Consider the following 72,089-nt stretch of genomic DNA (forward strand, 5'->3'; position numbering starts at 1 on the left):
TATATATATATATATAGAATTGAAGACCTCGGCGCTCGGGTGCAATTTATGTGGTAATAGTGCACAGTAAAAAAGTATTATATATTAAAACGTAGTAAATATAATAAAAAAATGTTTTGTTTTTTTTTTATAAAAAAGGATACGTGAGGTAAAAAATCCCTATTTCATATAAAAGCACTTCTCATTAGATTATTAGAGCGGCAGCTTGTAATACATATAAATATGCTTGGCATGCATATAGAATTTGTTACAGGAATTGGAAGAACAAGCGCCCAAGAGTGAAATTATTAGGGTTAGGGAAAATGAAGGTATAACAAAATATATGATAAGAATCGATTAAAAAACTTATCTGGCAGGTAGAGACTTGACTCAAGTAGTGGTCTTTTTGAGGATTAAGAACATGCGGATAAAACAGAAAAAACTAACATAGTGTGTACCGTTTATGTTGCATATTATGTTACTGTTTAGTTTCACAGGCCTTATTAGGGAACTTAGCTTATTCCCACAAAGCAACAATTTGTAGCCTGAGTAGTATACGGTTTAAAAATACAAACAGGTTTTTAATAACATAATCACATAAAAACACACATGAAAATAGCTGTATAACATGCGTACAGGATAAAAATTAAATCAGGCTTATCTGTCCATGAAATGATTAAAATGCATGCGTACAGGATTTAAAATAGTTTTAGGCTTATCTGTCCATCAAGAGGGGGTGTCTGCAGACACCCCCTCTTGATGGACAGATAAGCCTAAAACTATTTTAAATCCTGTACGCATGCATTTTAATCATTTCATGGACAGATAAGCCTGATTTAATTTTTATCCTGTACGCATGTTATACAGCTATTTTCATGTGTGTTTTTATGTGATTATGTTATTAAAAACCTGTTTGTATTTTTAAACCGTATACTACTCAGGCTACAAATTGTTGCTTTGTGGGAATAAGCTAAGTTCCCTAATAAGGCCTGTGAAACTAAACAGTAACATAATATGCAACATAAACGGTACACACTATGTTAGTTTTTTCTGTTTTATCCGCATGTTCTTAATCCTCAAAAAGACCACTACTTGAGTCAAGTCTCTACCTGCCAGATAAGTTTTTTAATCGATTCTTATCATATATTTTGTTATACCTTCATTTTCCCTAACCCTAATAATTTCACTCTTGGGCGCTTGTTCTTCCAATTCCTGTAATATATATATATATATATATAATCAGTACAGAGCGGTGTAACTGTGAAACGTGTCCTGACAAGCAGTATAGAAGCTATAGAATAGTATATATATTACTGTATATAACTATATATATATATCAGTACAGAGCGGTGTAACTGTGAAACATGTGTCCTGACAAGCAGTATAGAAGCTATAGAATAGTATATATATTATTACTGTGTATATATATATATATATATATATATATATATCCGTACAGAGCGGTGTAACTGTGACACATGTGTCCTGACAAGCAGTATAGAAGCTATAGAATAGTACATATATATCACATTTACTTTATATATATATATCAGTACAGAGCGGTGTAACTGTGACACGTGTCCTGACAAGCAGTATAGAAGCTATAGAATAGTATATATTATACTGGTGGTCCCCAGTCCGCACAATGCAGCACACTGAGCACAGAGATTTTCAGCACACTGAGCACAGATATGTAGCATTTTCAGGCAGAGAACGTAGATATTTTCAGCACACTGAGCACAGATTATTTGCAGCACACTGAGCACAGATATTTTCAGCACACTGAGCACAGATTACGGAGCTTTTCAGGGAGAGAACACAGCCACGTCCTCTCCGTTCAATCTCCAATGCACGAGTGAAAATGGCGGCGACGCGCGGCTCCTTATATAGAATACGTATCTCGCGAGAATCCGACAGCAGGATGATGACGTTCGGGCGCATTCTTGTTAACCGAGCAAGGCGGGAAGATCCGAGGCTGCCTCGGAACCGTGTAAAATGGGTGAAGCTCGGGGGGGGTTCGGATCTCAACTAGTGATGAGCGGGTTCGGTTTCCGAGAAACCGAACCCCCCCGAGCTTTACCTTTTTTACACGGGTCCGAGCCATACTCGGATTCTCCCGTATGGCTCGGTTAACCCGAGCGCGCCCGAACGTCATCATCCCGCTGTCGGATTCTCGCGAAATTCGAATTCTATAAGCAGCCGCGCGTCGCCGCCATTTTCACATGTGCATTGGAGATGATAGGGAGTGGACGTGGCTGGCGTCCTCTCCGTTTAGTAGAAGACAGTTGATTTGATTGCTTGTGCTTGTTTATGACTATAATTGTGGGGAGGATTGGGGAGCAGCTGTTAGGAGGAGTACAGTGCAGAGTTAAGTTTTTATCCGTTCTCTGCCTGAAAAAAACGCTCCATACCATATATCTGTGCTCAGTGTGCTGCATGATATATCTGTGCTGAGTGCTCACACTGCTTAATTGTGGGGACTGGGGAGCAGCTATAGCAGGAGTACAGTGCAGAGTTTTGCTGACAGTGACCACCAGTATACGTTTGTCTGCCTGAAAAACACTCCATATCTGTGCTGACAGTGTGCTGCTTTATTGTGGGGACTGGGGACCACCAGTATAATTAATATTATATAGGAGGAGTACAGTGCAGAGTGCACTGCTGTACCTACCTCTGTGTCATCATCCATTAAGTATACTATCCATCTACATTCCTATACCTGTGGTGCATTTTAGTTTAGCAGTTTGATGACAGTGTCCACCAGGTCCAGTATACTGTATATAGCAGTACGTAGGCCACTGCTGTACCTACCTCTGTGTCATCACTCGTCATCCATTAAGTATACTATCCATCCATCTACATTGTATACCTGTGGTGCCTATTTTTTAGACTAGTTTAGCAGTTTGCTGACAGTGTCCACCAGGTCCAGTATACTGTATATAGCAGTACGGTAGGCCACTGCTGTGTACCTACCTCTGTGTCGTCACTCGTCATCCATTAAGTATACTATCCATCCATCTACATTGTATACCTGTGGTGCCTTTTTCTTAGACTAGTTTAGCAGTTTGCTGACAGTGTCCACCAGGTCCAGTATACTGTATATAGCAGTACGGTAGGCCACTGCTGTGTACCTACCTCTGTGTCGTCACTCGTCATCTATTAAGTTTACTATCCATCCATCTACATTGTATACCTGTGGTGCCTTTTTTTTAGACTAGTTTAGCAGTTTGCTGACAGTGTCCACCAGGTCCAGTATACTGCATATAGCAGACCGGTAGGCCACTGCTGTGTACCTACCTCTGTGTCGTCACTCGTCATCCATTAAGTATACTATCCATCCATCTACATTGTATACCTGTGGTGCCTTTTTCTTAGACTAGTTTAGCAGTTTGCTGACAGTGTCCACCAGGTCCAGTATACTGTATATAGCAGTACGGTAGGCCACTGCTGTGTACCTACCTCTGTGCCATCACTCGTCATCCATTAAGTGTACTATCCATCCATCTACATTGTATACCTGTGGTGCCTTTTTCTTAGACTAGTTTAGCAGTTTGCTGACAGTGTCCACAAGGTCCAGTATACTGTATATAGCAGTACGGTAGGCCACTGCTGTGTACCTACCTCTGTGTCGTCACTCGTCATCCATTAAGTATACTATCCATCCATCTACATTGTATACCTGTGGTGCCTTTTAGTTGTGTGCAGTAAATATAGTAGTAGGCCATTGCTATTGATACTGGCATATAATTCCACACATTAAAAAATGGAGAACAAAAATGTGGAGGTTAAAGGGAAAGATCAAGATCCACTTCCACCTCGTGCTGAAGCTGCTGCCACTAGTCATTGCCGAGACGATGAAATGCCATCAACGTCGTCTGCCAAGGCCGATGCCCAATGTCATAGTAGAGAGCATGTAAAATCCAAAACACAAAAGTTCAATAAAATGACCCAAAAATCAAAATTAAAAGCGTCTGAGGAGAAGCGTAAACTTGCCAATATGCCATTTACGACACGGAGTGGCAAGGAACGGCTGAGGCCCTGGCCTATGTTCATGGCTAGTGGTTCAGCTTCAAATGAGGATGGAAGCACTCATCCTCTCGCTAGAAAAAAGAAAAGACTTAAGCTGGCAAAAGCACAGCAAAGAACTGTGCGTTCTTCAAAATCACAAATCCCCAAGGAGAGTCCAATTGTGTCGGTTGCGATGCCTGACCTTCCCAACACTGGACGGGAAGAGCTTGCGCTTTCCACCATTTGCACGCCCCCTGCAAGTGCTGGAAGGAGCACCCGCAGTCCAGTTCCTGATAGTCAAATTGAAGATGTCACTGTTGAAGTACACCAGGATGAGGATATGGGTGTTGCTGGCGCTGGGGAGGAAATTGACAAGGAGGATTCTGATGGTGAGGTGGTTTGTTTAAGTCAGGCACCCGGGGAGACACCTGTTGTCCGTGGGAGGAATATGGCCATTGACATGACTGGTCAAAATACTAAAAAAATCATCTCTTCGGTGTGGAATTATTTCAACACAAATGCGGACAACAGGTGTCAAGCCGTGTGTTGCCTTTGTCAAGCTGTAATAAGTAGGGGTAAGGACGTTAACCACCTCGGAACATCCTCCCTTATACGTCATCTGCAGCGCATTCATCATAAGTCAGTGACAAGTTCAAAAACTTTGGCTGACAGCGGAAGCAGTCCACTGACAACTAAATCCCTTCCTCTTGTAACCAAGCTCCTGCAAACCACACCACCCTCCCTCAGTGTCAATTTCCTCCTTACCCAGGAAAGCCATTAGTCCTGCAGGCCATGTCACTGTCAAGTCTGACGAGTCCTCTCCTACCTGGGATTCTTCCGATGCATCCTTGAGTGTAACGCCTACTGCTGCTGGCGCTGCTATTGTTGCTGCTGGGAGTCGATCGTCATCCCAGAGGGGAAGTCGGAAGACCACTTGTACTACTTCCAGTAAGCAATTGACTGTCCAACAGTCCTTTGCGAGGAGATGAAATATCACAGCAGTCATCCTGCTGCAAAGCGGATAACTGAGGCCTTGGCAGCCTGGGCAGTGAGAAACGTGGTTCCGGTATCCATCGTTAATTCAGAGCCAACTAGAGACTTGATTGAGGTACTGTGTCCCCGGTACCAAATACCATCTAGGTTCCATTTCTCTAGGCAGGCGATACCGAAAATGTACACAGACCTCAGAAAAAGACTCACCAGTGTCCTAAAAAATGCAGTTGTACCCAATGTCCACTTAACCACGGACATGTGGACAAGTGGAGCAGGGCAGACTCACGACTATATGACTGTGACAGCCCACTGGGTAGATGTATTGCCTCCCGCAGCAAAAACAGCAGCGGCGGCACCAGTAGCAGCATCTCTCAAACGCCAACTCGTTCCTAGGCAGGCTACGCTTTGTATCACCGCTTTCCAGAATAGCCACACAGCTGAAAACCTCTTACGGCAACTGAGGAAGATCATCGCAGAATGGCTTACCCCAATTGGACTCTCCTGGGGATTTGTGACATCGGACAACGCCAGCAATATTGTGCGTGCATTACATCTGGGCAAATTCCATCACGTCCCATGTTTTGCACATACCTTGAATTTGGTGGTGCAGATTTATTTAAAAAACGACAGGGGCGTGCAAGAGATGCTGTCGGTGGCCCGAAGAATTGCGGGCCACTTTCGGCGTTCAGGCACCGCGTACCGAAGACTGGAGCACCACCAAACATTCTGGAACCTGCCCTGCCATCATCTGAAGCAAGAGGTGGTAACGAGGTGGAATTCAACCCTCTATATGCTTCAGAGGATGGAGGAGCAGCAAAAGGCCATACAAGCCTATACATTTGGCCACGATATAGGCAAAGGAGGTGGAATGCACCTGACTCAAGCGCAGTGGAGAATGATTTCAACGTTGTGCAAGGTTCTGCAACCCTTTGAACTTGCCACACGTGAAGTCAGTTCAGACACTGCCAGCCTGAGTCAGGTCATTCCCCTCATCAGGCTTTTGCAGAAGAAGCTGGAGACATTGAAGGAGGAGCTAAAACAGAGCGATTCCGCTAGGCATGTGGGACTTGTTGATGGAGCCCTTAATTCGCTTAACCAGGATTCACGGGTGGTCAATCTGTTGAAATCAGAGCACTACATTTTGGCCACCGTGCTCGATCCTAGATTTAAAACCTACGTTGTATCTCTCTTTCCGGCAGACACAAGTCTGCAGAGGTTCAAAGACCTGCTGGTGAGAAAATTGTCAAGTCAAGCGGAACGTGACCCGTCAACAGCTCCTCCTTCACATTCTCCCACAACTGGGGGTGCGAGGAAAAGGCTAAGAATTCCTAGCCCACCCGCTGGCGGTGATGCAGGGCAGTCTGGAGCGAGTGCTGACATCTGGTCCGGACTGAAGGACCTGCCAACGATTACTGACATGTCGTCTACTGTCACTGCATATGATTCTCTCACCATTGAAAGAATGATGGAGGATTATATGAGTGACCGCATCCAAGTAGGCACGTCAGACAGTCCGTACGTATACTGGCAGGAAAAAGAGGCAATTTGGAGGCCCTTGCAGAAACTGGCTTTATTCTACCTAAGTTGCCCTCCCTCCAGTGTGTACTCCGAAAGAGTGTTTAGTGCAGCCGCTCACCTTGTCAGCAATCGGCGTACGAGGTTACTTCCAGAAAATGTGGAGAAGATGATGTTCATTAAAATGAATTATAATCAATTCCTCCGTGGAGACATTCACCAGCAGCAATTGCCTCCAGAAAGTACACGGGGACCTGAGATGGTGGATTCCAGTGGGGACGAATTAATAATCTGTGAGGAGGGGGATGTACACAGTGAAAGGGGTGAGGAATCAGAGGATGATGATGAGGTGGACATCTTGCCTCTGTAGAGCCAGTTTGTGCAAGGAGAGATTGATTGCTTCTTTTTTGGTGGGGGCCCAAACCAACCAGTCATTTCAGTCACAGTCGTGTGGCAGACCCTGTCGCTGAAATGATGGGTTCGTTAAAGTGTGCATGTCCTGTTTATACAACATAAGGGTGGGTGGGAGGGCCCAAGGACAATTCCATCTTGCACCTCTTTTTTCTTTCATTTTTCTTTGCATCATGTGCTGTTTGGGAACAATTTTTTTGAAGGGCCATCCTGCCTGACACTGCAGTGCCACTCCTAGATGGGCCAGGTGTTTGTGTCGGCCACTTGTGTCGCTTAGCTTAGTCACACAGCCACCTTGGTGCGCCTCTTTTTTTCTTTGCATCATGTGCTGTTTGGGGACTATTTTTTTGAAGTGCCATCCTGTCTGACACTGCAGTGCCACTCCTAGATGGGCCAGGTGTTTGTGTCGGCCACTTGGGTCGCTTAGCTTAGCCATCCAGCGACCTCGGGGCAAATTTTAGGACTAAAAATAATATTGTGAGGTGTGAGGTGTTCAGAATAGACTGGAAATGAGTAGAAATTATGGTTATTGAGGTTAATAATACTATGGGATCAAAATGACCCCCAAATTCTATGATTTAAGCTGTTTTTGAGGGTTTTTGAAAAAAACACCCGAATCCAAAACACACCCGAATCCGACAAAAAATTTTCGGTAAGGTTTTGCCAAAACGCGTCCGAATCCAAAACACGGCCGCGGAACCGAACCCAAAACCAAAACACAAAACCCGAAAAATTTCCGGTGCACATCCCTAATCTCAACAAACCGAACCCGCTCATCTCTAGTTATTTGATTGTCTTTTTTTATTCTATGTACCTGCGTTGTGAATGTATCATGCTTTTTTAATTGTATTTATCTACATGCATGTACAATCTGTAAACATTGGAGCACATGTTCAGTGCATTCACAGAGGTAAAACATTGGGCGTCTGACTCAGGATCACCCCAGTATATCTGTTCTGTCCTTGTAATTTGTACTTTTACTTTCAGAAACAAAAAAGTCTCTGCTGCAGTGTCAGAAATACTACTGTGCATTAATGCCTGAGTTTGAGCAAGCAGAGAAAATTATATTTACACTAAACTGCTTACGGAGGATTGGTAGGTTAGATAGTTAAAAGTAGGCAAGGGCTGTATAGGCCTGAGACTAAATAAGAGTCCTGATATTTTTGTGATTGGTCAATCTTAGGAATCTGTTGCTGGGTAGATGTTTAAAGGTTTTTTTTCCTATTGGTTACACAGTCTGGCAATTTGAATTTTGGTGGGAGTGGTTTAGTTACAGTATATATAGTGGTATCCCTTTTACTTGACATCTTTTGCTATTTGGAAGACCCACCCTCCCACCCAAAGCCAATTAATCAATAGTATATTTCTTCAATCTTAAATAAAATGTTACAGGCGAGGTGCAGCCAGGAGGGAAGGCGCTGCAGATCAGCGGCCACATGTAACGCAAGAGGTCACTGTGGGGCACTTACCCCTTCGAATTTAGGCCAGGTGTCCTACTTCTGCGCGGGGACCTGGGAGCCTTTTGCGAGGCGCTCAGACTGTGCTTGAGTAAGGGGTGGTGAGTTCTTCACAGCGCAGTTGTGCCTTTGGGAGGGGCATTTTAGTCATCCCTCATTTTCAATATTTATTTCAGTTTGACTGGAGCTGATCTTGTGGCGCCTTCCTGGCCACCTTTGAGAGATTCTAATTCGGTCATGATGAATAAAAGATGTGACCTTCAATCCAAGCAGTTGTTACCCGAGTGGATATTTAATCTAGATTTATAAGGTTATTTAATTATGGCTAAAAGCAATAAATGAATGGACGCCTTATGAATATGATGTGCTTGTTTAGTATTTATAGCTCAGTTGCGTTAAATGTTTATAACTCTTGGAGTTTTAATGGAAACAGCTGCAGATAAAGATTATTGCTGCTTACTCATCCAGTCTACATTATTAGAAGTCTATTACTAATTTTGTAGCAATTGTGAGTTTAGATAATATTTTTTATTTTTAATATTAATGTTATTGTTCTTGCTCTTCATTGAACTATTTTATATCTACAGTATGTGTAATCATTTTATATACTGTATAATAGCTCAGTCCATTCCAAACAAATCTGTTCCACCTTTATCACCGCTGTTGCTTACTAATTAGTTGCCATTATTGGCCTAACTCTATGTATTAACTAATCTACATTTACAAAGACAATGGATCAGTTTACTATTTTGTTCCTAGTTAATATGAACAATAATTAACACAAACAAGCTTCTAAAATGCTCAAAAGATTTTTCTTTTTAATTCAAATCACATTCAATACTCCGGTGATGAAATAACAAACAAATTACACTCTAGTTCCATTGGCACAGAGGAAAAATCAGATACATATTAGAATTCTCCAAAAAGACAAATAAATAGATAAGAGCTTGTAGCCGTAGACGTGTCAGAATTAGTTACAGTATCCCTGAAACAATGTGGTTAAATAAATTTAGAACAAAAAAAAAAACATCCTTCATGTTCCCCTATTAGTTAAATCCAGTTAAAGTTACTGGATTTAACTAATAGCATTGCTTTGTAAACAAAAACACATTTTCTAACAGCAACAATGTACTGTAGTTACCCCAATTACATGAAATGCTTAAGTGGACCTTAGGTTTTTCTGCCTAACTACTATACATCTAATATGGGAATTCTACGGTATGTAACACTGTAAACTAAATTCTATGTGTGCTATACTAAATCTAACCATCTATGTAAACTACTTCTACACTGAAAATTTAGTACTGCTAACATGAAGTTTGCAATAGCTAATATAACATGTTAATGTATTTAAGGTTCATCTAACAAATAAGATGAATGGCATAATAAATCAATACTATATGCCAAAATATTTATAGCATCTGACAGGACACTCTATTTCCTAATTTATATAATGAAAATGGTTGAACAGTGGCTCTTAAAAAAGCATATTAAAATAAAAGAGTAAGTACAGTTTGCTTGGGAAGAACCCACTTATTGTAAGAAGTCTCATAGTGTATATGAAGAGAAGTGGCAGTTGGAGACTCCGTTGAAGAGATCTTGGCAGTCACAAAGCAAAGCAGAGTCATAAAGAGCCAATTGGTAGAGTGTTTTCATCAGAGCATTTGAATGCAAGGTCTCATAGTTTATATTTAAGAAGTTCTGATTCACTATAATTCATTTAACTATAATTGATGTTGTTGTTCAGTTGGATTGTTGCTGTTGTTGCTCCTGGTCGATTGTTTGTTGAGTATTATCCTGTTCCAGCTGCTGCTGCTCCTGAGAGATGGAAGTCTGAGTTTCCGCTTCACATGCAGTTCTGGTACAGCCGCACTCTTCTGCATAGACGTATGTATAGACAGAGCTGGTTCCATCCAAACAATTGAGAGTTACTTGTCGCTTGCTTGTCCTTACTTCCTGACAACAGCTACATTTGTGCTCCATTGTGTTTGCCTCAAGAGAGTACCTATGGGAAGACCACAATAAAATACAATGCTACAGTAAATGTCTTTAAAAAGCAGCAACAGTCAATCTGGGCAGTTAGGAATCATGATCTAACCTTCTAAAACCTAATCTGGCACTGACTAAAGAATAGTGTTGTAAAAGAAATGTCAATGGTAATTGAAGAAGAAAGAATAATTCTATGATCCCAAACTCTGGTCTTCCCTAGGATAAAAAGCTCTATGTCTAATGTATCTCTCCCACCTGCCAGATGAAGCTGTCATAGTTATTCAAAGTATGTGGAGTATGTGCTCTACTGTACACGTATCACCTAACTTGTTTTTTTGCCACAGAACTCTGTTCAACACAGTGTTGCATAGACTGCACTATCAAAGTAACTTGACCAGCAGTTCACCTTATTTGACACTGGAGATTTGTGGATGTAAGAGTGGCCTGGAATGACTGACTGGATTAAATTATTTTATTAGAGATGATATTTGCCCACAAGTTGCCCTTTTAATAAGCCTCATGAGCATAACAAAGTATTGTTTGTAGGACAAAGTCCAACTGGTTTAGGTCAAAAATTGCAACACTCCACTAACCTTCACTGTGTAGTGATAAAGGGACAGATCGGACATTGTTATGCCTTAAATTCATTCAAAAAATATTTGAGAGCATTTTCATGAGTATTCGAATGTTTTTTGTATTTACTAAGGAGAACATGGCTTTTATACTTGTGCTAGCTGTGGGTCTAGATTTCATCCCCTTTGATCTGTTAGGTGATAAATGCTATTTCTTTATCACAGGAATGACGCCAGCCTTATGCAGAGATGAGCAACATGGTGTGAAGAAAAAGAAAGGTGGCAAGAAGGTTTTATGTGATTTACAACCATTGATTCATAAATGTACAACTTACATGGATGTGGTCATACAGCCTCCTCCACAGTAAGACAGCTCCACAGTCTGGTCAGATTTACAAATGCCAGTCTTGATTTGTTTGACTTGCTTATGGGTCTGACATCCTGATAAAGCAGCTACAAAGAGTAAAAAGAAAATGACTTATTTATGTGCAAATATATATATATATTTTTTGTTGCGCAACTAATATATTGCTATGGCTACAATTCTGAATCTGTACTTTTTAAGCGCAAAGAAACTGTCATTATGTTTAGTTATTCAACAATTTTAAGGATCTTTTTTGAGTTTTGAGCAATACACTGTGTTGAGATAGTGTCATATTTATTGAAGACACTTTTTCTTCCATGTGCATAGAATGGCAGCTACAGTAGAGTTCTATCAAAACTTTGAGAACTTGTCCTTAAGGCTTGTTCTAAATATAATGGACCTGGATTATTTATTTTTAAAATACTACATAACATATTCCACAATCATAAACAATTTCTTACTCTTATCTAGTAGACAGCTATGATAAGTAAAAAAAAAACGTCCACTTACACTCGCAAGACTCGCAACAGCCATCAGACTTGATAGTGCCCTGTTGGAAAGAGACATAAGTGAGTATGGTTCCGATAGGGGAACTATGAGAATCTGCCATGCTACTTTACTTTGAGGCAGTTTTTGCCAAACTGGGTGCCCTTAGGTGCCACAGGGCACTGGCAGGGGTACCACAGGTTGGATGTCCAGTACTAAATCAGATTATTTATGGTCAATGTGGTAGGCAAAACCATTGCTGGTGGCTGCCAATCATTAAATATGTAGATAAATAGAAGCACAGTCCTGTCTATCACCACATAACTGAAAGTACAGATGACCAGCAAACCCAGTTTACTTAATTCAATAATTCTACACAGTCTGGTTCTGGTTCTTTGTCTAGATGCAAAATGATTACTTGAATTTCCTTATGGGTCCATTTCTGGGGAATGTGTCTGACCCAGGTAATACTATATTATAATTGCACCAAGCATCTGGGATTTGTGGCACCTTCTCACAACACTTAGACGATAACAATAGAAAGACTCATTATTATTGTGGTGTAAGGTCTTTCTCTTTCCTATGAGAAAGCCATTAAGTAACGAAATGTGCCAGATCTTTTATTCTACCACCTTGTGACACCTGGTAAGGGACATTGTACTACTTGTGAAAATTAACACTATGTCCACTTTAGATCTCTAGATTATTTTTCTTTTAACCTTTGATATTCCCATGATATACTGTATGTTTCACTAGATGAACAATCATAAAATGCATATTAATGTATTTAAAAGTTAAATTTTTACTTTTAAATATACCAATATGGAGCTGCTTTAGAAGAGCGCAGCACACTTCTTTGAATGTAATGTATTTATCAGTGTTATTTTTTGCTTTTTTTATCATAGCCACCAATGTATGTTCATTTAGATGACAAAAAGGCATATTATGAACACAAACCTCCAGACACTGTGACCTATTGAAGGCTTGACATGTCTTCATTATATTTATGATTTCAAAGGTATCGGAACAGATGTGGGACTGACATTTGTCTTCTGGTGATTTGTACACGTCTCCAGGCTGAAATGAACAACAGAGATGTAACTATGTTGATTTGTTTATAAATCCTATAAGGAAAAAAACTACAATACATTACAATATCTGTCAACTACACATTTCATAATTAACACATATTGAAATCTTTAGAAAATGGGTGTAATGCAAGCAGTAATGAGCTGCTTCTTTGCTGATAGTGTCATAAAAGTTTCCTGGTACATTTGTCTACAATTGTTAGATTATGACATACTGTACTTTATTTAAGTTATCAGTAAAGGGGGGTGGTTCATGTGATTATAATATACAATGTAGCATACTGGCAAATAGGCATGCAACATATATAATGTGTAGGCTGCTGAATATTTTATATATATATATATATATATATATATATCTTCTATAGTACTTGCATTGCATTTTTATTAAACGAAATGAAAATTGAATACTGTACTATATATGGTATCATATTGGGAGCACCACCAATATTTGTACTGTTGCTATCCGTGTCTGTGCATGTCCGGTTTTAGTCATATGGAAAGGCAACACAATATTTTTTTAAAGTTGGCTCTGAAGTACGGTCACAAATCTTTTGTTTCCATACTAGATCCATTTCAGCTACTAGCACAGAGCTAGATATAGTGACATACCTTCATGACTATCGTTGTATTGTCCTCTGTTTTCATTACACAGGCGACCTTTACACATTTTCCACAACACTCTCCTGCTGTTAACTCATATTCAAAGCCCTGTGGTAAACAATACAATGGTTCAGTAAACCAAGTTAATAAAATATATTGGTCATTCATTAATACTATGGATTTTTTTTAAGTATTGTCAGATATGGTAATGATAAAATAAACGTACAGTATCACATTCTTCCATATCACAGGTTCTTCTGACTTCAACAGGGACAAATTGATCCTCGATTTGGTGGCACTCATACTGGACACATGGTTCATCAGTTGGGCTCCATGTATCTCCAGGCTGTAAATATTTGAAGGATATGATGTTAATTTTATTAATAATGCTTCCCTAAGTAATTTGCCGCTTTTTCCAAATATACCACAAGCACGTCAACAGCAGTGTACTGAACATATATAAACAATATTATATGAGAGGTGCTGAGCATTACAATCATGCTCAGTTGCCAAGTCATGCCCAGTAGGTGCATCGTTTTATGGAGCAGAATTAGTTTGCTGGGAGGTTCTGTAGGAAATTTGTTATGTGCTTCTGGGCATGCTTCTGCCTGTTATGGTAAGAACACCTTACTTGTGTTTTAATTACTCTAAGGAACGTAAGTAAAAATGCAAGGTTTTCCTGCATTAGTATAAGGGGTTCTACATAAAGGAATTGCATTATATTCATACCTGGTATAGGGTAAGTGTAGTTACTATGTCTATATAGTGTGTTATAGAATTTCATTGTGATTGTATAACCAGTGGTCAGGTCATTTATGGAAGGTTTAGTGCCCTAGGTGTGTATATAGAGAGTAAAATAATTGTATTATAATGATATGCAATGTTGGTGTACTGCTGAGTATTCTCCCCCTATCTTTAACTCTAATCCTTACCCCTAACCCTCCATCTAGTGCCTAACCCTTACTCCTCCTCATAGCATAACCTTATCCTCAACCTAGTGCCTGGCTTTAACTCTCCCGTCCCACAGCCCAACCTTAATGTCAGCATTTTGACAATGTTGACATGTAACTTGTTGACATTTTAAGCCCTTTTTTTATCTTTTGCACATTTCTTCTCAGGGAAAGAAATATCTCTTTCCTGTAAAGCAACTATCAATAACCCAGTGAAAGTGATTAGCGCAGCCTAGTTTTTTTTTCCGTTTTTGGCATTTTAACTATGTCGACATTGTGGTGTTGACCTCAATGTCAACATTGCTAATGTTGACCTAATGACTACATCTCATATAAAGTGTAATATGGTCATATCTAGTGTTGTGTATATCTAAAGGGTAGAGTAGTTTAATTATTTATTACCATTCCAATGGTAGGTATGTCATGTTGGGTAAGTACATAATCATAAGTATGTGTAAAGTGTTGTACATGACATATGTAGGGATATTTCCTTTTTTTATTACAAATATTTAATGTATAGAGTTCTTTGTGAATGGCTCAAATCTGAAAATCTCTTATACTACAAATATTGTGATTAAAAAACAAAATAGTACCTGCAGAATGTGTGAAGAATGGTCCTTCAGCTTAATAGAACATGCCACTGACACACAGATTCCACAGCATTCGCCAGCAACAGTATCGTATTTGGTGCCCTGAGATAAACAGAGATGGTTTAGTAACTAAATCAATACATCTTGCAAGATACAGTACCAAGCATAGTGTTCCATTTTTAAAACACCTCCAAGCAGCATTACACACATACCGCTGGGCAATCTTCTGCACTGGAAATAGAGCATTCCTTTGTTGTGCTGGCCAAAACAAAGTGATCGCCAGTTTTATTGCACTGATAGTAAGTACAAGTGTCGAGTGGAGAAGACCATGTATCACCAGGCTACAAAACAAAACAAAATAAAATATTAACTTGATAGTAATGGGGAATAACAGATTGAAACACAACATTATTTTGGAATATCTAGGGAGCAAATGAATGTTCCATGCAAGGGGCAGAGGGTGCAGTTACTATGGGGCTCAGAGTTTAGGGGGCCAAACTATATGTGAGTTGTTCAAAATCAGACAGCACAGTGCAAGGGGAACCTTACTAAAGTGTTGCCATGGAACCCTCAAATGTTTAGTCCACCCCTGGTACTGTGCTCTAGAACCTAATGGTCTTATTAGACCTGCTATTTTTTTTTTAACTGAATGACATATATAGGTATGACAAGGACACAAGAGAGTAAAGATTGCTGCTTAGTAATACTGTATTTTACAATGCAATGCAACTACATTTTGTAGGCAACATGGTCCCGGGAAACTCAGCTGTGTCGAGCGTTTTCCTCACTCAAATTGTAAATCTTATTTGCACAGATAAAACAACTGGATGCAACAACTACTTTGCTAGATTACACTAAGCAATTTGCTGTGCAACATTTGTACATCTGTATGCGAATAAGTCTGAATCTGTATATGAGCACTACGAAGCAGCAGCTACAGCTTTTTCTTGCATCCCTTTCTGTTGTGCTTCATCTGCGACACGGTATATGTTTAAAACAAATTCCTGCGCAGTTATTAATGTCACAGCCAAGCGTCTCTCTCTAGTACACTTTGAGTGTACCTGGTTGGCTGTCTCTAATAATATCTACCATCTAGAGATTGTGTAACTACTGGAATGGTACTTGGATTATGCAAAGCATTTTTACCATGCAATTGGTGCCACTGTATAAAAAGATTAGCTGATTCTTGATGCTTTCATTGAATTGAAGTCTCATATTGCTGAAATGGGCAGTAGAATGAAGCAGTTGGAACTATATCTGTGGACCTATGTACTTTTAATATGAATTCTTTTATACAGTATTTATTTTATATTTGCAGCTTATTAATCTATGTTGTTTATTATATTATTACTTTCTATTTAAAGTTACTTTCTTTAGTTCCATTCATTCTGTCTTCACCATTTTGCAACACTGTTGTTTGCATACGGTATGTCTGCAAGCTTCACACACATCTGTCTTAATATGGTTCTAGCCTATTAGATAGAGCATATTATGGTATACCCAGACGACGTGTGGTTAGATGCTTGGTTTGTACTTGATATTTTACATTTTACTAATAGTATATATTATTCTAGGATAGCAGCCCTGATACTATTAATAATTTATGCCTTTGGTCTATCTTTGCTTTTATAAACATGTTGATGATTAACGCCAGAAAAAAAAAGCACTTTACCTTTATAGTGACAATATTATCATCATTCATCTTCATTGTGCATTCCACCTGTACACATTCACCGCAGCATTGATCCTTTGCCTTTTTGTACGAGAATCCCTATCACAAGCAGTGAACACCGGTTATAGCCACTGAACAATACTACAATATGTCCTTTTGATATTAAGGTGCATATACATTGACACATATATAACTGACCTGGGGGCAATCTTTGTTGCAAACCAAGGGCTCACATGTGACCAAGTTGAGCAAGGTCTGAACATCTTTTCCATCTGTGCACACACAGACCTCACATGATTCTTTCTCTGTCGTGATGTTTTTTCCAGGCTATAAATACAAAACAAAATATTATGAACAAATTGTATCCAGCGCTCTACTTGTGTGGATAAACGCTGTGGCAGCAAAATTGTGGTGGAGGTTAAACCCAATACCTCTTTAAAGATATATAACATAAGGGTACACAATTGCGCCTGAATATGTGGTGGTAATGGTTGTAATACTAAATGACAAGTATACACTGTATATATGAAGAATTAGTGTATTTATTCTAAAACAAAATGACAGAAAGAGAATAAATGGAAAAAGATGTGAAAAAATAGAAAATTAATACATTAATGAAAGAGTGTATATATATATATATATGTATATGAAAGAATTCTATACATATGTATACTTTGGTCCGCAGTCCAGTACAATAGAGTGTGGCGTCCCACCTCGTTTAATTGTGCTCAAACTTCTACCACAATGTGTGGAGGGGTATATACAACACAGTCCCAGAGGAGCTCGTTCAGTAATATATGGGGGTCACGGTCAAAGAGTCTGTTGCAGCAGCTTGATCCTGTCTTGAGAGGGAGGGGGGGTGAGGTGATCTTCTGACGGTGCTAGCAAATGAAGGGGTACCCCAGGTGGCTATGCGGGAGGGATGAGTTGCAGGAGATAGGTAATTATTGGCTCTGGACTCGCCGCTCTCTGACTCGGTCTGTGGCTGCGGAAGGTGCCCGTGTAGACAGGCGTCTGCCGCCGGCCAGATCCGAGGAGTGCGGTCGTGTCTCTGGGGGGGAAAGTGTCACTGACTTCGAGACCCGGAGCGGGACTGTCCGCAGTGCACCTCCCCACTTACAGAGCCCTTACCTTGTTCTTCTGTGCTCGATTCCCAACTTCCGCTGTCACCTTGCTTCCTTGTCAGTCTTGCAGCTTTTCGTCCGGTTTCACTTTCACTTTCCTGTACCTCGCGGTCACGTGACCTGTTCCTGTTCCTCAGCAGTCTTCAGCGCCGTGGGTGATGAATGTGTCCAGAAATAGAGAGCTCTGCTGTGTTGAATATGATTAAGGCAGTCTGTTTGAAACGGTGTCCTGTTAGCTCCTACGCGTGTCGACCTTTCTAGGTCTTCCTCAGGGAGTCTATAGACTCCCTGAGGAAGACCTAGAAAGGTCGACACGCGTAGGAGCTAACAGGACACCGTTTCAAACAGACTGCCTTAATCATATTCAACACAGCAGAGCTCTCTATTTCTGGACACATTCATCACCCACGGCGCTGAAGACTGCTGAGGAACAGGAACAGGTCACGTGACCGCGAGGTACAGGAAAGTGAAAGTGAAACCGGACGAAAAGCTGCAAGACTGACAAGGAAGCAAGGTGACAGCGGAAGTTGGGAATCGAGCACAGAAGAACAAGGTAAGGGCTCTGTAAGTGGGGAGGTGCACTGCGGACAGTCCCGCTCCGGGTCTCGAAGTCAGTGACACTTTCCCCCCCAGAGACACGACCGCACTCCTCGGATCTGGCCGGCGGCAGACGCCTGTCTACACGGGCACCTTCCGCAGCCACAGACCGAGTCAGAGAGCGGCGAGTCCAGAGCCAATAATTACCTATCTCCTGCAACTCATCCCTCCCGCATAGCCACCTGGGGTACCCCTTCATTTGCTAGCACCGTCAGAAGATCACCTCACCCCCCCTCCCTCTCAAGACAGGATCAAGCTGCTGCAACAGACTCTTTGACCGTGACCCCCATATATTACTGAACGAGCTCCTCTGGGACTGTGTTGTATATACCCCTCCACACATTGTGGTAGAAGTTTGAGCACAATTAAACGAGGTGGGACGCCACACTCTATTGTACTGGACTGCGGACCAAAGTATACATATGTATAGAATTCTTTCATATACATATATATATATATATATACACTCTTTCATTAATGTATTAATTTTCTATTTTTTCACATCTTTTTCCATTTATTCTCTTTCTGTCATTTTGTTTTAGAATAAATACACTAATTCTTCATATATACAGTGTATACTTGTCATTTAGTATTACAACCATTACCACCACATATTCAGGCGCAATTGTGTACCCTTATGTTACAAAACAAAATATGTTTCTTCTGTTTCCTGTGCAAGTCCAATTCCTGTCACTAAGGATGCTTAATATATAATGTAAACAAGTTTAGGGCTGAATATCACTACTCGTTACCTGTAGAGATTTAAAAAAAAAAAAATTTTAAGTAATGCTACTTACTTGATAGACTGTTTCATGGTAAACACAGACTTCCATTGGTTCTGTTTTAGAAAGAGGAAACACATATTAGCATATTATGATGATGATGATGATCAAGACAAGACATGAAAACAAGACATGTGGTGCAATTACAAGTATGAGTTGCAGTACAATGACAAGTAGCCTAAAACAGGGACAGATTCTGTATTTATAAGTTGATCATAACAGAAAAACTCTAATTTAAATAAAATTGCAGCATAAAACAAAATAAGAACAAACAGGGAAGAGAGAGAATGATCAGATATGACACATAAGGCAGTGAGGGCCATAATTGTGAGAGCTTACAATGTAGATGGAGCAGGTGAGTACAATAAATGCAATGGGACGCAAGTGGACAGGGCATGTGACAATACAGATGGAGATTTGGGAATGGTACATATATGATGGAGCAGTGTAGGGAAGAGTGAAAAGCTGAGTTTATAAGGAGCACCCAAAAGATTGTAAGCTAAGGGAAAGCGTCATCAGGCAAGGCAGATGACGCTTTCATCTGCCTTGCCTGATGACGCTTTCATCTGCCTTGCCATAGGAAGTTTCATAGGGAGCAGCGCAGGAGAACGAGAAGTCTTTGCAGCCGGATAGAGAATAGATAATGTGATGGGAGTATCAGTATAGGTTAAAGGCAAAGCGTAGAGGTGGACCTGGTGTCTATCTGGTAGTGAGCTCAGGGATATATGTTTTATTTTAAAACATATGTAAATGGGCCAAACAATAACTACAACTATTACTTTAATATTTACATATACTACCCTCATTGGATTTAATGGCTGCACTCTGTCTTAATTAAAAAAAATAAATAAAAGAAATTGCACAGCTAAAGTGTACCTTTGCCTCCACATACCGTACAGTAACCAATCATTTTGAGGGCGGACCCAATAGACCCAACAAAGCTTCCTATCAGTAAACACTGACATTATGAAGGAAGTTTGGGACATAGAGTGCTGCAGTGTTTCACTGGTCTGATTCTCTTGAATATTTGGTTTAACCTACACAATGGCTGACCTTTGTGTGTACTTGACAAGTGCTTGTCAATAATCCAAAACAGATATACTTGGAGACTAATCTGTATTTAATTTAAATGTGCAGTTAGGGGGATGGAACTAGCAGAAGATACAATTTGCAAAATATTCCCAGTCACCTAGTTTTGTTAACGTAGTAGCAGAATCTTGAAATAGATATTCATTAAATATGCCAAAAGGAAATCTTAAATACTTACTGCAGTCATATGTTGGGCAGCAATCACCCTCCAAAAGTACAGGGATAGTTTCGAATCCAAGAGGACAGCTCTTCACCTTATCCATGCAGTAGGTATTGTTACAGCCTGTGAGTAAAGAGAGATCATATCCTAATCTGTTCCCAAACAGCTCTGTCACTAATTCATTTAACAGTGAGCAAGTTGTGAATTGGATATGGCTACTGAGTTCACTTACGGCATTCATTCTGCAGGCAGCATGGTTGGTCTGGGTTAGGTAGCTGCACAGTTATGAATCCTTCCTTATCACATGTGATGGCAGCTGGTGCCGGGCATTTCAGTGGCTCACACTGAACAGTGAGGGAATTTGGTTCACAGACGCACTGCTTGCAATTACTTGTCCAGGTCTCAGAAGGCTGTGGGAACATGAAATCTACTTTCATTTTCAATGTAAGATTTTATCATGTCACTGAACAGATTACAGAGAAGCATGCATTGGAATATGCTGCCGCTATATAAGTACATGTTAATAATCTGTATAATAATTGTAGAAGATCTGTGCCATCTGCTCAATGCCCGCGCAGTGGTAGCCTGGGTGTTCACCCCAAACGGCTTTCACTGTGGGGGAGTCGGGACAGGCTGTGGGCAGTAGGATCAGCTGCCTGTGTAAACATAGGGGTGGGGTGACAAAGCAACGAGTTTGGGGCCAGGATCAAGGCATGGGTGACGGTGGGAATGTGCCACGTCAGAGTGAGGGTGAGTTGGCACAGAGCTGCACTACAGTGGGTAGGGGGGAGAGGGAATAGCAGGAAATGGGCAGACAAGCCAGAGTGGGGCTGGGCCGAGCGAGTTTCATGGATAATGAGACGACCCAGTATATGCCATTATTATAGTTATGTTAATAATGCAATGAGAAGACTTTTTTTTTTACATAGCCACTGATATCTGAATGGGGACATTTAGAAACCATCTACATTCAGAGAATGTAGAAATATAAAAATTTGGTAGCGGTAATTTATTTTATTTATTTTTATTCTAGCTACAATTCTGTTTCCCATCAAAACGAATAAGTTGCAAATGTGTTCAGAAAAGACATAGCAGCATAGGAATAGGTTTGGAATCGTACTCACACTTTTGGGCATTCCATCAGGTCCAACGCAAGCTGAAACAGATCATTGGATTATTTTTCTTTTTATCACATTATGACAAGCAATTAATGTGTAATAAATGGATTAGTGGAAATTCAGAAACTTAGGCACACCAGCCGTCAATATAATACACTACTTTGCAGCCTTTTTTTTTTTGGGGGGGGGGGGGGGCAGTTTTCTGTGTACTTTATTATAATGCATACTAGTAAATTGCTAGTAAAATGTTACAAAACTAATTACATGTGGGTCTGTGAACCACGTACAGATACACAAAGGTTGCTATTGGTACAGAGAAGCAAATTGGCTAAATTGAGCATTTGCAAGTAAAATTAATTACATGCAAAAAAGGAAATTAGTAGTCATAAATTGATATCATTTTATAATCAACCTTGAGTGATCAATGAATGCTTCTAACAATATCATCAACATTTTGAAGAAAATTATAATTTTCAAGTCAGTGACTGGGTTAAACAAAACTTGACTGTTCTGTTGTTTGTACAATATTTAATGATGTTGTGACACCTTACTGTATGTTTCAAATACTTACAGCAACCCTTAACACAGGTATCGGTATAGGAGTTGAAGAGTGTGGTTCCATCAGGGCAGAAGCACCCTTCAGTTTGTCCCGTGCTGAGGTTTTGTATGTCTCTGTAATAAGCAAAATAGAATTAGATTTTTATGAAATTTAACATGTTTTGGTTTAAATTTTTATCCAGAAGGCTCACTGCTGATGCCATGCACCCTTCAAGATTAGACTCAACTTCCCATATGTACAGTATACAGTAAATACATTGAAATAATGTGATGCCATGACTAATATACAAAAATAAAAAAAAGTTTGAAAATCAAAGTGAATTCTGCCGCTAATCACAGGGAACATTTGTGGGTTATCCTGAAATCCAGACAAGATTATAAATCTTTGCTTTTTGAAGCCAAAAAGAGCAGCCCATAGCCATACTTTAGCAAATCCCTTCATAATGCATTGTGCACGGGATGTTCTTTAAATTCTGAAATCCACCTTAAATTGACAAAGATCCATGATACGGAGGAGGGGGGGGGGGGCATGGGCAAATCAGGGGAGGTGTGGCCATGTCTCTTCCCCAAAAGCAGCAGAAGTCTCTTTCTCTCTCTCTCTCTACCCAATGTGCTACTGACCCAGCCCCACACCAGTTTACAGCAGCTGACCCGAGTTCAGGTAAGTAGTACCTGTGCTTCCCCCCCTATCGGTGCCCCTAACAATGATTATACTAATAATCTAGTGTACATTTTATGAAGATACAGACAGGTAATATGCAGGAGATTTCTGAAGATAATACTTACTTGTTTTCACAGGTCTTAACATGCACTGGTCCACAAGCATTGTATACCTTCCCAGCAGGGCAGGTGTATGCTATATTAGGTAGAGAGAAATAAACCATTAGATTGAAATCTATAAAGGATAACAGACATTACAATTAGAATAGCTATGCAGAAAGTGGCCAGCATTAATTATTACTCTGTTTTTTTTTTATTTTAACACACTTTTTATACTGAAGAAAACACATCACAATGCAGATATTTAAATACAGAGAGAAGAGGGTGCCCTGATCAACACTTACGGCAGTGGCCAAAAGTTTTTCCTCTCCAGTCCACACAGATTCCACTGGAAATGCACAAGGAAGCATAAATCTCTAAGCTGGAACACTGCACTGAATTATTGCTAATGCGGCAGGCATCAAAAACGCATCCTTCGTGGTAAGGCTTTGGAGGTATGATTTTGTGGCAGTCAGCAAACACCCTAAAGAAAGTAATCACAGTAAGTGAAATATTACTGCAGTGTCAGTCATATTATGACTACAAAATATACAGAGTAGTATACAAATAAGCAGAGAAAGATAGTTATATGAAATGATTATAACTTACTCGCTTAAGATCACATCACAAAGAGGTGAAGGTGGGCATGCTGGTGGTGGCGTTGTGGGCCCTGTAGGCACTGTAGGTGATGGAGGGGGTGGCACATTGCAGTATGGCTTGTCTGTCACGTTCACCTTCCAGTGAGGAGCCATCTGGGAGCAGTCTTTCACGGTCTTACCACTTGGCATTCTACAGTCTTCAGTGCTGTTGTTGGAGCAGTAACCTGTTTTGGAAACAAAAACATTTTTGATGTTTTAACTGCAACAGTATAGTATAAAAGAAGAGAGCAAACAGCACCAATATTATGTATGTAGGTCAACTTTATCAGCAAAATTAAGAATCATTACATACCACACTGTCCTTCTGTGTTGTGACCAAATTTACTTAATGGCAGTTTAACTACAAAGATCATTCCACTAAATGAGATGTAAGCATCAATTTCTGGGATTTCCACAATCATGTTGATACCAGCGCTAGTAATGGTAATGCCGTCTTTGGTAAATCCTGGTGTGATCCAGTTGTTGTTGAACCTAATCTGTTGGCAAAGGACAGAAACTGTCATTGCAAAATAATATTTAAAAAATTGCAAAAAATTAACTTTGACTTAAGGCTGAAGTTCTTTCTTCACCACCAATGAAGTCTCATAAAGGAAAGCGTAACTGACTCGTAAATCACTTACCCTGTTATTCATTCTTCCTTGGTACAGCATACGGGTCAACACAATCTCATTGGATTTATAGTAGATCAAGATAGACTGCGGACAGGACAAGCCATCTTCAGCATCACAGAAGTAGTTGTCAACAAGAACGCGGAAGTTATCATACTTGGGAGTGATTTGCTGCACAAGAACATAAGTGCAGTTGTCCAGGAAAGTGTAATAGACTCCATCAAAGGTGATGTAATGAGGATCACCCCAGCCGCTGCAAACACCTATTAGATAGATTTTTACATGTTAATACGTTTTAATATTTAGGCATGTCTACAAGCTACTGTACGCATATGTTTTATATACTGTACTACTTATATACGTCTAACAGTAATGTACATTATTTTAGAGACTTACATTGACAATCATAATAGTCACAGCAGCCGTCTGCGCTCTTCTTTTTCAGAGGTGGGAATCCATTAGCACAAGTCAGTGGTTTTAGTTCGGGGCAAGTCACTGGTTCGATAGTGATAACATTGTTACCATGGCAGGTGGCCACTGTGCAGTTGTTAATTATCCATGTTTCATTGGTCTGTGGATTACAAAAAAAGTCCTCTTTTCAAAAACACTCATCAATGGTATTTATTTATACCCAGGATTACTGTGTACAGCAGATGTACTGAGTAACTGCACCTGCAAATTCACATACTGTATTCATATTTTACTGTTATCATTGCACAAAGTGAAGCAATATGCATTGGAATTACTCAATTAGAATTAGGCAAATCTTAATCATGTAAACATTTTACTTGCAAAAAGTATGAAAAATACTAGGGCTAGATGCATCATCGCGTGGAGAGTGAAAAAATGGAGAGAGAGAAAGTACCAACGAACCATCTCCTAACTGCCAGGGTACAGGCTGTGTTTGAAAAATGGTTGGCTGGCTGTTAGTTTATCACTTTCCATCTTATTACTCTCCAAGCGATGATGCATTAAGCCATGAAATACTATAAGCATTGCACAACACTGTACATTGTTGCAAACCTACCCCCATACAGTATATTACCTCCATACAGTATTTGGCTTGGTTGCAACAGTTTGAATGAACAGGTCCCTTATTACAGGACTCTGCTACTTTGACCCCTATTATGTACTAAGGTGGGCTAAAGTCGTAATCCTCTACACAAATCATTCCAGAAACACTGAAAAAAATGACTTCAAAAATACTGTACAGTAAGTGTTGTTATTACAATAATGATAATGGACTAACTTTTCATATAATTACCTTTCTAGGTGGACATCCTTCTACCGCAGTTGTTTTGACAATTGTTGTTGTGCTTGTCTGACTTGTTGTTGTGGGCTTAGTGGTTGTTGTGGTTTCAGGTGTGGTTGTCGTGGGCTTAGTGGTTGTAGTTTCAGGTGTGGTTGTCGTGGGCTTAGTGGTTGTTGTGGTTTCAGGTGTGGTTGTTGTGGGCTTAGTGGTTGTTGTAGTTTCAGGTGTGGTTGTTGTGGTCTCAGGTGTAGTTGTTTTGAGCTTAGTTGATGTTGTAGTTTCAGGTGTGGTGGTTGTTGCTGGAGTGGTGTGAATACAAGATCCAGTGAACCTTTCAGCCTCACAAAAGTCATTACAGACTGCATAGAAATAGCAACCAGCTTCATCGGTTTTGTTGTAAATGACTTCTCCTGTAACAGAAAATCACAAAAGTACTGAATGTAAGAATGTGATGCAACTGAAATTATACAAATTCATAATTCTTCTACAATAAATGGTATATTTGTAGAAGGAGAATGGGAATAGGAAAGAAAAATAGGAATCTACAGATCTATGCTAATACATTTACCTTTTAAAAAAATAATGTTAAAGTAAAAATTCCATTAAAAACTCTTAGAAACAGTTTAAAATTTACAGTAATCGAATTATCATTACATTTGGTTACTGAAAACAATAAATTATACAATAAGACTACTGTACCTGGTAAGAATAATTTGTTATCTACATGACAGAAACATCGCTCAGTAGTCTGTTTTTCTGTAGTAGGTTTGGTGGTTGTGGTGGGCTTGGTAGTGGTTTTTGAAGTAGTTGTTGGCACTGTTGTGGTGATGATCTCTTTTGTTGTTGTTGTGACTGGCTTGGTTGTTGTTTCTGTAGTAGTTGTTGGCACTGTTGTGGTGATGATCTCTTTTGTTGTTGTTGTGACTGGCTTGGTTGTTGTTTCTGTAGTAGTTGTTGGCACTGTTGTGGTGATGATCTCTTTTGTTGTTGTTGTTGTGACTGGCTTGGTTGTTGTTTCTGAAGTAGTTGTTGGCACTGCTGTGGTGATGATCTCTTTTGTTGTTGTTGTGACTAGCTTGGTTGTTGTTTCTGTAGTAGTTGTTGGAATTGTTGTGGTGATGATCTCTTTTGTTGTTGTCACTGGCTTGGTTGTTGTTTCTGTAGTAGTTGTTGGAACTGTAGTGGTGGTGATCTCTTTTGTTGTTGTTGTGACTGGCTTGGTTGTTGTTTCTGTAGTAGTTGTTGGCACTGTTGTGGTGATCTCTTTTGTTGTTGTTGTGACTGGCTTGGTTGTTGTTTCTGAAGTAGTTGTTGGCACTGTTGTGGTGATTTCTTTTGTTGTTGTTGTGACTGGCTTGGTTGTTGTTTCTGTTGTAGTTGTTGGAATTGTTGTGGTGATTTCTTTTGTTGTTGTTGTGACTGGCTTGGTTGTTGTTTCTGTAGTAGTTGTTGGAATTGTTGTGGTGATGATCTCTTTTGTTGTTGTTGTGACTGGCTTGGTTGTTGTTTCTGTAGTAGTTGTTGGAACTGTTGTGGTGGTGATCTCTTTTGTTGTTGTTGTGACTGGCTTGGTTGTTGTTTCTGTAGTAGTTGTTGGCACTGTTGTGGTGATGATCTCTTTTGTTGTTGTTGTGACTGGCTCAGTTGTTTTTTCTGTAGTAGTTGTTGGAACTGTTGTGGTGATGATCTCTTTTGTTGTTGTTGTGATAGGTTTGGTTGTTGTTTCTGTAGTAGTTGTTGGAACTGTTGTGGTGATAATCTCTTTTGTTGTTGTCACAGGCTTGGTTGTTGTTTCTGTAGTAGTATTTGTTGGCACTGTTGTGGTGATGATTTCTTTTGTTGTTGTTGTGACAGGCTTGGTTGTTGTTTCCGTAGTAGTTGTTGGCACTGTTGTGGTGATGATCTCTTTTGTTGTTGTTGTGACTGGCTTTGTTGTTGTTTCTGTAGTAGTTGTTTGAACTGATGTTGTTACAGCTGAAGTGGTAGTGGGGGCTTCACAATGACTATAATCATCACAGCATTGTACTCTTATCTCGTAATTATAACACATATCCCATTCTTTCTTTTGTTCTTCATTTTTGCAAACAAGACCATAGTGGACATTACATGTAACATCTTGATCAAGTTTATCAATACTGACACCAGGGAAATTCACTGCCCGACACTGGATATCTGAAGGTTTCTTACAGATAGACCCCCCTGCTGCAATAATATTTTTATAGGTCTCATAATCTCCACCACCAATTCCAGATGATGGATGGTCTGTATCAAACCATGGTGACCATTTACATTTTGGTTGACATGCTGTTGAAGCTGGTGGTGTAGATTCTGTAGTAGTTTCCTCTGGTGTGGTTATTATTACAACTGGTGTTGTACTTTCTGTGGTAGTCAGTTTAATTGTTGTAGGTATGGTGGTTGTGGATTCAGTTGTTGTTGGTGTTGGAGTAGTTATAATTACTTTGGTAGTAGTTGGTTTTTCTGTAGTTGTTATAACTGAGGTTGTTGTTGAAATTGTAGTAGATGTTGTTTGTGGAGGAGCTGTGCTACAATGACTGTCATCACAACATAAAACTTTTATCTGGTAATTATAGCACAGTTTTACTTTACCAACTTGATCCTTGTTGTTGCACACTAAGCCAATAGTAACATCACATTGAACAATCTGGCCAACATTACCAATGCTGATGCCAGGGAAATCTTCAGCTCTGCATTCAATGTTTTGTGGGTTCTTGCAGATATGTCTCCCTTTAGCTATTATATTCTCAAAGGTTTCTTTGTCTCCTCCATTTAAGCCCGATGTTGGAGTATCAACATCAATCCATGTTGTCCACTTGCACTGAGGTTGGCAGGGCTCTGGTTGGGATGTTGTAGAGGATGTTTTTACAATTTGTGTAGTTGAAGTTGTAGTTTCTGTTGTTGCTTTAGGAGTTGTAGGAGAGGTTGTAACAATTTCTGTAGTTGAAGCTGTAGTTGAAGTTGTTGTTTTGGGAGTTTCAGTTGTAATTGTTTCTATAGTTGTAGGTATGGTGGCTGTGGTTGTGGATTCAGTTGTTGTAGGTATGGTGGTTGTGGATTCAGTTGTTGTAGGTATGGTGGTTGTGGATTCAGTTGTTGTTGGTGTTGGAGTAGTTAGAATTACTTTGCTAGTAGTTGGTTTTTCTGTAGTTGTTATAACTGGGGTTGTTGTTGAAATTGTAGTAGATGTTGTTTGTGGAGGAGCTGTGCTACAATGACTGTCATCACAACATAAAACTTTTATCTGGTAATTATAGCATTGTTTTACTTTTCCAACTTGATCCTTGTTGTTGCACACTAAGCCAATAGTGACATCACATTTAACAATCTGGCCAACATTACCAATGCTGATGCCAGGGAAATCTTCAGCTCTGCATTCAATGTTTTGTGGCTTCTTGCAGATAGGTCTCCCTTTAGCTATTATGTTCTCAAAGGTTTCTTTGTCTCCTCCATTTAAGCCAGATGTTGGAGTATCAACATCAATCCATGTTGTCCACTTGCACTGAGGTTGGCAGGGCTCAGGTTGGGATGTTGTAGAGGATGTTTTTACAATTTGTGTAGTTGAAGTTGTAGTTTCTGTTGTTGCTTTAGGAGTTGTAGGAGAGGTTGTAACAATTTCTGTAGTTGAAGTTGTAGTTTCTGTTGTTGTTTTGGGAGTTTCAGTTGTAATTGTTTCTATAGTTGTAGGTATGGTGGCTGTGGTTGTGGATTCAGTTGTTGTAGGTATGGTGGTTGTGGATTCAGTTGTTGTAGGTATAGTGGTAGTGGTTGTGGATTCAGTTGTTGTTGGTGTTGGAGTAGTTAGAATTACTTTGCTAGTAGTTGGTTTTTCTGTAGTTGTTATAACTGGGGTTGTTGATGAAATTGTAGTAGATGTTGTTTGTGGAGGAGCTGTGCTACAATGACTGTCATCACAACATAAAACTTTTATCTGGTAATTATAGCATTGTTTTACTTTTCCAACTTGATCCTTGTTGTTGCACACTAAGCCAATAGTGACATCACATTTAACAATCTGGCCAACATTACCAATGCTGATGCCAGGGAAATCTTCAGCTCTGCATTCAATGTTTTGTGGTTTCTTGCAGATAGGTCTCCCTTTAGCGATTATGTTCTCAAAGGTTTCTTTGTCTCCTCCATTTAAGCCAGATGTTGGAGTATCAACATCAATCCATGTTGTCCACTTGCACTGAGGTTGACAGATCTCATGTTGAGATGATGTGGGTTTTGCAGTTGTAAATGTTTTAGTTACTACTACTACTTCAGTTGTAGATTCAGTGGTTGTTTTTGGAGGTGTAGCTGTTCTTTCTTTTGATATAAAAGCACTTGTTGTTTCTGATGTTGTAGTTGTCTCTGGTGTTGTGATGGAAATAGTAGTTGAGGTGGTTGTGGTTGTAGTTAAAGGAGTAGTTGTGGTAGTGGCAGTTGTGGTTGTCTCTGGTGTTGTTGAGGTGGTTGTGGTTTCAGGTGTAGTTGTTGAGGTGGTTGTGGTTTCAGGGGTAGTTGAGGTGGTTGTAGTTAGAGGAGTAGTTGTGGTTGCAGGTGTAGTTGTTTCTGGTGTTGTGGTTGTCTCTGGTGTTGTTGTTGAAATTGTAGTTGAGATGGGTGTTGTTAAAGGAGTAGTTGTGGTAGTGGCAGTTGTTGTTGTCTCTGGTGTTGTTGGGGTTGTTGTTTCAGGGGTAGTTGTTGAGGTGGTTGTGGTTTCAGGGGTAGTTGTTGAAGTGGTTGTGGTTTCAGGGGTAGTTGAGGTGGTTGTAGTTAGAGGAGTAGTTGTGGTTTCAGGTGTAGTTGTTTCTGGTGTTGTGGTTGTCTCTGGTGTTGTTGTTGAAATTGTAGTTGAGATGGGTGTTGTTAAAGGAGTAGTTGTGGTAGTGGCAGTTGTTGTTGTCTCTGGTGTTGTTGGGGTTGTTGTTTCAGGGGTAGTTGTTGAGGTGGTTGTGGTTTCAGGGGTAGTTGTTGAGGTGGTTGTGGTTTCAGGGGTAGTTGAGGTGGTTGTAGTTAAAGGAGTAGTTGTGGTTGTTTCTGGTGTTGTTGAGGTGGTTGTGGTTTCTGGGGTAGTTGTTGAGGTGGTTGTGGTTTCAGGAGTAGTTGTGATAGTGGTAGTTGTATCAGGAATTATAGTTGTCTCTGGAACGGTTGAAAATATAGAAGTTGTTTCTTGGATTGGTGTAGTCTCTGGTGTAGTTGTTGCTGGAGTAGTGGTGGATGGAGTAGTTGTTTCTGGTGCTGTCGAAATAATTGTTGTTTCTGTGGTTGTTGATTGTTGTTCACAGTGACTGTAATCATCACAGCAAAGAACTTTCACTTGGTAGTTGAGACATACTTTGAAGTCTCCTTCCTGATCTTCATTGTTGCAAATAAGACCAATAGTAAGATTACACTGAACAACTTGCCCAATTCGACCAATTGGTACTTTAGGGAATTTTTCAGCTCTGCATTGAATACCATCAGGTTTTGAACAAACTTTTATTCCTTCTGCTCGGATATTTTCATATGTCTCAAAATCACCTTCATCCTTACCCACACTTGGTACATGAACATCAATCCATGATGTCCATGTACATTTTGGTTGACAGATTGATGTAGTTGGTGTGCTTGATGTAGTTGTACTAGCAGGAGTGGTTGTAGGAGACTTTGTGGTCACTGTGGTTGTAGAGTGTGTTGTAGGATGTGTTGTCTCTACTGGAGTTGTTGGCTGTGTGGTTGTAGGTGTTTCTTTAGTGGTTGTAGGTGCTGTGGTGCTAACAGTAGTAGTTTCTGTGGATACAGTGGTTGTTGCTGGTGTTTTGACTTCACAACTTTCAAAGCTACAGCACTGGATTCTGATCTGATAATTGTAGCAAATAGGTGGTAACTGTTCTTTGTTCAGGCAAATTAGTCCAAATGATGCATTACATTGTACGTTCTGCTCAAGCTCTGCTAGTGGTGTGTCAGGGAACCTTTCAGCTCTGCATTCTATTTCTGCTGGATAGTTACAGATGTTATATCCTTTGGATTTTATATTCTCATATGTATCAAAATCTCCATTCTCCATACCTACTTCAGGATAACTAACATCAAACCACTGGGACCATGTGCACACCTCTTTAACACAGGTTGTTGGAGTTGTTGGTTGTGTTGTTGTAGGTGTTTCTTTTGTGGTTGTAGATGGTGTTGTAGGATGTGTTGTCTCTATTGGAGTAGTTGGCTGTGTAGTTGTAGGTATTTCTTTTGTGGTTGTAGGTGCTGTGGTGCTAACAGTAGTAGTTTCTGTGGATACAGTAGTTGTTGCTGGTGTTTTGACTTCACAACTTTCAAAGCTACAGCACTGGATTCTGATCTGATAATTGTAGCAAATAGGTGGTAACTGATCTTTGTTTAGGCAGATTAGTCCAAATGATGCATTACATTGTACGTTCTGCTCAAGCTCTGCTAGTGGTGTTTCAGGGAACCTTTCAGCTCTGCATTCTAAGTCTGCTGGATGGCTACAGATGGAAAATCCTTTTGATTTTATATTCTCATACGTGTCAAAATCGCCATTCTCCATGCCTACTTCAGGATAACTGACATCAAACCACTGGGACCACGTGCACACCTCTTTAACACAGATTGTTGTAGGAAGAGGTATTGTTGTTCCTAAGTGATGCCAATGAAAAAACAGTTATTGCATTAGTTTATCATGCATTTAATAATAATGACTGATAATTACATGACGGTGTGTTAACACTCAAATGTGTTTATCATTGATTTCAACCTACCTTTCGTAGCAGTGGGTTGTGTTGTGGTAAAGGTAAATGGTGTTGTTGCAGTAATAGGGCAGGGGTAATAATCTCTGTAAATTGTGCCATTCTCCTTGCAGATAGCAAAGAAACAGCCCCCAATGCCATCCGTGGTGTTGTAAACAACATCATTGTAACTGTATAATTTATCCTGATATTCACAATAACAAGCTGTCAAGACAGAATAAAAGAATACATGAGGAAACAGGAACAAATAATGTTTCAAAATAACAATATAAGTGTACTGTTTAAGGAACAACATACAAAATACTTGAACATTATATAACATATTATATGCACGATTAAATACTTTTTTTTATACAAGTTAGGAATACATCATCCCATAACTTTGCACTAATCACAACTTCATAGTATTCCATGACGTAATATGATTTCCTGCAGAGGATCTGACACTTTTGCTTCTATTGAACTATTAAACTAAGCATACTATCTTATCTAAATTTGTATAACCAAAAAACATAATCAGTAAACATACACATACGAATATGTCATTGATAAATCATTCATCTAATAAAAAATAAGATAAAAGCAAAATTAAAAATAAGCAGTTACTGGGACATCTGTTGTTTTTTTTTTGTCTGAATGCTATAAACTCTGATGCACAATCTGGTCGTTTCCTCAGAGGGTTATAGTGCCACTATAACCCTCTGAGGAAACGACCAGATTGTGCCGGTTGAGAAACGCGTCAGGGCTGCTATAGGATCCGACTACCTTTCATCCTACTACCTCCATTTCTCACGGACTTTATCTGTTCCAGCTCTACTCCACTGTCGGGTAAAAATCTGCCCGAGTTCAGCCTCCTGCACTGGTCCGTTTTGAATTACGGGGACCGTGGCTGCCAGCTCACTTCCACTGTCGGGTCCGAATCTGCCCGATTAAAGCCACCTGCACGGGTCCCTTTTGCAAACACGGGGACCGTGGCTATTAACTTATCTCCTTGGATCAACGGCACTTCGGTTAATTACAGCACCGTCAGATGATCCATAGGAGTGGTGAGCAGTCAGGAGTCTGACAAGACTCAGTAAGGAGAGAGCAGTGGATACAGCCGCTGGAACAAACAGACACCCGAGCACTCGGGAGTGCTTTATTCACATCAAGGAAGCGGTAAGCGTTAATTCCCTATATGAGGATATACTAAACCAAACGGAACTGGTGCTCTGTCTATTGGAGGTAATTCACAGATATTTAACACAAATCAACAGTGCACTGACTTTGTATACATGTGACTTTCACTTTGAACAAATTAATACAAGTATGAGACTATTATATGGATAAGATCCGCAGCACTTAAAACACCAGCTGCCTAAAATTTCCAGGATTACTTCATATTGTCATATACTAGTATACTAGTGCACTCTAAATGTGTGGAATATATGGAGTGGTAGTACGGAATTAATTCACAAGTATTATACCAATCGGTATTCAGAGGGTTGTGTCCGGGGCTCCGTGGAAAAATATCCCCTACACTGCTCTTGGGGCCTGCAATATATCTAGGCATGCTCCTGGACCTGCTCATTGTAGTGTGGTATAAAATGAACTGGAGAGCATTTTAATGTTATATAATATAAACCGGGTCACTGTAAGGAGGCACAATATAAACAGGGAGCACTATATATCATAATGTGAATTGAGGGTACTGTGTAGCATAATGTGTACTGGTAACTCTGAAATGTAACATAGTGTGTACTTAAGCACTACTGCGATTCATAAAAGAAATTAGGGCACTACTCTCGGGCATAACATTAAATAAGGCTCTGGTATGGTTCAGAAAATGAACTAGGGTGTCTCTCTAGAAGCATTGGGACGAGGGCCCCTTTGAAATGTTGCTATGGGGCCCACAAAGTCCTGGCTATACCCCTGGATAGATAGATAGATAGATAGATAGATAGATAGATAGATAGATAGATAGATAATTATTGACAACACCAAACAAAAGGAACAGAGGTGGAAACATAGTGGTAGTTGGAGGAATGTGAGTGCTAATCTGCTCAGCCACAATTGAAAATCTCTAAAGGAAGTCAAATTTTTGTTTATTATCTTCCTAGTGATAGTCTTAAAGGTGACTAAGTGCAACAACATGGAGGTGGAGCAGTCGGGTATCTCTTTCTAGAACACAATGTTCTAGACCTGGGGGTTGATTCATAGTTGTATGTAAATAGCACAGCTGCAGCATCTTAGTACGCAGTGGCTGTGCAAAGCCACAGGACCCATATTAAGTAAAAAGACGCCCCACTGCTGAGTCTGCATATGCAGCATCAGATCAACTGCATGACCATTGGACATCTGAGTAACCCTCGAGCTACTCAGCATGTCTGATGAAATCACGCTGTCGGGACCATAGAAGCTGCATCCAATGACTCAGCCACTGGCTTCAGCACTCCCAGAAAATGGAGCTGATATCCCTGTTTTCTGGGACACTACCCAACGCCCCCATCCCACCTAAACACCAGCAGCATGTAATTAACGATGAGGTTTCTGGACACAGATCTGAATGCGCTGCACTGCGGCTGCACATTTGTTTTCTGTTTTTTTAATTAACAATGCAAGTTAGCAAAGTTGCTGCAGAATGTCAAGCAAATAATTTTTTTTCAGGGGAACATTATGAGTAGCTCCAGAGACCAGGGCCTTCTTTACATATAGGTCCACTAGGCATCTTCCCAGGGCCCAACAATTCTAGAGGCCTTGAAGCAGGGGCAGGCTTGTGCCCCTGGAGCTTCTTCGGAGGCAGGTAGAAAATGCTGCCTGGCCACTCTAATTGTGAATTACACACAATAAGAGCAGCTGGGCAGCCTCCGGGCCTGCAAACAGAAAGTGAAGGGCTGTCAGCATGCTGACTGGTGGATTGATGGAGCTATGAACCAATCACAGTGCTGACAGCCATTTACTGTATGGAAGCATGTGGAGAGACTGCATGTGACCACAGGAGGGGTAAACTGTGATTTTTTTAAATTATTATTATTCCTAGAAATGAGTGGGTAGGGGCCCCAGTGCATTGCTTTGCCCAGGGCCTACAATGCTGTTAAGATGGCCCTGCCAGAGATTGGGGGGTGTATTTGCTAAGGCCTGAAGAAAGATAATGTGGATAGAGTTAAAGTAACCAGCTCATAGTATTGTTCAAACACAACCTGTAACATGGCAATTAAGAGCTGATTAGTTGGTACATTATCTCTCTTTATCTCTCTTCAAGGCTTAGTAAACAAACCCCTATATCTACCATTTTCACTTTTACTTTGGCATTCTGCTCTGTATTTGTTATTTATACCTTTTCGCGGAATGTATTGTGTATAAAGACTGTATTGTGTATAAAGAGAGCTGGGATAACAATAGCGTCATTTATTTCTGCTCTAAGGTGTGGTTGTTGGGGGTAAAACATGTAGAAGTCTGGGTGGGACAACATCTGTAAGGGTGGTCTGGGAGGAACAAAACTTATAGGAGGGAACTGCGCAAGGAATAATTCTTGTCATCAACTCCATAGAAATACAGAAAGAGAATCTTCCTACTCAACATCTTATTATAAAACTGGGGGGCAGATGTATTAACCTGGAGAAGGCATAAGGAAGTGATAAACCAGTGATAACTGCAAGGTGATAAACGCACCAGCCAATCAGCTCTTATATGTAAATTGACAGCTAGGAGCTGACTGGCTGGTGTGTTTATCACCTTGCACTTATCACTGGTTTATCACTTCCTTATGCCTTCTCCGGGTTAATACATCTGTCTCATGGTTTCTTCACGACAATTATATTTTGATTGTCCTTATTTTGATTGTCCTGTGGTAGAAATCAATATGCTTATACTGTATTATCTAGTTCATTAGGTTAAATTAAGGACATTAATTTGCCCATATTTACCTTCTTTTTGATATTTGCAAACTACTCCTGACAAGCTGCATGCACTGTGGAGAGAAATAATCAAGATTAACAGACATGAATAGGTTATTGTCCTATGACACAGTTCCATCATGTGTATATCATCAATGTTCTACATGTATAAAGTGTAGCAGAGCTATAGACAAGCAGTCAACAGCCCCGGGTAGTGAACCATCTCCATTTTCACAGCAAATATAAATGCAAGAGCTCTTAAAGCATGGTGTTGCAGGCTCACACCACTTACCATGTTGTACAGGTTTCACTTGTAGGTACGAGTTCCCCAACTTTGTAATGATTGTCTTCATTGTCATAGCAACCGCACTGAGCTACGCACTCCAATTCATCCTCATCAAACAAGGGCTTTTCGGCTGGACAGCTTGGATAACATCCTAATTGGTCAAGAGATATCAAGAGTCATGTAAATCTGCTATACATTCTTTATGAGCTATCTCACTACTAATGGAATCAGGTCTTCCTGCTGGTATTCTAAATAATGTCAACCCTATCCTTTTTAACCCTAAAATGGAATTTAATTAAGTGACTGCTAATAACTTTAATGCATAATTTCTAAAAACCTTAAAACAGACTAAAAATGCATTATTTATGGTTTGTACATTGTCTCAATATACAAAATAAAATCGTATGACGGTACATACTGTAGAATATATAAATACTACTATTACTCAAATGACTGTAGCATTGTTACGTTACCTTCTAAGCCTGATAACTCATGCAGACATTTCCCACTTGGGTTCCTGCAGGTCTTCAAACAAGGAGCTCCACAGGGCTTGTAGTGCCACTCACATTCTCCTTCAGGGTTGTAGTAATCACAGAACAGAGCTGGAGAAAGAAGCAGAAAGCATATTTTATATAGTGAAAGAAGTCAATAAAAAATGTTTATCCTTTAAAAAAACAACTGTATGCATTGACCATGCTGTGAGCACCGAAGCAATGGTTGGTAGTGGCTTTCACAGTCACACCACTGACAACAAAATTCTCAACATTTGGCTGTGTATAATAGCATTTCAGAGTATAATACTAACGACAGATATTTGGGGTTCTCCAGGAAACACAGATGCCAGATTCTCCACAGGCCTGGGCATAGGCAGCGACGGCTGTACAGAAACACTCGCAGTCACCTCCAGAGTCACAAGCACAAGAGTCAGTGACACAAGCATCGTAGTACTTGGATGGATCAACCTGTTCAAAAAGTAAAGGATATATAAATTTTTCTATTTTATTTTACAATTTTATGCACAGGATTTTGAGCAAATATTTTCATAAATTACATTTGGCTTTTTTTGGAATGGTTGTGTCTCTAGGGTTAAACGTGAAGGCCCACCTAGATCCTTTCATGGTTTTGGTAAGACTGTATTTAAAAGTAGAAATGTGCAAGGTTCCCTTTGTTTTGGATTTGGTTTTGGCAAAACCACCCTCAATAGTTTTGGTTCAGATTCTGAATTCGATTTAAATTGATTAAAAAAATTGACAATCATTGATTAAAAAAATCCATAAAAATCGATAAAAACCAGCTAAAATAATGTAATTTTTTGCAATTCAAAACTCAAAATTCTGATATAAAATCCAAATTCTGAAACACAGGAGGATTCAAACCGGGACTTGGTTCAGATCAGATCTCCCTGGTAGATCCAGACTGGTTTTGGTTCGGATCCACAAAACACGAGTGGACTCAGATTTCTGGAGAACCAAACCGTATATCTCTAATTTAAAGTGCTTTAAATGCTGACTATCACACCCTATTCTAAAATGAAGAATCCTAACATGGGTGAAACAGGCTACAATAGCTCTAGATAAAAATTCTGTCCCATGTATCTAAAGTTCTGATACGTTAATGCCACTTTCTAGACTACCATGCCCTAAAATAAAAGCCTCTTACTGTATATGCATGATGTTCTTTTTATGAATAATATTAATGGAGACTTTTAGACTGTATCATGTTGACTACATACTATATATGGCAAACACAATGAGGGTGAGATTAATGGGCAGAGTTTTATCATCCTGTAGACAAGGTAGTGCATACCTGAGCATGGCAGTAGGAAAAGGCTTTGCTGTTGATTATGCTGCATTGTTTCTGTGCCCAGGATTTCCGATATGGGTTAGCACTGCAGGCATCACCAGGTTGCTTGGCATCTGGACATGTTGATGATAGTTTCCAGCTGTTGCCAAATTCAGTAACATCTCCTACCACTGACTGACTCCTTGTAGTAAAGTCATTGTTCCCATTTCCATCATAATCACCACACAGGCCACAAACTTTTCCCTGTGAATGGAGCAGATATCAGTAATGAATGCATCACAATATTAAATATATCAAACCACAAAGTAAATAATTCTGTTACAGTAACTGAATGACCTTTATAGATGTAATCATGCATAAAAAAACAGATGAGTGAGAAAAAAAACACATATTTATGTTTTCCTTTACTATATTAATTTCCACATTACTAATCACATACTGTAAACTGATTTAGGAAGTCCAATACAGGAAACTGAGAATTGAGTCTTACCTCAAAATCTTGACTGAGCTTAATAAAGATGCTGGTCTTTCTGTCCCACATCAGGATTAGTCCATTGTCACCCTCAATTACGAGGTAGATACCCATATGTCTGACATGGTATGGAACCACTCCTCCAATGCCCCTCTGTACCACTTCAATGTGCTCATCTGTGAGAATAATTTCGTAGCTCTATGTATGGAAAGATTGGGATATATAAGAGAATAAGTAAGGAAAATAACAACCCCATCCATCTAGATTATATTTATCTATTCATTATAAAAATATTATAAAATATACATATCTCACCCCTAGGAAGACCTTGATGCTTTTAGAACATGTGGTTCCAGTGGTGCCACATGGGATGTTCTCAGTAATGACTCTGAAGGTGCTACCGTTTGCTCCCTGACCACAGTGGTCCTGAAAGACGTAGGGTGATATCACATAATTAGCATGATCATTAATTAAACTAAGCATCGAACTTCAGTGTGTCTGTTAGATCATTTTACCTGCGCAAGAGTATATTCACAATCTCCATTAAAGCTGTAACGTTTGCCGTCAAAGGTAATATAATGTCCATCACCGTACACAGCACAGGTGGCAAGGCATGGGTTGTTGGTACATTTCCACATTCGGTCCTTGCAAGTACTATTAAGAAATATAAATTGGAAATTAGATTTCTTAATGCTTTTTATTGAGACTTTTCAGAGATATCTTTCTGGGTGACGCAGTCCAATTTCTCATACCAACTATTGCATTTCACTTTAATCTGCTCCCCTGGCTGATAACTGGCATCGTTATGAATGCACGGACACTGCTCTTCAGCAATGCAGCCACCTTTACCATCTGAGACCAGCCCCTGAGGGCACACACAGCCAGATATGCATTTTGCACTGTACTGTAAGATAAAAACAATAAATACACAATATATTAATGTTTCTCATTCCTCCAATAAAATACTCTAAAAAAAAAACATTTTATAAGACAAATATTCAAATGTTCATGCAATATTGGCATTATTTTATTTTAATGTGCTGCATCACATAACTACCTTAGGTTACGTGATTATTATTTATTACTATTAACTTTCATTTATATGGCGCACAAAGTGTACTCATTGCCATACTGATTAAGCATGCTAAAAACATGCCACATTTACAGGGTATTCACATCACAAGGGGTAGCATGGATAACTGGGCAAGGGTTGGGCAACTCACTGAAGCTAGCAGGAGTCACAGGTGCAGAATCAGAGTTACCGATGGGAAGAAGGTGACAAGGGTACGGATTACCAGGTACTCTTAGGTACACCTTTTCTACTATGCATTCAAAGCAGACACACTACAATATATTTTACAACGTGTTACAGCGAGTACTCACACAGGCCATATCCAAAGTCTGGCAACTCTTCTGGCACTCTGCACCCTTGGTGCCCACTGAGGCATTCTTGCAGTCCAAATAAACCATTGGAGCTGTGCATGCTGAGAAGACAGGGCACAAAAACGAATGAACTTGGTTCTCACTTTTGCATAATTGATGACTTTATCATTTAGCATCATATCATATAATTTCATCATATCAGTTATATATCAAAATAACTAATGAAGGCATGGAATAGAAGAAGGCAAAGGAAAAAATATCTGGCTGGAAATATGACACCTTTCACAAATAAGGAACAAAATAAAGTTGATAAGATCAACTTTACAAAGAAATATTGTTACCTGGTTGAACAGTTCCGATACAACTTAGTTTTCCCTGAGTGCAGGTGCTGTAATTAGAAAGGTAATGGTGTTAAGTTGATTTGCTATGGTAATATACAGTAGATAATGCAATTAGCAGTTTTATCATAGACAATATAGAATTATATGCTTTTATCTACATCCACACTCACCACATGATTCCATTATCATGTACAACTTCTCCAGAAGGTACGGCAGATCCCCGGTAATAACATGGACAGGCAGCCGCGGGGACACATTTGCCACTGTCATCCAAGTAGAAGTCCTTGGCACAGGTGCACCCATCAACAGGGGCAAACTTAATATCGCATGTGATATCAGGCTCACTGAGGGAGCGGCAAGTGGACTGGCAGGTGCTCACAGAGTAGGTGTAGGTCAAAGTTTTTGGACAGGTGTTCATGTATTTAGCTGCATACAAAAAACAAAGTATTATTCCAAACCAGGTATATTGTATTCTACAGTATTTTGTCTACAGGTCACAGGTCTCTGTGATGACTTTTGCAACGACAGAAGGAGATATATATAATACAAGTGTTCAGATCACTGACTCAATGATATCAGAACTCACCATTTATAAAGCTATTGGGCATATTTCAGATGTGGTTGCTGTTGCGATTGCTGTTGCTGTCTTTTGCCCTTTGCAGTTGCGATTATATGCTAATATGGTCAGAAGCTAATCTGAGTATAGGGATGACCAGTGCTGCTGCATAATTTCCATTCAACGGCATACAGCTGCTAATACATCGCTACCATTGTCGCAAATTGAGTGCCTCTGAAAACTGCTCTCCAGGGATGCAGAGGGCTCTCCAGTAGCAAGTAACATCGCAACTGCTAATTTATACACACCCAGAAAATGGCGTCTGAACGGCCGTGACATGCCTACGTTTGCCTAACCTCTACCCTTTCCCACTCCGAACCCTGTCTACATGTCACTCATTTTGCGACTAATCCCTAATTGAGGCTGCCGTTGCCATACACTGGCTGCGTATGCGCACTGTGGCTCAGACGCATGTGCAGTAAGAAAACATTGACTGATTTGCATACAATAACCGCAGTGCAATCTGAATTAGGCCCATTTTCAAAATATTAACATCAACTGTATATTACAACTTTATAAAGTATTTATTGTGGCAGTAATTATGAATGTGGCAAGAATGCTTGTAGCCATAGGGAAAGGCCCAGGAGGAGATGTATCAAATCTTGGAGAGAAATAAAGTGGAGTTGCCCAAAGCACCCTATCAGTTCTATCTTTTTTTCTTTAGCACAGTCTATAGGCGCTGATTGGTTGCTTTCGGCATTGTCTCCACATTATCTCTCTACAAAACACCTCCCCTCTGGTGTCTAGCAATGTCCCCTGGCTTACCTTTTATTTTAAATGTATAAAACAGATTGCTTCGAGAGCTGATCAAGTTTTAAAATTTTACTTAGATAAGGCAGATATAAGCTCATTCACTTTATGTAAAAAAAAAATGCTATTCTGATTTGTAATAGGAAAAGGAAGTCCTCTATTCCTTACAGCATACGGTGCTTCTCCAGCCAGTCAGTATGACCCCTTTGGAAGCGCAGGCTCGGACATAAGATGATAAGGAAGCACACATGCAGTCCTCGCTTTTCTCACAGTTACAGGTGTCAAACATGCAGTTCTGGGAAGAAATACAAGAGAATTAGATCATTGCAAATCTATAACATGTTCCGTTCCAGATGAAATGTCAAAAATTATACTAAACACACTTTAAACAAAAACAGCATAACAACAAAATATCCTTTAATTTTTTGACTTACCTGTTTGTAGACTTCAGGATTGACTGTCGCATGGCATGAAGCAAATGGGCCATCAGTATCAGATATAAGACCACACCAATGTTTGGCATAGTTCTCTGTAATAAAAGAAACAGTCAAGCATAACACATTAAACTCATATGTGCATTGTGTTTACTTAATCATTAATTTTAATGTTCACATTTCCAGGTCTGTATTAATACAATTGCATAGCAAACTGAAAGAGATGGGTCACTGTTAACTCTATTTATTTCTCTTAGTTCAAGATGCAGCTCCCATAATATTTTGTATATTTTCTATATATTTTATGTTTTCTATAAACCCACTTTATTAGCCATAGTAGATATAAGTTCATATTGATACATTTCCCCCGTGACATGTGTCTCCATGTCTTACCATTTTCCACACTGAGGGCACAAGGGTCTTCATAGACATTCTTAACATTAGAACAGTCTGCTTGGGTCTTCCAGGTGTTGGCAAATGATGCTGGAGTCCCTTCAATTACACCATTGATGGTCTGGAAGTCATCGGTCTGCTTGTCATTGTAGTTACCACAGAGACCTGAGAAGAGGAACACATCATAAGGGACCTGCCATTCACACAGTGGTTCGCAAATATGGGGGAAAAAGCTTAAAGTCAAACTTACCGCATGTCAAGCCCTTCATAGAGGGGTTTAGGACCACATACACCTGCATGAACGGAGTGAGCTGAGCCACTAGTTGGACTCCCAGTTGAGTTTGAACAACAATGTAGAAGGAAGATGGTCTGAAAATGGTGACATTGGCTGTAATTTAAAATGTTCCGGTTAGAATTATTGTGCCACAGGTATCATGCAACTTACAGCAAATGATATCAGCCTTCTATCATACCTGCAGATACCGGTAGCCGGGTATAGATGCTGTTCACAAACACACTGCCACAAGGCTTGATTACTACAATCTGGGTGAAGAAGCACAGAAGGTGACTCATGAACAAGTTACAAAATATAGTCATACACATACAGTATGTAGTACTCGTAGATCTCTATATCAATATTTATTAGGACACCCATATGTCCTGGTTTCTTCCAGGCAGTGTCCCTCTTATTTATTTTTAACTCAGAACTCTTTTTTCTTTCCATACTTGAACTTTCAGCTAAGGTTATAAGTGAGAATAAGTTCCCATAGTTGTTTATGTAAATTGGGACCTAAAAGAAAGTGTTGTGTCAGTTCTATGGCCAGAGCAAATTTCAGATTGAATGCCACAGGTTTTTATGTAAATCTTATGAGAGCTCTTATAAGATGTTCAAAGAAAATTAAGCCCAGGATACAGTAATAACCAAACAATTAAAAATATGCGAAACTGCTAATGGACACTTACAGTTTCTCCTCCATTAAGGATCATGGTGGTACTCTTAAGGCAAGTCTCACTCTCCGTCAGTCCGCATTTACGAAGCTCTGTTAGTATTGTGAAGGAATCACTACTGCAATCCTGTAGATAGAAGGAAACATCACAATAATGTAAATTTCTATTAACACACAATAGTGCATAAGCTTAAGTAACATTTACACTATAATGCATAATATTGATTTAACTCTGCTTCATAAAGGAGAGGTCAGATGGTCGTAAATGTTGCATAATCGATTGAAATTCATAAATAACAGTAGTTTATTTCCTGCATGCCATGAATATACTGTCTGTGATGTGTAATGGTTGTAATGGGAATTTGATAATGTAAAAAATGGCAAAAAAATTGAGAGGTATCAAAGTTTGGAGAAAGATAAAGTGCCAACTAATAATCTTCTGTCATTTTTCAAACAAAGCCTGTAAAATTACAGTTAGAATCTGATTGGTAAGTACTTTATTTCTCTCCACTTTATCTCTCTCCAAGCTTTTGCTACATCTCTCCATTGGTACAAATGGCTTCACCCATCTTCTACATTAATACTTTTTGTCCCATTAAGAAAAAAACTAATTATATATTAATCAAGCACAGTTCCTCACATATGCATATGTTCAATATATCTGCAGCCTATGTATAATACCATTGTTTACTGACAAATATATATGCTATCAGACTGTGAATGGTTTTAAAGTGTAGGTGCATTTCTTTTGGGCTTCCATGGCAGTAACCAGGGCTGCTAAAATTATGTATGGATCTTCGACAGAGCCGGACTGCCCATGTGAAAGGGCCAAATTCGGCCCCCAGTCCATCGCTGATCATTGAGAAAAGGGCATGCTATTAAATTTCCCATTCACTTTCATTAATACTAATCATTAAGAGGGTCTTACTTTGGTCAACACATAGTTGCAGTCTCCATGTATGTTGAAATGATTTTGGTCATAAGTAGTAATGTGAGATCCTCCATCTATGGAACAGGTTGCCGGACAAGGAATGTTCTGACAGTTCCACTTTCCAGCTGAGCAGATGCTTTTAAAAAATAACATATTAAATAAATCAATAAGTCAATTCACTTAAAAAAGAGCACACCTACTGTATAACAACATCCACTAGAGGGCTTTGAAGTATCCTGTGCATTATACAATGACACCTTATTCTGTCTGGTGAAACTATTTAATGTTAATTAGCAAATAAATGAAAATGCGATTTATCTAAAAGCATATGTCTAAACTCAACAATTAAGTCATTTGTAGAAAAGCTTAAACAGAAGATGTCAAATAACACGAAGGTGTGTGAACGTATGTTTTTCATAGGTGATACTCAAAAGCAAACACCACATGCAGCAATGTTTGTCTTCCTGCACATTCAAATCACTGCTACTCTAAGCCAGGTCAACAGTTTACAACCTCGGATACTTCTTATAAGTGTTGACAACGAAATATGGGATTTAAAGTTCACAGTATATTACAGATGTTAAGTAGAGATTTACTGACTCCATGGGGGAGATTCAAATGTTTGAAAAGTCAGTTGGGAGCCTGTTTCTTCCTATCTAATAGACAGGAAAAAACAGACACCCAACCGACTTTTCAAACATTTGAATCTCCCCCCATATTTGTTATTATGCTGTTATTATTCTCTTTTATTTATATGGGACTACAAACGTTCTGTACATATAAGCACATTAAGAATATATAATGCAAATCGAATATTGATTAATGTTTTAATAAGTCTGCATGGGCTCAAACATGACATGTTCCTACTCGCAATGACTAAATATAAATGTAATAAGCACTGGAAAAGTCTGCAAAAAATCTTAAGAATAGTGTAATTGTATTTTTTTGTACTATATTTTTATATTTGCACTGTTATTATTATTTTTTTGCTTTTTGATAGGAGTGAAGTTAGAATGCACTCATTGCATATTATGCAGTCCAAATTAGTGCTATTCTAATTGTACTGTACCTATTAGAATGCATCCTTAACAACGTTTCTCTAAATGTGGCCTCCTTCCAAAATATGTACTGGCAAAGTTATGCTAATAATCTCAAAGAACCTGTTCTTATCTCTATCAGCCAAAGTCAATATTAAAAAGATTAGAGCCATGTTGCGTACAAAGCATATCAGGGAGGTGGTATGTTACAAACCCTTTACACCACATCACTTATCTACTAATCAAAGTGGGGAGTTTGCACTTAAACATCTAGTGTTTGAATGAAGGGAGGTGCTATTAGTAAACTGAATGCAGGCTAATATTATGATTGAATAGGAACTAATACTGTACACCACCCAGTCGGTAAGAGGGCAGCTCTCTGACCGATACCACCTAATGCAAACATTCAAGAGATTACTGTACATAGTCATATAGATGTCTTAAAGCAGATTATTCCTCTATGATGTTAAAATACACAGTAACAGAATGTTTTTGGCCAGTGTATGACGCTGTAGAACATTTAATTCTGTTTCTCTATATACTGTAGAGTCGTGTTAATTGGATATCAGTGTATCACGTTTCACCAACAGCAGAATATCTACTCACCAAGTACTACAAGCTGTAGCGTAAGATGTTCCAGCAGCATAGCTGTTACTGTTGAAGGTACAAGAGCACTTTTCAAGTGGGACACAGCCAGAGTTGTTTATGTCATCAAATACCGTTCCTACAAAGAATTAGGAAATAATGTCATTGATTTTTCAGGGATAAAACTATAGATATATAAGTATATTATTATCCATTGTAATAAATAAATAAATAAAAAAATAAAAAAATAGAATGTGCATACCTGGAGGACAGTAGCAACCTTCTAAACAGTGGTTATCACAGAGGACACTCCTCTCTGGGTTGGTACAGGAGTCAGCACAAGGGGATCCACATTCCTGGTATTGCATGTTGAAAGGGCATGTTGTGGCTGTGGTGGTGGGGGGCGAGAATGAAAATATTAGATCTCATTTCATTGTATGGACCCTTTTGGTTACACATAATGAAATATGTGATATATGTCTTCATCAGAGCACTCTGGTCTTATTGACATTGAAATTGACAGTGTCACTGAAAATAACAAAAGATTAAGGAAAATACTCACGGCAAAGATCTTTAGTTCTCCAGTTCTCTGGTTGACCTCCTGCATGGGCACACTGCCTTGAGTACTCAGCAATTATGTCACACATGCACTGTGCAGTAGTGTTGCTATCACAGCGACATAGATCTTGCACACAAGCTTCAATATATTGCTCAACACCCACCAAGGAATGGCATTTTGTGAAGGTTGAACCCAGAAGGATCGACTCACAGATGTTCTCCTATAATTGGCAGCAATTTATTGATGTTTTAATATGATTAGATATTTTGACATTATACTTCTGTAGTAGGATATGGTCCACAAACCCATTACTTACATAATCTGTGCAGTTGCTCTTGGGTGTAGGTGGGACATCTTGGCACTGTTCTGTGGGTCCATCTAACTTCTGCAAGTTTCCGAACTGGGATTCTGTGATCTGGACTCCTGCAAGCAGAAAAATATACATACATTTGGCAAAGCCAATACATTTAATAGCAAAAGACGGCATGTTTTAAATGTGTAACTGAAACGTTGGCAAGTCGCCTCTTGCTAAATAAACCCCACGTCATGTGTCTGAAATACAGTGACATCACTCACAATAGCTTTGTCAATATAATCAAGTTTTAATGTTTAAAGGATCTAACATTATGCAAATAGTGCACACTATTGTTTATAATATAAAACTTAAGAATGAAGTTGCAACTGGAGTTTTAAAACCATCTCTCCTCTCTACACAGGTACAGTAAATCTCTGTTCCCTATATGATGCTTGCATTTATGCCAGCCTGAACTTTCCACACCTTAAGAAAAGTCTGTATTGAATGTGTGTTTGAAAATGTGACCCGGCAACATCCCCTATATTAATTAGCTTGTGGAAAAATTGTTCAAACACTCCTTCCCCCTGTACCAGCTGATCTAGTATTCTCCTACAAAAGTGCATAATCTTAAAGGCCTGCACAGACAACATGATAGTTTCGTTTTGTTGATATCTATATTTTTCCTGTCATTGGCAATTGTATATTATTCTTCTACTAATTGCTTATACTGCCAACTGTAACCTACGTAGTCGCTGCCTCTGCTGGTACGTATTAACAACACACGGAACCATTCATGCAGTGGGCAGCAGGAATGGTGTAATGGTTAGCATTACTGCCTCACAGTACTGAGGTCATGGGTTTGATTCCTACCACAGCCTTAACTACGTCTAGCTTGTATACTCTCCCCGTACTTGTGTGGGTTTGCATAAGTAACAATGCATAAGTCTGATAATTTTATATGGATCCTGCATCTCACTTTAGTATTCTGTAGCTTCCCTATTACACTATGTGTCATCTCTTCTAGACATTGCCTATTCTGCCCAGTGCAATCTATATAGTGCGTCCAAGAGGGCTACCTCACCCATTACATTTGTGGGTAGGATAAATGCTCTTTGGAATTATGATCCAAATTAGCTTATGTCCATTGTTTTCGGTATTTCCTGCAAATCTAAACCACGTCTGTATAATATCTTATGGTTTTGTATTTTCTGCAGATCTTAACTTCTTTATTACAGGTACAGTATGTCCATGATTTCTGTAAAATACTGTACCTTGAGTCCTTCTGGAGAAAAGCACTATCCAAATTAAAGTGTTATTATTATTATTATTATTACTATGAGTAACATCACAATTTTCCTTTGTACTAATTTCATTATTGCCTCACCCTACTCTTATCCATCCTAAAATATAGTAATACTTGATAGGCCTTGGTATCGTGTAAAATTTTAAATTTGTATATTATCAGTACTAATATACTCTATATAAACAACAGAATACACAACAAGGTAAAACTGACCATTGGAAATGAATTCATTGTGGATTGAGATACCATTGAAGTCACCACACAAGCCACAGGTCTGGTTGGCAAACTTTTCATCCAGTTCCAACTATTTGAAAGAGAGATAAAGGAAAAAGAAATAGTTAGGACCAAATAACAAAGTATAAGGGATGTCAATTATTACTTACAGGTAAAAATATTTTCCAATAGATGAACATTCCCTTCCCAATGGCAAGGTAATATATTATGTTCTCTTACCAGTAAACTATTATCATCATTCCACATGAACACTAGACCAAGTTTAGAGGTCACCGTGAGATATACTCCATGTTTCTCAATTTGAACCCCAGAACCACTGAAAGGCAGCTGGACTCTGGTGAAAAATATTAGGATATAAATGTTAATAGTGTTTGCATTTTAATGAATGAGTTAATACCTTTATTTTGTATAAAGCAGTATAAGTCTACTTTCTCCAGGCTTTGATAAATATCCCCCTAAGAGCAGTAATGGTGCATGTTTTACAGATCACCTCAGTATCATACATTAAATACTTAGCAACACCTGTGCATGTTTTAAAATGTATTACCTAGTAATGAGTACACCTATGCTACATCATGTAGATCTAAAAAAAAAAAAGATGCACTGCTAGGAGTCTGTGAGGAATGAGGAGATTATTCAGGTTTGTAGCAAATCAAGAAAGTTAGCAATTTGGAAAAACCATGTTGCACTGCAGGTGGGGCAGATGTAACACGTGCAGAGAGAATTAGATTTGGGTGGGTTATATTGTTTCTGTGCATGGTAAATACTGGCTGCTTAATTACTACACTGCAATTTCAGTTTGAACACAGCCCACCCAAATCTAACTCTCTCTGCACATGTTACATCTGCCCCACCTGCAGTGTAACATGGTTTTACCCAGTTGCTAACTTTTTTGGTTTGCTAACAAACCTGAATAAGGCCTTGAGTTTGGGAAACACTTGACTAGAATATTCTGTGCCTCTCAACATAAAATGCAACAGTAATATGCGATGCTAGTAGATAATCTGTCTCTGAGTGCATAATATGGTGGCATGAAATACGAGAGTGGTTCAATAAGTAAGGTAACAAGACTTCCTAAGTGTGCTATTTCATTCTAATTTCCCACCAGGCTAGAGCTGATGTGCTCTTTAGCCACAGAAATCTGATCCCACTACACACCTCAGTGTTTGACCATGTTTCCATCAGCCCTGTCAGCTTAGAACTGATGTTGAGGCAGTATGACTGATATGAAGTGCTGTCTAATGGCCGAGAGGGGAAGCAGTGGTCTACCTGCTCTGGGCTGGTGGGATATTAGAATGATATAAAAAACATTAAACATGTGAAATGTCTTCTTGCCTCACTTATTGAACCATCCTTATATTTATCAATATTTACCCTATGTCCTTTATAGCACCTTACCCATTTCCATTGACTGAGACAGTATTCTTGTTTATCTGCACTATAAGTCCATCAAGTTTCATTGAGATCTTTTCGATGACTGGTGAATTGTTCACAATACTGCGCCGTATCTGAATGTTGAAATCTTCATATGTACTCTTGCAGTTCGATGCATAAACATAGTTGCAGGTGCCCGGGAAGTGGAAGATATCCCCATCAAAGTTCTTGAAGTGGAAGTTCCCCCAGGTGCTACACACCCTGTTATTGTGAGCTATGTTGACAGCTGCAGGATAAGCAATAGATGCAAAATGTCCATCATAATATACTGACTATTAATAAAAAGCAATCTGGCATATTTACTGGTGGTTGTGTGATACAGTAAATAGGTTTATGCTTAGAAACAGTTCATTGTTACCATCAGAAATTCAGAAGTAGAGGAACGTAGCTGAATCTCCTTGGGTATTTAACTGTTAACTAAAGATGAACTAATGATAAAATATCATCTAGCAGTTTTTTAATTAAAGGTTCTTTTCAACTTACCCTTCACCACAGGGCTTTTTGCAGTCAAGGTGATCAATGAAATTCTTGGAGGACTTGTCAAAACTGAAAACAATAATGGTAAAGATTAGGTGAGTAACAGATAACCTTATGTATAATGTTAGTATTATCTGCTTATTATGTTTGTACTATGTTTTTATGTTGCAAATATGATAAGAATAATACCACTGGTGGATTATCTGCACAGCTGCAAATTGATGTCCTTTGTTAACTGTCACAGTAGGGTATATTACTCTGTAGGCCATATTTGATCAATTCTAAGTATTAATAATAATTCAGACTTACTGCTTTGATGCTCCTGCTTTTGTTGCTGCTGCTGCTGTTGCTGCTGTTGTTGCTGCTGCTGGTGCTGTTGCTGCTGTTGATGTAGCTGCTGCTGTCCTTGTTTGGTATCATCACCATTGTAATCAACAGTCTCTTCTACTGAAGTTTCTTCTACTGAAGTCTCTTGTACTGTCTCGGTCTCACCATCAGAATACTCTGCATACTCCACTTGGGCTGTATTGATAATAAAACAAAGGAGGGTTTAGAAAATGGAATAAGACTTCAATACTTAATTAACAGGAGCAAATAAAACATTGACCTATTTTCTCAATACAAACATAAAAATGTTTGAATCATTCAAATTAGAATACTGTACAACAGTATTGCTCTTGGAGCTGCAGAATATTGGGCCGAATTCAGAGTTGATCGCAGCAGCAATTTTGTTAGCAGTTGGGCAAAACCATGTGCACTGCAGGGGGCAGATATAACATGTGCAGAGAGAGTTAGATTTGGGTGGGGTGTGTTCAAACTGAAATCTAAATTGCAGTGTAAAAATAAAGCAGCCAGTATTTACCCTGCACAGAAACAAAATAACCCACCCAAATCTAACTCTCTCTGCAGATGTTGTATCACCGCACCTGCTGTGCGCATGGTTTTGCCCAACTGCTAACAAATTTGCTGCTGCGATCAACACTGAATTTCCCCAATAGTTGGCTCAGTCTACTGTGGACACTCTCAGTCCCAATAAATTATTAATTTGACATGTAACTATCAAGAAAAATAAACTTTAAGGATGACTAAACATAAAATACAATTGATTTATGTATGTATAGGCATGAACTGTAAGCCATATTAGACTTGGACAAGTATCTTTACCTTGTAGCCTATCATGCTATGAACCTGATTCATGTTTGTAAGTAAAGCAAAAAAATAAAAAGCACATAACTGGGAAAAACCATGTTGTGCTGTAGGTGGGGCTGATGTAATATGTGAGAGATTTAGATTTGGGTGGGTTACACCTGTAATTTTTCTGTGCAATGTAAACACTGGCTGTTTTTGAATGTAGCCTACAAATGTTAGATAGCTTTATTTTTACACTGCAATTAATATTTCAGTTTGAACACACCCCACCCAAATCTAAATCTTTCTGCACATGTTACATCTGCCCCATCTGCAGTGCAAAATGGGATTGCCCTGTTGCTTGTATTTTTTATTATTTTTTGCCTTACTTACAAATTTGAATCAGGCCCTATGTTACAGAAACTCTTCTGTCATATGACATATGTCAGTCTTAATAAATGAACTTAATGTAATAATATTATGAAAAGCCTTAAACTATATAATACATATCCTACTTCAAAACTGTAATGTGAGAAAGGTACAATTATAATATATAGATTATTGAATGAATACTAAAACTCAGTACTTATGCTTATTTACACAGTCAAATTGTATTAACAGTATTTCATGAATAATGCTACATAAAAGAGTATAATGCACAACAGTAAGCAAATGATACAGTTGTCTTTTCCAAAATGCCTTTATGTAAAAAAAAACGTACATTTTTTTTCTTTACATTACGTTTCACTTCTATACTTCTCCTGATCAGTGTAATCACACACCAACAAAATATACAATACATACCTTCTAAATATCACTTATTTTTTGCAATGGTAATAATTACCCATTTTTATTTGTGTGGACCTAAATCATTGTCCTTTTTTCATGCTGTATGTAGAGCTATGTTCCAAACATATGTATTTGGTTGCATAATATACAGTATATTACTGTCTGGTCTGTGTATTATATTTAGAGGTTTTAACTGTTTTCATTGCATGTGTGTGCGTGTGTGCGTGTCCACACAAGCATTTGTATCTATCAATACCAAAATCTATTAATTTTACATCAAGTTTATCTTACCATTTTTCTAGACATTTTTAATGTTGAGAACAAGCACAACAAATGGCAATTTAAACTAAGCAAGACAAGTCGGTTGAAAGAGAGATAATGTTTCTGCAGACACATTGCATACTATAGCTCAGAAATAAACGTATACATCTATCTACAATTTTGACATAATCTACTTTAAATATACAACGAAACCTCTAAAAGTTTAATGAAAAAACAAATGATGAGTTTTTCAAGTATTTTCTTTACATGAAGCTATGCATGATACTGTACATACCAGCTTTAAATCACTCTGCTACATATTTCCTCATAGAACTCAAGGAGGTGTAAAGTGATCCAACCAAACACAACTGGCTTCAGACCTCTTGTCACCACACTAGTGTGCTGTTACCACTGCCTGGATGTGAGCCACACTTTCTCAGAGATTGACATAACAAACACAGACATTGCTTTACACCTCCCCTTAAAGTGACATCCCTAATCTCTTTTTTTATAACACTGCCAAGTGCATATTTCAAGAATATAGGGGGTAATTCCAAGTTGATCGCAGCAGGAATTTTTTTAGCAGTTGGGCAAAACCATGTGCACTGCAGGGGGGGGCAGATATAACATGTGCAGAGAGAGTTAGATTTGGGTGGGTTATTTTGTTTCTGTGCAGGGTAAATACTGGCTGGTTTATTTTTACACTGCAATTTAGATTGCAGATTGAACTCACCACACCCAAATCTATCTCTCTCTGCACATGTTATATCTGTCCCCCCTGCACTGCACATGGTTTTGCCCAACTGCTAAAAAATTTCCTGCTGCGATCAACTTGGAATTACCCCCATAGTTCAGTTTTTGCTGAATTTATTGTCTGTGAATAAAGATGAGATTACACTAGCAATTGGGGATAGAAATTTATACATTTATGTTAGTAAAATTAGCATTAACGGGTTTATGATGTTAGTTTATGGCATAAATTTGTTAAACTGTCACCACACAAAAAAGGTATTACTAAAATATTTTTAGGGCTTAAACACACAAGTGTAAAATGACACAAAGAGTCACAGGTAGGTATATAAAAACAATTTTCTTTTCATTTTTGTCACAAAAGTAAATGCAACTCTAGTATCTATAGCGGGTATGTGAAATAACAAAAGCTAGCAAAATGTATAGTATATTGGTTTTGGCATATCATTAAATAATAACATCCTAGTGTTTAATTTTACAAAATGAAACATAGGGGTCTATTTACTAAGCCTTGGTTGGATATAAAGTCGCTGGAGATAAAGTACCAGCCAATCGGCTCCTAACTGCTATGCCACAGGTGTTTGAAAAATGACAGTTAGGAGCCGTATGCTGGTACTTTATCTCCAGCAACTTTATCTCCATCCAAGGCTTAGTAAATAGACCCCATAATGTGCTAATCCTACAAAGCTGATTGGCAATTTTTGATAGCTACAAAAGAATATACTTTATTTGTAGCGATGCTCAAAAAGTTTACATTACCCACCTTTAATTGAAATGTGCTAATGGAGTAATCGCTTCTTTTTAGATTTTGTTAAATGATAGAAAATATATTTTAAGATAAAATGTGTGTCTATAGTGCTATAATGAAAGTAATGAAAATCATTTTGCCCGGGGGAAGTTAATATTTATGCAAATTATGTAGAATAAGTCTTTTAACCATAGTGGATTGGTGCATTGGTGTAAATCTCATTGTAATATTTCATTTACAATTTTTTTGTATAATGTTAATAGTAATATTTGGTGTAGACCAAAAATTAAACATAAAAAAGTCCCAACAATGCTCTACAATGTTTATGGATATACCCACTTAGAAAGGTCTCCAGCATAGTAGTAGAATACTTACCATTTAATTGTCCCAAAAGGAGTAGTAGGATCCACAGTGGGATCCTCATAAAGGTTCCCATCGTCTTATGGGCTGGAGCAGCACAGTGGATGATAGGTAAGGAACAGGTTGGTCAGTCCTTTGGTGATCTTTATATACACGCTCAAGGTAGCTTGGCATAGAGCCAGGATTGCTCCACGCAGGTAAATTGGGAGGAGTTTCTGGCCTGTCCTCTAGTTGCAGGTGTAAGGGAGGATGCAAGAATGAGGTGTGTACTGTACACTCTATGTACAGAAAGCCTATGTATTTGTGCTTACACTCAAATCTCTTTCATATGGGTATGATTATATGCTGAGTAGGAATAGATAAGTGTAGCATGACTTTTAGTTTGTATATTGCTTACTGCTGAAAATGCATTAGTACTATATATATATATATATATATATATATATATATATATACACACACACACACACACACACACACACACACACATATATATATATATATATATATATATATATATATAGTACTTTATTCAACTGGTAAAAATACAATGCTTAGAAGTACTTTTGCTATACTACTGTAGCTGAATGCTCACATGTGAAATTAGATTCTGGTGTTCTTCTTGTTTTTTTATGTTATCTTCTAAATTCTGGTACAATACATGCCATCATGGCCTATTTAATTGTGTAATGTATTCCGCTTATTCTATTTTGTATAAAATGTAAATAAAAGAATTGGGTAAATGAGGTGACCTGCTTTTGTGTATGGTTAGTTAAGGGTATAAATAAACATAGGTATGTTTTCTACACTTTTATTATAGTTTTTATTATTATTATTATTATTACTACTACTACTACTACTACTACTACTACTACTACTACTACTACTACTACTACTACTACTACTACTACTACTACTACTACTACCACTAAAACAATAAATGATAAAGGGGCAGATGTATTAATCTGAAAAGGGATAAAGAAGTGATAAAGCAGTGAAAAGTTCAAGGTAGTAACGCACCAGCCAATCAGCTCCTGTCATTTTTCAAATCCGTAGTGACTGGCTGGTGCTTTATTATCTTGCGCTTATCATTGCTTTATCACTGCTTTATCACTTCTTCAGGTTAATACATCTGCCCCAAATTACTGTAATTTTTCAAACACAGCATGTAATATGACCGTGAGAAGCCAATTGGTTGGTACTTTATCTCTCCACTTTATCACTCTACAAGGGTTAATACATCAGGTATGAAGAAGCCAAAGATGATGTGATCTGAGACAGTTTTTGCGCTACAATAAAAGCACTTGTCAATCATAACCTGTGTCAACCAGTTTGTTTTCCAAGTAAAATAACAGAGTATTAGATAGAAGAGCAAGAACTTATATAGTTTACAATTACCCATGACTCATAAAGAATCGACTCTACACAGCATCATAACTCCCAACTGTGCCGATTCCAGTCCCATTTTTTTCTGGGACTGTCTGCTGTCCCACCTGCTTGGCAGTGTCCCATGGTCGGGGGGGAGGGGGGAGATTTGCGATTGGGAAGGACACTCAGACACCGCTAAAGCAGCGGAGAGTAAATTACGGGTGCTGTCATCAACAGACACTATGCTCCAGGAGAGGCTGGGGGCTGTCCAGCAGCTCAGGGAGTGCTGGGAAACCCCCCAGCATGATGAAAAAGTGAGGGCTGGTGGATCTCCGGCTTGACATTGTGCTCGAGGCCATGACCTCTTGCCACTAAGCCATGCCCCTTTCCACATTTGACCCAGGCAGAACACGTCAGAAGTTGGGAGGTATGCAGTACAGATGGAGCCACGCTAGTCATGGCTCCATCTGTGTCTAGCCATGCCCACCAGGGGCACGCCTAATGCCAAGAACGTCTCCATCTGGGCCCGTGACGGAGGCATGCCCCATTCACTAGAATGGGAGAGCGTCTCTGTGCACTCCCGGCAGGGCTAGTTGGACGGATCGCCTAGGCATGCCTGCGATAGAGCCGCACTGGATGAGTATGGCTCCATCTGTATGTCCAATTCTAAGCTGTGCAGTCTGAAAGTTACCTTCAAAGTTTGTTTGAAAATACTGATTACATACAGAAAATGTATTGTTATACCACACAGTATGCTATACACATCTTCTGATTATAACATTTTCTTACTGTATTATTCACACTATGGGGCTTATGTACAATAAATTTAGGAACAAATATAGCAAAAAAAAGGAGCAAATTTTGCTGTCTGCTCATTTGCATAAGCCCCTAGATGTTACTTTGCTCTTTGTCATGGTTTTATTACACAAAGTTATTCCATGTTTCATAGGTAATATTCAACTTGGAAGGTTTACTTCCCCATATGGATTTGATTTTAAGTAAATTTATGACATTAGTTTCAGTTAATAAATAACTTATATACTAAATAATTTAATCTATTTTATATATCTGAAGCAGGAAAATGGGTTTTCTGTAATGTCTCTTAAAACTGTGACTACCATGCCAACAGGACAATCAGCACTGTGCACTACCAAATAAACAGAGAGAACATTAAACATTGTAAATCAATGTTTCCCCCACCTCTAAAATATTCACATTCACCACTCCAGTGCCAAAATACACCAAGACTTTCTCTGATTGTAGGATATGGGAATTACTGTGACCTGACTTAAGCATTATCATTTGTTTTATTGCATTACAAAGCAAAGCAAAGTATCACTACCCAAAAAATTGTATCTGTATATCCTTATTTATACATGCACACATATTGAGTCAATATGTGCTCATATCCTTATCTGTGCATACTTTATGTGTATATATTGTCTTGCTGACCTAACAATAGTGGAACTCTTAATAGGCTCAATGTGTGCCTGAGGGGTGTGGACCCAAAGGCAGTAGAACAATTTTCTCCCTAAATTTGTAAGTTGTGTAAAACTGTTACTCTCCATTATTCTGCACAGCATAAACTCGCCATATAAAGGCAGAATAGTCTTTAACCAATGAGAAGTTTGTGCATTTTTTTCCACTGAAATAAATTGAAATTAGCTGTGAGATGTTTTTGGCATGTGCAGTATGGTGCATGGAAGAATATGACCTACAGTAAACTGTTATTCAACTATGGAACATACAGTATTTTATCTTTTTAAATCCATTGGGACAAAGTAAGCATTTGTGTTTTGTGGCTTTAAATGTCATAGCTAGATAGAATGTACACATTAATGACTGTTACTGATATTGCTTACTCAGTAAACCTAGTGTTTCAAGGCTGCTTAAATTTTACATTGAAACTGGATCTTTGTCACTGAAACAGAAAGAGAAATGCAGACAGAAATGTAAAACAACACTCCAAAGTGACAAACTACTGATTAGAAAAAAATATCCTAAAGATTGTAAGCTTGCGAGCAGGGCCTTCCTGCCTCTATGACTGTTTGTTATAACACAGTTTTGTTTTATTATTGTGTACAGTTGTAAAACGCAACGGAATTTGCTGCGCTATATAAGAGACTGTTAATAAATAAATAATAAATACATTATTTGTAAAGGAAAAAATAAGCTTTGTCACAATTAATCCGCATGTTACCGTATGTAATAACTACTATTCACAAGGAAACTTATCTCTCTCTGCTGTTTACAAAAGGCCTAAAAATGTCCTGGTGCTAACTTTGTCCCGGTGCTTACTTTACTTTGGTAGATGTACAGTATAACATGCAACATTTCCATTTTTAATGGGTCAGCACCAATTTCAGTTGAATCTATCTATCTATCTATCTATCTATCTATCTATCTATCTATCTATCTATCTATCTATCGGCCTGATTCATGTTTGTATCATGTTTGTAGAAAAAAGCAAGCAACTGGGCAAAATCATGTTTCACTGCAGGTGGGGCAGATGTAACATGTGCAGAGCGATTTATATTTGGGTGGGGTGTGTTCAAACTGAATTCTAATTTGCAGTGTAAAAATAAAGCTGTCTAACATATGTGGGCTACATGCAAATGAAGTCACTATTTACCCTGCACATAAAAAATCTAACCCACCCAAATCTAAATCTCTATATACACATTACATCTGTTCCAACTGCAGTGCAATATGGTTTTGAACAGTTGCTTACTTTATTGCTTTACTTGCAAACATGAATCAGGCCCCATCTACGTAGCACTGTACTTGGAGACAGTGCAAATTTTCTCTTCTCACAATTTGTTACCCTTGTTTGACCTTGACTTACACGAGACTGGAATAGCGTGACTGTTATAAGGTTCTTATTGCGAAATAATGTAATAGCCCAATGTCTCATCAAAATTAAACAGTTCCTGTAACTGTCATCTATATTAAGATCTCATGAGAGCCGGAAGTTTATGTGTAGTTGGACTAAATAATATCAAGTTATAGGAAAACATTGCACAAGCATCCAGAACCAGTGTCACACATGTGTATTTAATGACAATTAAGGAGAAGAATTTTTGTCAGCTTTCCAATATTTTATTTAACCATTTATAAAATTAATCTGAAACCACTGCGACTAAGCAACATGAGAAACAATTTACCTTAAGAAATGCATTATAGATATTGCTAAATAATAATATTGTAAGGCAATATTTGGAAAGCCTTTAATGTGTCATTATAATAAAAATGCTTAATTCTTTCCATTCTCATCTTTATATAAACACTATTCACACATTTTTACAAATGTTTAATTATGTATATAGGGGGTCATTCCGAGTTGTTCGCTCGCAAGCTGCTTTTAGCAGCTTTGCACACGCTAAGCCGCCGCCTACTGGGAGTGAATCTTAGCTTATCAAAATTGCGAACGAAAGATTAGCAGAATTGCGAATAGACACTTCTTAGCAGTTTCTGAGTAGCTCCACACTTACTCGGCATCTGCGATCAGTTCAGTCAGTTTCATTCCTGGTTTGACGTCACAAACACACCCAGCATTCGCCCAGACACTCCCCCGTTTCTCCAGCCACTCCCGCGTTTTTCCCAGAAACGGTAGCGTTTTTTCGCACACACCCAAAAAACGGCCAGTTTCCGCCCAGAAACACCCACTTCCTGTCAATCACATTACAATCACCAGAGCGAAGAAAAAACCTCGTAATGCCGTGAGTAAAATACCTAACTGCATAGCAAATTTACTTGGCGCAGTCACACTGCGGACATTACACATGCGCATTAACGACTAATCGCTCCGTTGCGACAAAAAAATAACGAGCGAACAACTCGGAATGACCCCCATAGTGTTTTACTTTTGTTTTTTTATTTCTTAAATTTCTTTTTACAAATAACTTAAATCAAATAATTTGGTCCTGGTTTTGTTCCTATAGTATTAGTAACATCAATAACATTAATTTCCAGTCATTTCCAGTGTGAAATGGCACCTGAAATCATGAGGGAGGCACTCAATCCAAAACAATTTACTGTATATACTGTTTTTAGATCTGGGATCCGAACGTGGTGGGATATTCTTGATCACAGACTCAATTTGAGTCCTGGAACTGACTTGGAACCCCAAAGTTCAGGTGTGTTTGGTTTCAGCAAAGCTAAATCGCTCATCTATAAAAAAGTGTGGCCATACTAAACAATGGCACTGTCTTGATCATGGACCCTTTATTTGGCACAAAACATTGATCTAAGGGGCATCTGCACTATCTATAAAAGGAAAACTATATATAAATGCATTTACTGGTTGGGTGGTGTGGCTGCTACAAACCATCATCATAACTTTCACAATTTTCTGTTAGGTGTTCTGTCACGTGGTGGCACTAACTTACATCTTCACTCTTTGATCTTGCCTTTAGCTCCTTCTGTTTGGAATACACCAAACCTTTTATGGATGCGGGTCCTGTTATAACTCACTACCACCAGGGGCTCAAAGAGGTAGGGGGCAAGAAGTAATCATACTTATTTAAGAGGCCCAGCAGGGGCCTGGGCCAATTGTGCAGGGGGAAGAAGGTAGATTTCATTCAATTCTTTTTTGTCCATGCCACTAGAACTTGGCCACACGTCCCCCATCAATTGGGATCAGCATTGCTTTCTATGGCCATGACTACCGCTACACTTACAAAGCTTCATGCAGTACTGTGCTTCTCTGTCATTCATCATAAATACTGTTATGCTCATCTACTGTATATATTACTGTACATATTTAACTCCAGTGGGTGTGTTACATACAGTATGAAAACCGTAATTGAGCTATCAGCTCTTTCAAAGATCTGCTCATTCCCTCTTCATAAATTGTTTTATTGCTAAATTCATGACTTTGCTAAAACCGCACTTAAAATTAGCTCTTAACAGAGGCAACATTTATGAAATGCAATGTCTTAATTGTTTCATCAAATAAGTTGTCCATCTTGATCAGGTCTGTTAATCTTGTACCCATGGGATGGATTAAAACCTCGAAGTCTTTTTAATATCTCTATAATTCTTGACAATTTAGTAAGCTAAATTGTATTGCCTCATTTTATTACTATGCAACTGTACAGTAGTTGTGGCCCTATTCATGTACATATTTGAAGAGTTCTGCTCTACATTCAACATATCAAAATGATGCTTTGGGATCTTGCATGTAACCTTGTTTATCCTAGCTTGCAGCCCCCTGCAATGTTTTTAATTAAATATGGTTCCTGCTTATTTTTAAGGGAAAAATAGCTGTGTATCACCTGAGTATCTGTAATATTTATAACATGGTTTGTAGTCCAAATTAAGTGTTTGCAAGTGTTTTATTTTGATTGTAGTTGAAAGCCTGAGAATTTAGGAAATTGTTAGCAAGGTGTAATGATATGTAATGTATAGTAGCAGATTTTCTTTCAAGGTGCTGGCTATTGTCAGGAAACAACTACTTTGAGTACAAAACCGAAGTTGATGGGTTGCTTATTGTAGAATACTGAGGGTCATGGCTGATGTCAATAATACAGGCAAACAAAACAAGAATATTTGAAGCAAGAATGGTATAAAGAGTGAAGTATTTGCCGTGAACCAGAAAGTGCAACATCTACTTGATCTGTAAGTGTCAATGATATACTTAATGATGTATTCCTGGTGATTCTCTGGGAGTCTGAGGAATCATCTATCATCTTGTAAATGGGTCCTTAACCAAGGTTTTAGAAGGAAGACATGAAAAACCAGGTAAATCTAGAATGATTGTGGTTTCTGTAGCCTGCACTTTACTGTATTTATCATCCCACCTCTAAGCTATTCAGACTAAAGTGCTGAGCTTTAGAACACATTTGAATAAGGATACTCTTAGAATGTTATTTCATGTTGAGAGTCACACTTTATCTATCTTCCACCATCCTGTACTGCACTTGTAGCTTCTTCCATATACCCTGGAGATTATGCTCATATTTATCTGCAGAAATAACTCAAGAGTGTGCATTGGAAGATGACATGATCATCAGGTGCAATATAGAATGGACATACTACATTATAGTCCTCTACCAGTTTGTTCCATTAGAAGACTGCCCACTCAAGCAATTGGGACTAGTCATTCTGAGCATCAGATATAAAATAGTGGGAATCTACTGTACATGAAGGTTTGGTCAGCATACTCCATGTGTCCATTCTACTTTGGAATGACAACTGGAGTGAAATTCTTAGTACTTGGAAGAAGCACCTCCAAAACCAGGGGTGATAGACTAAGAAAGTTAATTAAGCTAGAAGACCAATTTGGTAAATATCTGGACGATTTGGAGTGCAATCTGCAGTTTTCGATCCACTTTTGTAAATATGATTATGTTAACTTGTGAGCTAAGGAGGTCAATGATGACATTTATTGAGGCATGAGTAAATGGCCATTGTCAAAGTGGCAGGGGCATCTAAAGCAAGGATAAATAGGTTTTTGACACAGTGATCTGTGCACAAGTAGTGCATTATTGGACAAAAACAGCAACATCATTCCCTATAGTCAGTCCTGGAGGACACAATCAATTATATTTCTGATGCTGGGACACTATCAATCATGAGTAGTGTCCACATTGCATGACTTTAAACTGGCATCTGGGAGAAACTAAATTCTTGTCATCAGGTACCTTGGCCAACTTGGTGAGTTCTGCTGCTTCCACCTGCAGGTAAAGCCTGGAGGTATAAAGATTTTCAACTGTATAAGCCCAATAAGTTTGGGATACTAGAGCATGAGCTCACTGGTAGTGTTTCAAAGTGTCTAAAGAATCTTATGTATGAGGAGTATATGGATCCTTAGGAGTCCACTGCATCCCACTTATTTGAACAAACATCTCGTATTGTATCAGTCCCATGGGCAACGGCCAATCAAGCTCAGTAGAGATCTTTACTCATTTCTATGGCCTGTGTTGAAATAATGTGTCCCAAAAAACTCTGTCTGGACTCATTAAAGGAACACTTCATCTTGGCAAATGCACAATTTTAAGAGCCTGTGAAATGCAGTACCTCTTTAATATTGTCCTTGTGTTGCTCAAGTGTGCTGAAGAAAATGTGGTAATCAGACAGATAGATGATGTCTGACTGATATCTCCAGTAAGTTTCTAAAAAGGAAATTCACATATGGTTGGAAAACAGCACTGCACATCATGGGGTCAATCCAATTAGCTGCAATATTATTGCAGCAGGGGCCGCACTTTATGGTGGGCCGAATTAACGCAAAACTGCTTGCCATCCCAGAGAGGTCTGAGCAATTTTGTGCAAATTGGGCCTGATTCGAGCCTGCAAAGGGCGCAAGATCAGGTGTCGTTGCTGACATTTAAACCCCATTGCAACGGCACTTCTCACCCCTTGCAGCTAATTGGATTGAACCCCCATGACCTATGGTGGTCCTCAATACAAAGGATTGGGTTAACAACCAAATATTATGTTATAGGTCCAGCAAAGGTTGAAGAATGTGGCCTCACAGCACCTCTCAAAGAGATCAGAAATCAGAGAGAGGGAGTGGTAATTCATGATAGGAATTATATTGATCCTTTGCTACAATTTCACTGGGATATTGGAAATCATAGCCATTGTCTAAGGATCAGACAGCAGGTATTTCTTTCCCATTGGTGTCATGGTACCAGAATGTAGATTGATTGGACTTCCCACTTTCTTAGGAGAAGTGGAAATCTGTCTGATTTTTGGTAAAGACCCTACTGAAATTTTGATACTCTTCGGGCAGCCCTTCTGGTCCAGATTTAGTCTCCAGTGTTTGGATAATAGCACATATTAATACTCTTTTTAGGATGAGTGATTTAGAATGATTCCTCTCACTCCTGTCTTTTTAACCTTCCAATATATGGTTGAGTTGTTGATCCAATATCATGGGTAACACAATTTGTTTGGGCTCTTTGAAGTGTGTAATGCTGGTGCTATGGATTTTCCATCCACAGCTTCTGTGACCATTGGCTTGGTCTTCAGAACTATGGGTGCTGTTCGATCATGCAGGTGAAGTGCAATTATTTGAAAGTCTCCATGACACTGGTATCCAGAGGGGGAAGCTCCTCGGGGAAGATGATGGAAATCTTGAATCGAAAAAAGGATGTGGATGAATACGTCCCACTGGTCTTTCACCGTGTACTGGTGGGCAAAATAGTTTTCTGATGTCTAATATTTGTATTATTCCTTTGAAGGATACTAAAACATCTGATATAGAGGTTCTATTAGGAACGACACTAAAATATATTCATTGACTTTACGCCTCTATATGCCGCCAACCATGCATGGAACTCAGTTTTACATACAGTAGTAGCATACTGTAGTAACATAGTTTCTAAGGTTGCAAAAAGACAATTTGTCCATCGAGTTCAACCTGTTAGTGATCTCCTACACTGTAAAATGTTTAAGACTAATTTAAACTGTTGTGAATGTTTAGCCGTTACGTCAATTCCTCCTTTTTTATTATTTTATTTTATTACTAAAGTGCATGACCTTTTATAACCTTGTATATCCTTATCCATTAGGAATTTATCTAGCTCATTCTTAAAAGTAATGACTAAGTCTGCCATTACTACTCTCTCAGGCAGGGAATTCCAAATACGTATTGTCCTTACTGTGAAGAAACCGTTCCGTCTCTGCATGCAAAATCTCCTTTCCTCTCCTCTCCTCTCCTCTGATCTTACCAAAAACAATTCCCCCGCTAGCTCTGTGTATTGACCCCTTGTATATTTAGTTTTTAGTATAGTTTTCTGTGCAATTCCCAAAGAACAATGTGTCCTCTTCATGATAGCTTGCCTGAGCAGCCTGCAAATTTATTTTGTTATAATTTATTTTTCACACTGCACTGGGCTATTTCCTGACAAATTTGAGGAGAAGGCGCCATTCTCAGTGTCTCATAATGCTTCCTCTCAGTGTGGAATCTTTTTCCACAGCGGTTCAATCAATGTTGCTGCAGGTGGCAGAACTATATACCCTACATTTTCAGTTACTGCTGCGGCATTAGAAAGCTCGACATGGACCTACAAAGAAAGTTAAAAGAAATATCTAAACCTTATGCTTCAACTGAAGTTTCAGCTGCTAGATTCACTGCAATGGACTAGCACTACTTAGAAATACTTAGCCTGCGAGCACTAGTCAAGCTTATTGAGTGTGAATGCTCACTGTCTACCACTTCTGTGTCACCCCGGTCTCCCTCACCTTTTAGATTGTAAACTCGCAAGAGCAGGGCCTTCTTACCTCATGTGCCTTTCCTTTTCTTATTTACACTATCTTATACTCCATGCTCACTTTGATGGCACCTAACCCCTGGTTTTCCATACCTGTCCTACACTGTCTTGAACTGTAAGTGTTGTTTTCTTGTTTGCTCATTTGATTATGTACTGTGTGATGGGCTCTGCGGATGCCTTGTGACACCATATATATACAGGATAATAATAATAATCATAAAAATGTTTGATGAATTTTTTTATTTTATTTTAACACAATGTATATTATCTACGACACTGCAGATCCATGCTATTTTGTGTTCTTAGCCTTTGCCATGGGTGTGGTATACTTTGTTTATATTCATCAAGTCAATATTCATAATGGCAACATGAGAATGACAACTTAGTTGTAATGTAGACATGCATCATGTCGACATTGACCGCAGTGACATTCACCAGGTCAACACTGATGAAATGTCAGCATGATTCGAATGTCGAAAAAAAGTCCCTGCTGGTCTAGCAGCGACTTACCCGGTATGGACAATCTGGCAACTCCACAGGTGGCTTAGGGTTCGGCGGTGACATTGTGATGACTTTCATTGGATCCTGCAGTGATTTCGGTGGTAAGTATGACTAATCCTAACCATAACCCTCCCCCTAGTTTCCAACCTTAACCTCCACTCCCATAGACTATCTCTAATCGCTCCCCTAGTGCCCTAACCCTCCCTCCCTTAGCCTAATCCTAACCCTCATATGCCTCTCTATGCATAATGCTGGCATTTCACATGTCGGCATTGTGAACATTATTATTTGAGGGAAGATAAAAAAGGAAAACTTTAGGGGAGCTCTCTTTGTACAGTATATTCATTTATGTTTAAAACATAACTTGGAGGAACACTAGATGTACAGTATTCACTCCAGAGTTACCATGCAAGTGAATAAGAATGACAGTGTATACATTTTAATGAAATGTTATGTTGGATGCTATTGTTAACATTTTATATGCATGTTATGTAATAGTATAAACTCAAAGGATTGACAATTGTCATATGTTTTGCTCTCAACTTTAACCATGAAAGTAAAGATATATATTATAGCAGAACCCACAAGCAGTGGCCATTCAACTGCTTAATCATTTGTAGTACAATATTCCAAGATTTATTTTTAGCTTATTTTATTATTTTATTCAAGTTATGCTTAAACTTTGGTGTCTGCAGTCATCTTAAAGATAGCTACTATAAAGTTATCTGAATACATTTTTTCAAACATCTTAATGATTGCTATCCATTATCTGACAGTTTATTTGAGAGTGCAGCAAATGTATCCAATTTAGTGACTGAGATTAATCTCGCTGTAGAACAGATACGAAACCAGACTTCCGTTAAGTAATAAAATAACATAGTGTTCGTGAAGCATGCAAAAAGTAGCTACAACAGGGTGCGCTAATGAGCTGATAGATTCCTGAATGTGAAAATAACACAATCCTTTGTACAATTCCAATGGTGATTAGAATAAAATTCCCTTAATAATGGAATCAAATACTTCCCTTAATGCTTCACAAATGCTCACAGTTTTTCTACGGATTCCATATGTAAAGGAAACAACAGAATAGCATATAGTGTAGTATGTTTGTATAAGGGTATTTAATATTTCTGTTATAACAACTTCTTCATAAAACTTAGAACATGAAATAAATACTACAAATTAATACACAATGTGGAAATCTTGTTTAAAAATGCACCCAAATGGAGGGTGATATTAGGGTGGAGGATTACCAGATAGTAGAGAATGTCGGGCCTTCAGATGTAAATATGGGATGTCAGGCTCCGGAACCTTGTTCCCTTGACCGTATCTCCCCTCACTGCCTGAGGAAGGGAATACCCCGAAACGCGTTGCAGCTGGAGAGTGGAGTGTGTGCCTCTACCTAATTGGGGAAAAGGTGAACCAGACGGAGGGGAGGTACGGTCAAGGGAACAAGGTTCCGGAGCCTGACATCCCATATTTACATCTGAAGGCCCGACATTCACTACTATCTGGTAATCCTCCACCCTATATCACCCTCCATTTGGGTGCATATTTAAACAAGATTTCCACATTGTTTGTGTGTTAATTTGTAGTATTTATTTCATGTTCTAAGTTTTATGAAGAAGTTGTTATAACAGAAATATTAAATACCCTTATACAAACATACTACTCTATATGCTATTCTGTTGTTTCCTTTACATATGGAATCCGTTGAAAAACTGTGAGCATTTGTGAAGCATTAAGGGAAGTATTTGATTCCATTATTAAGGGAATTTTATTCTAATCACCATAGGAATTGTACAAAGGATTGTGTTATTTTCACATTCAGGAATCTATCAGCTCATTAGCACACCCTGTTTTACCTACTTTTTGCATGCTACATTCCATATCTAGGTATAAGGGAATACCATTGGTTCAAAGGGGTGCTGCTTTTAAGGGGCTTACCTGGCGCCATATTAGCTCTATAGATCTTTCTATACCACATAGTGTTCGTGAAGCACTGTTGGGATTCAGAAATCCTCTCTGTCGTTGCTACAGTATCACTTTGTGCTCTGTGATCAAGGTTAAAACTCTGAATAGCCAACCTAGGAAAACATATCAATTAAAGGCATCTGCATAACTATAGCAAGATTTCTACATACACTGCTCAAAAAAATAAAGGGAACACTAAAATAACACATCCTAGATCTGAATGAATGAAATATTCTTATTAAATACTTTGTTCTTTACATAGTTGAATGTGCTGACAACAAAATCACACAAAATTATCAATGGAAATCAAATTTATTAACCCATGGAGGTCTGGATTTGGAGTCACCCTCAAAATTAAAGTGAAAAAACACACTGCAGGCTGATCCAACTTTGATGTAATGTCCTTAAAACAAGTCAAAATGAGGCTCAGTAGTGTGTGTGGCCTCCACGTGCCTGTATGACCTCCCTACAACCCACACAAGTGGCTCAGGTAGTGCAGCTCATCCAGGATGGCACATCAATGCAAGCTGTAGCAAGAAGGTTTGCTGTGTCTGTCAGCGTTGTGTCCAGAGCATGGAGGCGCTACCAGGAGACAGGCCAGTACATCAGGAGACGTGGAAGAGGCCGTAGGAGGGCAACAACCCAGCAGCAGGACCACTACCTCCGCCTTTGTGCAAGGAGGAACAGGAGGAGCACTGCCAGAGCCCTGCAAAATTACCTCCAGCAAGCCACAAATGTGTATGTGTCTACTAAAACGATCAGAAACAGACTCCATGAGGGTGGTATGAGGGCCCGACGTCCACAGGTGTGGGTTGTGCTTATAGCCCAACACCGTGCAGGACGTTTGGCATTTGCCAGAGAACACCAAGATTGGCAAATTCGCCAATGGCACCCTGTGCTCTTCACAGATGAAAGCAGGTTCTCACTGAGCACATGTGACAGACGTGACAGAGTCTGGAGACGCCAAGGAGAATGTTCTGCTGCCTGCAACATCCTCCAGCATGACCGGTTTGGCAGTGGGTCAGTAATGGTGTGGGGTGGCATTTCATTGGGGGGCCGCACAGCCCTCCATGTGCTCGCCAGAGATAGCCTGACTGCCATTAGGTACCAAGATGAGATCCTCAGACCCCTTGTGAGACCATATGCTGGTGCGGTTGGCCCTGGGTTCCTCCTAATGCAAGACAATGCTAGACCTCATGTGGCTGGACTGTGTCAGCAGTTCCTGCAAGACGAAGGCATTGATGCTATGGACTGGCCCGCCCGTTCCCCAGACCTGAATCCAATTGAGCACATTTGGGACATCATGTCTCGCTCCATCCACCAACGCCACGTTGCGCCACATACTGTCCAGGAGTTGGCGGATGCTTTAGTACAGGTCTTGGAGGAGATCCCTCAGGAGACCATTCGACACCTCATCAGGAGCATGCCCAGGCGTTGTAGGGAGGTCATACAGGCATGTGGAGGCCACACACACTACTGAGCCTCATTTTGACTTGTTTTAAGGACATTACATCAAATTTGGATCAGCCTGTAGTGTGTTTTTTCACTTTAATTTTGAAGGTGATTCCAAATCCAGACCTCCATGGGTTAATACATTTGATTTCCATTGATAATTTTTGTGTGATTTTGTTGTCAGCACATTCAACTATGTAAAGAACAAAGTATTTAATAAGAATATTTCATTCATTCATATCTAGGATGTGTTATTTTAGTGTTCCCTTTATTTTTTTGAGCAGTGTATTTACAGTATTGGTATATTTATAAATAGTTCACTTTTTTGAGACCAAACCAGTGGTCAACTCTCACAGAATAAAGCATAATTTATAGAGAGAAAGATATACAAAGGCATACAGCTGAATAAAAAAAATCACTTTGCTCATCACATTCTTACATTTTTCAAACTTTTTTGCTTATAACTATATTGTACATATTATCTTACTATAAATGAATACAAGTTATCTTTTAACCTATATGAGACAACACTTTTTCTCTTCCTTGCTTCACACAACTGACTTTAGCAATGTGGCTGTTGAAGCCATGATTCTAAAGAATAAGGGATTCTCTGATGCAAACAGGTTTAGATATAGAAAGTCTTTCTCGGAAAGGACTTCTTTCTAGTCCGGTTATTCCGACAAGTATTGTTGCTTGGTTTGGTTAAAGAGTTTGAAACAAGTTTCTTGGAGTTTTGTAGCTCTGCTTTTTTCTTCTCAAAATTGGCAGCTTTACTTTATGTGCCACTATTTATACAGGGAGTGATGCATTTACAATAATCTGACAGCTCCCTGCTATTAATTTAGAATCTGAATTTGCAGTTGAAGCCTTTAGAAACAGTTCTTTTTGAACCACTTGATTCAGCAGATCTGTAGTTTACTATTTCTCCTTTTTCCATGGCAGGTTGTCAGAGGTGGTAGTTTTCTCTAGAAGACCGTTTTCATGATGAATGGGCTCTTCATAATGTGACAATAAACATCCTACTGAAGAAGGGGAAACGCTACACTCATTGACTGCTGTAGTATTATTGTAGATGTGTGTTAATAGAAATCTTTAGTTAAGGAAAATGGATGGTGTATAAGTCCCTATTGATGACAACAACATAGTAACATAGTAAAATAGTTTCTGAGGTTGAAAAAATATAATTTGTCCATCGAGTTCAACCTGTTAGTGATCTCCTACACTGTAATATTTTTAAGACTAATTTAACTGTGGTAAATGTTTAGCTGTTATGTCAATTCCTTTTTTAATTTAATTCAATAGTGCATGATTTACCCACCATATCCCTGTTTATCCTTATTCATTAGGAATTTTTCTAGCCCATTCTTCCCATTCTTAAAAGTAATGACTGAGTCCGCCATTACTATACTCTCAGGCAGGGAATTCCAAATACATATTGTCCTTACTGTGAGGAAACCTTTCCGTCTCTGTGTGTGAAATCTCCTCTCCCCTAACCTAAGCTGGTGTCGACGTGTCCTTTGCGATGATCTTACCAAAAATAATTCCCCCGCTAGCCCTGTGTATTGACCCCTTATATATTTGTAAATGTTAATCATGTCCCCTCTTAATCTCCTTTTTTCCAGTGTAAACATGTCTAGCCTAGCAAGCCTTTCCTTGTATTCTAGCATCTGCGTCCCCTTAATCAATTTGGTTGCCCATCTCTGAACCTTTTCTTATCCTTTTTGTAGTATGGTGCCCATAATTGTGCACAGTATTTGAGATGTGACCTCACCAGTGATTTAAATAATGGGGATATAACACTCTCATCCCTTGCATAAATTCCCTGCTTTATGCATGCTAATACCTTGTCAGCCTTTTTTGCTGCATTCCTACTTTGGGTACTGCTACTCAGTTTATCTATGTGAACATCTAAATATTTTTCCAGTACAGAATCCCCTAGTTTTCCCCCATTTAGTATGTAGGTAGTATTTTTACTCTTGCTACCAAAGTGCATTACCTTACATTTGTCTATATTGAACCTCAGTCTCCATTTTGCCGCCCATGTTTCCAGTTTAAATAAGTTGTTCTGAAGAGACTCAGCATCCCCCTCTGAATTTATAATCTTACACATTTTGGTATTGTCTGCAAAAATTGACACTGTGCTCTCTAGACCTACTTCTAGATCATTTATGAAAATGTTTAACAATAGTGGTCCAAGTACAGACCCTTGTGGCACACCACTTAGTACTTCAGTCCAATTTGAAAAAGTTTCATTTACCACCACTCGCTGCTTATCCAACTAGTTTCAAACCCAAGTGCATATTGTGCTCCCTAGTCAAACTTCTCTTAATTTGTAGATAAGTCTCATGTGAGGTACTGTATTGAAAGCTTTAGCAAAGTCTAAAAAGATTATGCCCACCTCTTTACCCTGATCTAGGTTCATACTAACTGTTTCATAAAAGCCTATTAAGCTATCCTTCACAAATCCAGGTTGGTTCCTATTAATAACCTTATTGATTTCAATGAACTCCTGTATTCTATCCCTTAAAATACCTTCCAGTACTTTCTCCACTATGGATGTAAGACTTACTGGTCTATAATTACCCGGTTCAGTTTTACTTCCCTTTTCAAATATCGGCACTACTTCCGCTAACACGCCAGTGTTTGAGGACCATGCCTGATGTAAGTGAGTCACTGAAAATCAAATTTTATCTTGCTAATTTGGAGTGGAGCTCCATGATAACCCTTGGGTGAACTATTAATCTTAATTTTTCTTAATCGGTCACAGACTACTTCCTTACTTAAATAAGCATTTGGCAGTGGCACATTATCATTGCTTAAGTAATGCGTCAATCCCGTCCTTTGGTCCCCTCTTGTGAATACAGATGAGAAAACTAATTTATTTTTTCCGCTATGTCATTATCATCTTTGATTAGGATGCCCAACTTGCCTTTTAAAGGGCCTATACTCTCTTTCTTTAATCTTTTGCTGTTAATGTACTGTATTTAAAAAACTTTTTAGGTTTGATTTACTTTCCTTTGCTATTAGCTTTTCTGTCTATTGTAGATGCTCTGATTTCTTTTTTGCATATTTTGTTACAATCCTTATAGTACTGGAATGACTCCGCCTTCCCATCCAATTTATACTTTTTGAATGCTCGCCTCTTTTTGGCCATTAGTTCCTTAATCTTTTTGTTAAACCACATTGGTTTGGAATTATTACTCCTTCGTTTGTTGCCCATGGGATTGAAGTTACTAGTATATCTAGTGAGCAGCATTTT

General features: G+C 38.9%; 1 protein-coding gene across 1 annotated transcript; it reads right to left on the reverse strand.

The window, feature by feature from the left end:
• Positions 1-9,153: 9,153 nt before the first annotated feature.
• On the reverse strand, positions 9,154-54,426 carry MUC5AC (mucin 5AC, oligomeric mucus/gel-forming). Its single transcript, XM_063944755.1, has 53 exons — positions 54,330-54,426; positions 50,588-50,800; positions 50,285-50,347; positions 49,766-50,027; positions 48,587-48,701; positions 48,347-48,437; positions 46,852-46,958; positions 46,539-46,755; positions 46,239-46,364; positions 45,998-46,115; positions 44,352-44,490; positions 43,440-43,550; positions 42,950-43,019; positions 42,727-42,864; positions 42,477-42,641; positions 42,084-42,178; positions 41,818-41,944; positions 40,454-40,709; positions 40,284-40,330; positions 39,943-40,043; positions 39,312-39,463; positions 39,075-39,213; positions 38,875-38,985; positions 38,578-38,757; positions 38,091-38,330; positions 37,090-37,246; positions 36,758-36,886; positions 36,291-36,435; positions 36,029-36,072; positions 32,136-32,327; positions 26,083-32,013; positions 25,396-25,793; positions 24,528-24,702; positions 24,144-24,394; positions 23,816-23,999; positions 23,474-23,687; positions 23,170-23,348; positions 22,892-22,961; positions 22,119-22,219; positions 21,554-21,585; positions 20,662-20,839; positions 20,448-20,552; positions 19,196-19,236; positions 16,876-17,004; positions 16,678-16,776; positions 15,218-15,346; positions 15,009-15,107; positions 13,692-13,811; positions 13,475-13,573; positions 12,732-12,851; positions 11,799-11,838; positions 11,260-11,377; positions 9,154-10,368 (listed from the first exon to the last, which is right to left on the reverse strand). The coding sequence occupies exons 1-53, from the start codon at positions 54,388-54,390 to the stop codon at positions 10,107-10,109; spliced, it is 13,185 nt and encodes a 4,394-aa protein (XP_063800825.1). The 5' UTR covers positions 54,391-54,426; the 3' UTR covers positions 9,154-10,106.
• Between the last annotated feature and the right edge of the window lie 17,663 nt (positions 54,427-72,089).

Source organism: Pseudophryne corroboree, chromosome 11 (genome assembly GCF_028390025.1).
Source record: "Pseudophryne corroboree isolate aPseCor3 chromosome 11, aPseCor3.hap2, whole genome shotgun sequence".
In the NCBI taxonomy this organism is placed as follows: Eukaryota; Metazoa; Chordata; class Amphibia; order Anura; family Myobatrachidae; genus Pseudophryne; species Pseudophryne corroboree.

Coding starts and splice junctions, on each gene's coding strand:
- MUC5AC (XM_063944755.1), bottom strand. CDS start 54,390: ATGGGAACCTTTATGAGGATCCCACTGTGGATCCTACTACTCCTTTTG. Junction 44,491..45,997: donor GCTACAGCTTGTAGTACTTG/GTGAGTAGATAT, acceptor ATTTTTTAAAAG/CATCTGCTCAGCTGGAAAGT. Junction 13,574..13,691: donor ATATGGAAGAATGTGATACT/GTACGTTTATTT, acceptor TGTTTACCACAG/GGCTTTGAATATGAGTTAAC.